The sequence below is a fragment of the Podarcis raffonei genome, chromosome 5 (genome assembly GCF_027172205.1).
Source record: "Podarcis raffonei isolate rPodRaf1 chromosome 5, rPodRaf1.pri, whole genome shotgun sequence".
NCBI lineage: Eukaryota > Metazoa > Chordata > Lepidosauria > Squamata > Lacertidae > Podarcis > Podarcis raffonei.
The window spans coordinates 27,143,721-27,213,051 of NC_070606.1; the positions used below are offsets into that span (position 1 = coordinate 27,143,721).

General features: G+C 43.9%; 1 protein-coding gene and 1 long non-coding RNA gene across 2 annotated transcripts; both read left to right on the forward strand.

Annotated features, from left to right (window-relative positions):
* The first annotated feature begins 30,151 nt into the window (after nucleotides 1-30,151).
* On the forward strand, nucleotides 30,152-38,354 carry LOC128413858 (protein NDNF-like). The gene is made up of 4 exons (XM_053388307.1): nucleotides 30,152-30,594; nucleotides 33,234-33,426; nucleotides 35,811-35,944; nucleotides 36,582-38,354. Exons 2-4 carry the CDS (start codon nucleotides 33,242-33,244, stop codon nucleotides 37,931-37,933), a joined length of 1,671 nt encoding a protein of 556 aa, XP_053244282.1. The 5' UTR covers nucleotides 30,152-30,594; nucleotides 33,234-33,241; the 3' UTR covers nucleotides 37,934-38,354.
* A 53-nt stretch (nucleotides 38,355-38,407) lies between these two features.
* On the forward strand, nucleotides 38,408-40,484 carry LOC128413859 (uncharacterized). The gene is made up of 2 exons (XR_008330495.1): nucleotides 38,408-40,377; nucleotides 40,413-40,484. It is a non-coding gene; the product is annotated as an uncharacterized LOC128413859 (long non-coding RNA).
* Nucleotides 40,485-69,331: the final 28,847 nt, after the last annotated feature.

Genomic DNA, 69,331 nt, shown 5'->3' on the forward strand with positions numbered 1-69,331 from the left:
GCTGTTATAGGAACTATACTGAAAGACTGATTGCGGGTTGCAGCCAATGCTGTTTCATCTTTGTATCTTCGGTCTGTAAGAACATTTGTTGTCCCATTCCTTTCTAGTGTGCCATTTTAGTGCCGAAATATTTGAAATTGACAGTAACTTTCTCATCGACCCTCTCTGTTCTTTTCTTCCCCAGCCTAATTACACGCTTTTAACATTACTGAGCAATTACCTTCATGGAAAATTGGGTGCACTTTTTGATGATATCTGCGCTACTCATTGAACATTAGGTAACTTCATGTTGCAATTAGGATCACTTCCACTCTACTCAGACTGAAATTCCATCATCTCTCCTCAAGCTTGTGTTATCTACACTTGAAACAAAAACTGGGTTGTGTGTCTCTGACCTCAAGAAGAGAAGCCAAAATCACATCCTCAGTCCAGGTATCCAGTAGCAGTTGATGGTAGTGATTCATTAATTTATTATTGGGACTATAGGATAAACTAAGGGATTGTGTTTGTTTTTCTGTTTTTCTGTTTAGTGGGCCTAGTTTTTGTTCCGTGTTAGTCAGTATGGACAATGCTGCACTAAGTGAAGCAACAAGGCAGGGATAAGAGCGATAAGGAGAAGCAATGGTCTGATTTGGGATAAGGCAGGGATGGGAGATCTCAGCCCACCAGGGGTTCCACTTTGGCCCATGGGGTCTTTTTTTTTTAACCACACTTACCTGTCAATCAGAGGGACGCGGGTGGCGCTGTGGGTTAAACCACAGAGCCTAGGACTTGCTGATCAGAAGGTCGGCGGTTCAAATCCCCACAACGGGGTGAGCTCCCGTTGCTCAGTCCCTGCTCCTGCCAACCTAGCAGTTCAAAAGCACGTCAAAGTGCAAGTGGATAAATAGGTACCGCTCCAGCGGGAAGGTAAACGGTGTTTCCGTGCGCTGCTCTGGTTCGCCAGAAACAGCTTAGTCATGCTGGCCACATGACCTGGAAGCTGTACGCCGGCTCCCTCGGCCAATAAAGCGAGATGAGCGCCGCAACCCCAGAGTCGGTCACGACTGGACCTAATGGTCAGGGGTCCCTTTACCTTTACCTTTTACCTGTCAATCAACTGACACCAATAGATGGGCAAGAGGCAGAGTTCAGTTCTGCTGAGTTTAGCTGTGCTGTTGATCCCTGCAGAAAGCAGGATTTAACCCACCTACTCATCAGCTGATTGTGAGAGTGGGGTTAAATCCTGCCAGGTTGGCTGCATGAGCTAGTTCTCCGCCGTGAACTCCCACCCATAGCTCAACCTTGAAGTAAGCAGGATTTAACCCCCTGCCCTTCAGCTCATGAGAGGAAGTTCAAATCCTTCTCCAGAGCTACCTCCCCAATTTTGCCAGGTGGGTGGGACCACCCACCTGTCAATCATCTGATGCCATCATTTCTGGGGGGAGAAAATGATCTGCTTCCCCGTGCCCAAAGGGTTCTCTACTCCAGGTAGAAAGCCACTTCTTTTGTTCCACTGGAATGGAAGTACCTGAACAATGGGGCCCATTCCCATAGTTTTGACATTTCCAAAATGGTTGCTTTAAAGCAGCAATGGCCAAATTTGGCCCTCTAGCTGTTTTTGGACTACAACTCCCATTATGCCTAGCTAACAGGACCAGTGGTCAGGGATGATGGGAACTGTAGTCCCCAAACAGCTGGAGGGCCAAGTTTGGCCATCACTGCTTTAGAGGAAACTATAGGAAAGCGGTTCCCACATAATAATGCAAGGAATGAAGAGATTCTGTATACCTGTACACTATCCACAAAATACGTGTGTGTGCAGAATGAATTCCAAACAAAGCAAGATGTTCATAACCTTTGGTCTATACAGCACAGCTCAGTACTGACTCTCCAGGTTTTTAGGCAGGGGGCATTCCCAGCCGTAACAGGAGATGCCAGGGATTGAACTTACCATCTTCTGCATGAAAATCAGATACTTCACACCAAGCTAAAGCCCAAGCAGCAGTTATTGGGACATAGATACGGACACAATGTATTTCTACGTGTTCTTTTCAAATACAAAATGGGTTCTCTCTTGTTTTTCCCCACACAAGCGCTCTCTTTGCTCGCAGCTTTGCAATAAAGATAATTGCAATTTATGCAGAGTGCAACCCAAAGCAGCAGTATCCAACAGTATTTTGTAGACCTAATAGCTAAGAAGAAAGTTACTGTATATTGAAATACCCAGTAATCTTGGTGTTGATTTCTGCACACTTGTCTATGGTACATATATGGAAAACACCACCGTACAGAATTTGGACCTGATGCTTTGTACAAGACCATCTGGAATATTGCTATTTTGGAAAAAGAGATACTCCATATTCAAATATTGCAAGGCACAGCTACGCCAGATATTTTATATATATATTTTATTTTCAGGAATGAATACCACTTGTAACAACTTACACCAGCTTCCCATGTGATCTGGAACTCTTGATTTATTGTATTGTGTGGCAAAAGAAAAGTTATGTGATTTGTCCCAATGGTTCCTTATTCTCTCTCCCCCCCCCTTTGTAATACATTTTTCTTACATTAAAATCAATTTATTTAAAATTAAGAAAATACTATATTCCTAACTGAGCAGGGAATAATAAACAGAAACATTTGCAAAAATAAGCAGTAGATTTTAATACAATTAGCTGCCTTAACAGCAAACTGTAAAGACAATTTGCATAGCAAGACCATTTTCAGAATATCTACATGCCTCGTCATTCTGCGCTTCTCATTAAGCGGAAATGCAGTTTCAATCTAAAGTGTTTATTAATAATACTCATATTGTGGAGCAAAACACACCATAGGACAAATATTAAAAGAAAACCATTTGCTTTTCGCTTCCTTGCTTGAAAGAGTTAGCCTTTAACAGCTCGCCCTCTGCTGGCTGCAGAGCAAAATGAGCTGGAGCAGCAACAATAAATGAAGAACGGGTATGGTTGGAAAGCTGAAAAGAAGAAAATAACGATCTGCCAAACTGTCCCAAAGTGAAATGGAAAAGCCAACAAGCAACCCAAGTCTGGTGGATGTTGATTAGGGAGGGGCCATAGCTCAGTGGAAGAACATCGGCTTTGCATCCAGAAGATCCTGGGTTCAAGTCCTGCTATCTCCAGGGTGGGTTGGCAGAGATGCCTGCCAGGAGCCCTAGAAAGCCAGAGCCAATCACTGCAGACAATACTGGCCTAGACAGGCCAATGGTTTGGCTCATTGTAAGGCAGCCCCCTATGTTCTTATTCCACCTTCCATATCTTCTTACAGAGAGCCAGTATGATGTAGTAATACAATGGGGAAATATAGCTGAACAGAAATTTTGATCCAGGCCTCACTGGTGCAAGTTGGGGCACAATAGCTCAGTTGGTGAGAGTGTGGTGCTGATAACATCAAGGTTGCAGGTTTGATTCCCATATGGGACAGCTGCATATTCCTGTGTTTCAGAGGGTTGGACTATGTTACGTACTGAGTTGAATAGGATCCAAAAGGCAGCAGTCTGATTGGTGCTAGAACAATGCAGCAGTATGATTGGTCCACAGGAGCCACCCAATCCAGCTCTAGGTGGAAGTGAATCCGCAACCTGATTGGCCCACAGGAGAATCCCGGAATTAGCCAATCACGTGCAGCCCATTGTGTAAATAATGTATATAAAGCAGATATTTTGGGGGAACTTTCATTCCTCACTACTATGAGCTGAATAAAGAGCATGAAATCCACACTCGACTCTGAGTATATTTCAGACTAGATGATCCTCAGTGTCACCTCCAACTCTACAATTCTATGATTTGAAGTTCATTTACTTTAGCAAAAGTTCACTTCGCCACATTGCCATGTGGGTTTCACAAAGCAAAACAAAGGTGTGCAAGTTATAGCCAATTTGGAAATTTGCTGTTGACTCTCTGTTGCGGCTAACTAGCTTTGGAGCTCTTAGAAAATCCACAATTAGTAAGTCTTTGAAACAGGTTTGAGTGGACCTAGCCACTCCTGTGGAAAACTTGGGTTTTTAAGAATATGAAACTTTGAAGCAGTTCCCGTTTCAGAGCAAGTTGAGCATCGAACCTGGAAGCCTGTACAGCGCTTGGAATTTAGGGCAGCTGCAAGCTATAGAGTTGTTTTTCTTTGTAAACCAGCACTCTGATAGTGTACTAATTATTGTTCAATTGTTTTACTGGGACAGATTTTCATAGTTTGTTTTCTATGCAGTATCTACTTTGTATACTTTGCTTTCTATACAGTATCTATTACAATGAATAGGCCCCTCATTCCATACTTCTCATAAGCCCATGTCTGATGCCATAATATCCCATACCTTATCTGCCAGTTTGTGATATTTATTTTGGTGAATATCGTATCACTCCTCAGCAGAGGCTCTCCCTGAACAATCTTGAGCAAGTTTCTCTCACTCTCTCTGGGCAACCTTTCTGCACAACTGTGATGGGTCTGGAAGCCTTTTGCAAGGAATACCTCTGCTCACTCAGAGATTTATTTACAGTCTTTATTTACATACATATGTACAAGGTACAGAACATAGCTCCATGCCTCCGAATCCTCGGTAGCAGATCCAGGAAGTGGGAGCTTTCTGCTCCTCCTCCTCCAGCAGAGGAGCTTGGGAAGCCCCAAGTGTCTCCTTTGTTCCCTACATTTTAACCCCCTCCTGTCCTGTGCTGAAGGAATGGGCATTGAATCTCCCTCTGTCCCCGAACTAGTCGAGTGGTGTTGCTGCTCTCCAGCATCCGGGAGTGTCCTTGCTGCATGAATTCCTTCCCCTTGCTTGTCCTCCTCTCCCTCTCCTGTCTTTTCTAAAGGCTCCTGTTCTTCCCCCTCCCTCAGCTCTGGGGCATTCCCTGGCAGCCCCGCAACAACAACTTGGCCAACTCAAGATTGCTGCCTGAAGCAAAAGAGAAGATTACCCGCTCCATTCCACATACAACCATATATTGCAGCCTTCCAGTCCCCAAGGCTTAGTCAGTACAGCATCTTAATCTCAGGGTAATGATTTTGAGCCCCACATTGGGCAAAAGATTCCTGCATTACAGGGGTGGACTAGATGACTCCCCTGGTCCCTTCCTATTCTACAATATTCTATGATTTTGAAGTCCCAGTCAGGCAAGAGAAACATGGAGGGCTGTTGACCCTTGGGCTGGGCCGCCATCTGTCGTTAAAATTCTTCTCAATATTGATCCAGAGTAGATTCCAATATATAGTTAGCAGAGTAAAAACTTACACATATTGCAGGCTTCCCAAAAATAGACCAGAGGCAATTAATATTTCATCCAGCAGAGCTTTACTGCTACTGAAGGCAAATGAGCATAATGGCTACAAATCCAATACGTTCAGGATTGGCCCTGTCCATAAGAAATCCAGATGCAGCATAAACTTAACACGAAGCATACTATGTACAGAACATCAGAAGGAAGAGACAGAAAAAGAGAGTGAAACCCATGCTTCTTCTGACCTATTTTTATAGTCAGCATGAGCTTGACAGAATATAACAGAACCAGTTCAAGCCAGCTGTACTAGCTTCTCTGAAGGAATAACCCAAACATCATGAACCTTCTGCATTTTTCTTTCGCACAGAGAAGCTTCCAGAACCCTCTTGAATTAATTAGAATAGGAAAGATCTTTACACATCAGATCAATACTTTCTACACCAAGAAATGCAAACTGACACCATCTGTGGCAGGTAAGCTGTGTCCATTTTGCTGCTTCCCAAGTTGATGCAGAATATGCACATCACAACACTGAGCTGTCTTCCTCTCCCTATTTATTGAGGCCTACGACTCTACAACATTCTGGCTCCCCCGGTGGCCTATTAAAGGAGATATATATATATATATATATATATATATATATATATATATATATACACACACACACATCACATAAGATCAGCCAGTAAGTTGTTCTCCTTGGCAGATTCGGCCAGCAAAAGATGGAGGTGGGATGGCTGGGAGTAAAGCTATTCGTATCTGCCCTGAGAACTTTATTATTGGAGCCTTTTCCCAGCAAGTCATAAAGAGAAAAATATTTTCTTGAGCTAAGCAATAACACACATGGCCTTGTTAAAGTTAGAGCGGGATGGGCACTGCTGCTTAGGTTTTCCAGATGTGTCGAATGAAAAAGAACTCGTTTCCACATGCAAGCGCTTGAGCCCTGACTGGGAATACAAAAGTCCTTAACTGAGAAGATCCCTTCTCCGTCCATCATAGACTATGTGGGTCATCATAATCATCACTCACAAACAAGAGCTAATCCCTTTTCAGTGACCTCAAAAAAAAAATCAAATCACCATGCATGACCTCAGCAAATAAAGCCATCTCAGTGTCCCCTGTCCTTTTAACAACCGTCAATCACAGAGATAACTAAAAATGGCAAAGTATGTATTATTTCATTGGTCACTAAAACTCCAGGTGGAAGAAAAAGTTTCAAATGTAGTTCCTCTTTAATTTGGTGGGGCCTGTTAATATACCTCAATGACTGCAGGTGCTGTGCATTAGTTTAGGATGCAATTTTGCAGTGAAAGCTCAATAGCAAAGAGAAAAGAGAAACCCCCTTTTTATTGTTGCTTATTAAAAACAACAATAACCTCTTTCCATTTCAGCAGCTTTGCATCTGGAGATTATCTATTAAAACACACACATGACAAAAATCATGGGTTTTGATAAGCATTACCAGGAAAGAGCTTAACAATATTATCCAGATGAATGCAGGGAGCTCAATGAGGCTTTAACCTTCTGATTTTGTTACACTTGTGGAACTCAAGCAAATCTAATGAGTAAAAGTAAATGTCAAACATTTCTCTAATGCGGAGGACCTCTTTGCTCCTAGATTCCTGTGACAGCTGGCTGAACAAGAATGAGAGATGTACCGGTCTTTCGTTTTATTCCTTAACTGAATATACAAAATATTGAACAAATGGGTATTCATCCCAACCTGGACTGCTCCATTTAGAGCCTTAACCTTATTTTTAAATAGGCAGAGCAAGAAAAGTGTGTACGATGTCACAACTTTTGAGCTTAGCTGCATCTCATTTTTTTAAAAAGCCTAAATTTGTGAAGGGTTTTTGTTTCACTGCACTTTCAAATGTCTTTGACTTAGGATTTCATACTCCACTTTTCCAACAGCAACATTGATCTCTCAATTATAATAGCTTTAAAAATCAGCAAACATCGCAATCCCTATCATCATATCAAAAACACAATAGCATATAAATAAGGTTTTAAAAAAATCAGCAAACAATTAATGCAATTCTGTACAAACTCATGGTGTGGCAACATTTCAAGGATGGCCGGGGATCACTGCTGCTGTTGCTGGCATCCATCTGTCTTGAGAGACAATGGAGTATGCCACCGGGGGTGAAGTCAAACTGCTGCGTTAGCAACATCCAAGTGACCTCCCTGGGGCACAAGCCTAGGCAGCGTGTATAGAAGTCCTGGGCTGCCCAGGACCTTGTGGATACCAAGGAGTGAACCTGGGGCTTGAAGTACAACAGCAGGATAATTCAGTTAATAACCCATAGGTTAATTCTGTTGACAGTTAACCAACAAAGAGGTGGTCAGGGCGGTGTTACCTAGCAACCAGTCAGAATGGCATCATCCTTGCCATTCTGATCCATGCTCTGATTGGCTGTGCAGTTCTGAGGGAGTTTTCCCCTGTATGTTTCATTGTTGGATATCCTCCTGCAATGAACTAGGTCTGAACAATGTGAAAAAAGGGGGAGGGGGAGAACACACCTCTCTGTTTATTTCTCCTCTTTCCCCCAGTTATTTTGTTCACTTTACCCTGCAAAGTATTGTCGCTTTCTTTTTCTTTCTGTGTTATTTAAGAGAGCCTTCTAACACTGGGGAACTTCTGCAAACAAAGGAATATTCTCCTTTACTGACTGGGCAGAAAAGCAGCTGTCGCCGCCACGTCTCTCTGACTCCAAGCATTTGTGACCACATGTCTGCCCAATGGCAATAGTGTGCTGTCCACTTCCAGCTTGTGGCTGTAAGGCAATGGACACACCTTGGAAAACAGCCGACATTACATACTGGTCCTTCCAGCCCTCTCCTCCATTCATCAGCATAGTGACTGATGCCTTGCCTCTCCTTAAGTGCTCTGCCTGTTTCCTCGTTCCAGCAACCAGAGAACCCTGATCTCCGAATGTCATGAGCGTGTTGCTATTTGACTACCAGGCAGACAACTTAATTGAATAATCACTAATATGAATAGAACCAGGGCACTTCCGATGTACATCTCAGAAGCAAGCAATCAGTTTAAGCTAAAGGACTAATGAAGACCTTGGGGAGAAGGAAATATAATACTGGGGTTGAGAGAGAATTAATCTTCAGACTCAGGTAGCTTGCTGCGTATTACTGCAGGCAGTAGGGACAAGTCAGGGGGCTGTCACATTCTGTGAAGAGATAATTGGAAACCATTTTTTTTCCAAAGAGAGTTTCAGGGAAATAAATTGGTGGTATTGAAATGCACTTGAGCTGTTAAATGGAGGAGGTCATCTGAAGGGCAAGCAATGGCATCGATGGGGTAATGGAGACACTGAGCTTGAGAAATGCAGATTGGGTTGGACATAATGAAGCAATCTGTCAGCCTCTTGCCTTTCTCCTGACAACCCTACCGCCACTACTTTGTGCATTAACTAGCATTAAACATGCAGGTTATATGTAGCTGAATTTCCCACAGATGGGAGTTGGAGTCCAACAAAATCTGAAGGGCGCCGCTTAGGAAAATCCAGTGTAGAGACTGAGTCAGTCTTGTTGCAGTCAGGCCCACTTCACAGCAAACATGCACTGAATTGGGTTGCATGGTCCATCAGTGCAATTGAATTCTGTGTTGGATTTTGATCCTGAAGTTCTCCATCCCTCCTTCTGCTCCTTGGTGCAGGATACAAGATACAAATGGAGAAAGAGTGCTACAAAAAGGTGTCTGCTTCTTGAACTAAACAAAGCTAAAATAACATAGCAAAGATTTCCTGTTTGGGTGGTCTTCCTTTCTTCTTCATGCATAATGTCCAATGATTTTAAAAAGGGGAAAAACAGTAGGTACTTATTTTTACAGTTTTTATTTGCGAAAGGTAAGCAAAGGCTCAGGCATGAATATTTCCTTGTGATTCTTCCCTGCTTACTTAAATCAAGTCAGGCTATGTTTCTATTTTCTGAATGCATAAGTTCTCTAGGCGAGAATACATACCTGTTCCATGAACTGTGAAACAGCATGCTCAGGTTTGCAGCTTCCAGAAAGGTAACTCTTGACTGAGGTGCTGAAGCCAGTGCTGCTGCTTCACAGATACTGGCATTATTTGTGTGTTCCCATGCAAAATGTGGATATCAGGCCTCCAAAGGTAACCAAGAATTGTGGCCGATCTAAGACCTTTGGTTGCCTAAGGAAAAGATGGTGCCCACACCCCAATTCTACATACAGAATGTAGCCAGCCAGAATGTGTACTGTCGAAAAAGAAGAAACGACTCCTATGAGATCTGAAAGAAACTATGGCTGCCACCCTATGCATATTTTCCTAGGAGTCAGTCTCCAATGAACCTGGTGCGGCTTTTGAGTAAACATACACAGCTGGCAGCGTTCGAAACTCCCATTGTTCTAGGTGAATTTCATTAGCGCAAGCAGTTTCTGGGCTCTGGGCGCAGTACTGCGCCTAAGATTTCAGATTAAAACTGCAGAGTGGAAAGAAAGGGGGACCTTTTTCTGCCTCCCCACTTCTAGCCACTATCTGAAGACTGGAGAAGAGACACTCTTAAGAATATTAGGGGGGTGGGCAGGGGAAGCATGGCTTTGTTTTTTGCAGTCTTCAGGTGAGGACTAGAGTCCCAGGGGTCAGCAAACTTTTTCATCAGGGGGCCGGTTCACTGTCCCTCAGACCTTGTGGGGGGCCGGACTATATTTTGAAGGAAAAAAATGAACAAATTCCTATGCCCCACAAACAACCCAGAGATGCATTTTAAATAAAAGGACACATTCTACTCATGTAAAAACACGCTGATTCCCGGACCATCTGCGGGCCGGATTTAGAAGGCGATTGGGCTGGATCCGGCCCCCGGGCCTTAGTTTGTCTACCCATGGACTAGACCATGTGAAAAACAAACATAAGATTTTAGCTGCAGTTCATTCATTTTCAGCTTTGTATTCTCATAAAAAAGCACACCTAGACACTCCGTTGTTGTGCCCATAACCTAGGTTAAATGTGCCATTTAGCTCCTAGCTTTCATATCTCAGTTTCTAACACTGACAGCTAGTGATTATGGGATTTGTAGTCCAAAACATCTAGACGGCACCAGGTTGGGGAAAGATTATACTGTGGGTGAATCAAAGGAACTCGGGGTCTGAACTTTTGACTTCAGTGGAGCTCAGGCTGTACTGTAAGAGATTCAGTGACATATTTGCTATGCGTCTCACATTTCTTCTTAATTAGCAGAAAACATCCCTTCTGCAGCTTTTGTTTGGTGTAGGGAAGCAAAACCCTTAGTGCTAAATGAATTGCCCCAGGTTGCACTTCATAATAATACCCAGTAGAGCACAGATAGATCAAGAAGCCTTTTTTCCCCATTTTTTTTCATGGGAGACCAGTTTATTAGTGCCTGGCTTTGATCAAGGCACCCTGCAGAGAAATAACTAGAGGCTCATTTGCTGGGACCTCATTAAAGAGATGCTCGTTCCCAAAGGCCAAACCAAATCATCTCCCTATAGTGTTTCCTCTGTCCTCCCCCCAACCTGCCTGCTTAAAGGGGCATTACACAACCGGTGAATAGGATACATTTTAAGCATTTGATAAACAGGGCTCATGTTGGCTGGAAACATAATTTTTTTAAAAGAAGCAAAGATGTTTGAACCGTGCACCTAAAAACTGTAAAGCAGTTGTTGGGGAACCCCAGGGCCAGGGCCCACATGCAATGCGGCCCTCTATGCCTCTCTTTCCAGCTCTTGAGACTGTCCTGAATGTTTCTGTGCAGCTGTAATGTGTCCCTGAACTCTAAACATGCCTCTTGCTTAGTGGTTCTCAAAAGGTGTGGCCGGAGAGGATGGCATGTGTGGCAGGAAGGTTCAAGGACAATCAAGGAAACATTTAAGTAGCTGCTGGTTGGGAAAGCAGTCTGTGCATGCTCACAGGTACTCTGAAAAGAGGCTCCAGAGCTGTGGTGACTAATCATACACTCCATCACTCTTGACCATTAGCTGTCGAGCTCAGAATTACAGTGGTTCCTCAAAATAAGCTCAAAAACTTTGGCGAAGCCCCCCCCCCAAAGCTCTACAACTTTGTTGAAGGCTCTCCAAAAACGCTCAGCAACTTTGGCTCCCCAAAATAAGCTCAAAAACTTTGGCGAAGGCCCCCCCAAAGCTCTACAACTTTGTTGAAGTCTCCCCCCAAAACGCTCAACAACTTTGGTGAAGGCTCCTCCCAAAAAGCTCAACAATATTGGTCAATCCAATGGGCAGATAACTGCCAGTTTTTTTTATATTGGGAGTAGATCACAGTGTCTTGGGAGTTGGACATCCCTGGTCTATACTCACTGGCAGGAACTATCCACAGTTTCAAACAGGAATGTCTCTCAGCCCTTCCTAGAGATGTCAGTGTCAGGAACGTACCCACCCCTCCAAGCACAGGGGATGAGTTAGACTCAGAGATTAAACTAGGGACTGACTGTGCAGATGAGAACTGCCTGTCAGAATCGAGAAAGGGCAGTTTGACCACCACCACCCCCTTTCTGGAGAGGATTCTCTTAGCTCTCAAGGAGAGGAAGAATTGGAAGGCAGCCAAAGTGTTGCTAGGCAATCAGCAGATAAGCAGAGATCAGAGTCTGGGTTGAGTGAGAGGGAGGAGGTCAGCCTCTCAGTCCCAAATCCAGGCGTTTGGATAAAATCAAAAGGCAACGGAAGGCAGGAGGGGAAAGGCGGGAGTTTGGTGTCCTTCCTGTTGTGGGAGGAGCGAAACTTCAGACTGACCAACAAATGTAATTGCAAGCAGGTGTAAAGCTGGGCTCTGGATGTGTCCTTTTGTAAATAAACCTACATCAAAACTCCCAGAGAGTCAATTACTTGTTATGGGAGCTTGCTTGTCTGCTAGAGATCATTACAGCCAGAGTTTGAACCAAAGACCTTCAGCATACAAAACAGATGCCTTACCAGGGAGCTACCGTCCTTCCCTGTCACTTCCTACTACTACTGTTGTTGTTGTTGTAGTAGTAGTAGTAGTAGTAGTAGTACCACACTTGAGAGCCAGTGTGGTGTAGTGGTTAGGAGCGATAGACTCGTAATCTGGGGAACCGGGTTCGTGTCTCCGCTCCTCCACATGCAGCTGCTGGGTGACCTTGGGCCAGTCACACTTCTTTGAAGTCTCTCAGCCTCACTCACCTCACAGAGTGTTTGTTGTGGGAGAGGAAGGGAAAGGAGAATGTTAGCCGCTTTGAGACTCCTTAGGGTAGTGATAAAGCGGGATATCAAATCCAAACTCTTCTTCTTCTTCTTCTATACCTGCAGGTCTCAGAGCGCGTCACAAAATAATATCACAATTACCAACAATACCTACGGAAATTTCAGAAGCCAGCCGGTTGGCTGGACAATATTTCTTTCAAGTGGCTATGGACAGGATTTCGGTACCTTCCAGAGCTCTGTGCCTCTCCCATAATAGGCAAAGCCAGAATAATATATGAAATATAATAATTCAGCAAAATAAGAGAGTTCCTGCAAAACCCACCTTTTTCTTATCCCAGTTTTTTAGACATAGAATATACTGTTGGAGTTCTATGTTTGACCCTGTTTTTCTAGAAACCTGAATGTTCCTTTAGAGCTGGCATCCCTTTGAGTTGCCCCATTTGTTTGAAGCTAAGCCATTTGGGACCGTCCATAAAGTATGTCACACTTTGAAATTTGCTTCTAAACAGACACACACAACCCTTGTAGGGATGGGGAGGCAATTTGGCTCAGTGTACATTTTCATGAACCTATTTGCGGTTCCCCAAATGATGCAAAAATTGAAACCAATCTGCACTTCTCTGAATTTTGTGATATAGTTTTTCAACTGACAGCAACAAAAACAACAAAAAGCATATATTAGGAGGAAATGCCCCTATTATTAATAATGATATTAGGAATGAGTTATTAATCACCTTCTAAACCACCCTCTCAAGGAAATTTACATACATTCACATTAGGGAAAACTGCTTGCAAAAATGTGCATATAGGCAAAAATGGGCACTAAAATGCTCATTAATTTTTTGGGGAGGCAAGAAAAATTGCCAAACTGATGCAGAAATGTGAGTGAATTTAAGACTGGGAAATGGAGAAAATGAGATAAGCTGAAATGGGGGAGATTTGTCTATGCCTAGGCCCTTGTTGCTCAGTTTTAGCCTGTACCAGCCCTTCATCCCTACCTTGCCACATTTTTGCCGTTCCCTCCCCATCTTGACACATGCCATACTTTGTGGGCTGCCCCTTCTTGGACGTTTCTCACTCCCACTGAATAAACAAGTGAGGGAAGGGATGAATTCTAATCGCTTGACTTACAGCCTTGCAATCCAGGCATTGTGATTTAAACTCGGCGCAGCTGATTCTGAAGGGATTTTCATCCTTTATGGACTGACTGCTGGCTGGCATGACATCAGGGACTAGCATGCTGGTGCCTCATTTAAAAAAAACAAACAAAAATAAAAGATACTATTTAGTTTTATAAGCACTGGTGACAGGTTATTGTAAAAATAAACTGCATGTCAGCATCAAATCCTCCATTTCCCCAATTCTTTGGCTATTATCCTCTTGAGCGAAGGGGAGCCAGGAGCCAGTGTAATTCAAGACAGGACATTTGGGTCACCATATGTCACACACACAAACTCCCAAGGGGCAGCAGGGATAATGTGTATTATTTAGCCCTTTCTCTGTTTCTCTGATTGGGCTGTTAAAATGGGGAAAGAACCAACAGACACTGATGTAATGTAGAACAGAAGATGGTCCAAACATGATTTTTGAAATGCTTCTACAACCACAGGGGCAGAGAAGTTGGAGCCATTCTGTGCAGAGAAGTTGGAGCCATTCTCCATCAGCAGCTGCTCCCTCACTTTTCATTTTAAGTCTTTGGTTTGTTCCCCTAGATCTTCAGTATATCAGGTTACTCTTTCTCCCCTTCCTTAAGAGGTGGCTGATGGTTAGATCTTCTAAGCTGCCCTAACCATGGAAAGCCAAGCCTTTCCTCTCTTTTCCTAATTGATTTTCTTTTGGGGAGGGGGGAATCAATAAGTCAATTGAGGGGACAGCTATCCCTTGACCCTGGCTTCTGTCTCTCCCCCCCCAACCTCTGTCTACTAAAAAATCAAAGCCTTCCCCTGAGTCTCCGCAATTCCACTAATTTATACCCCTGAGTGGTAATCATTCTTGCTAGCCTTTCATCTGTGCTCTACCGCAGCTTCTGACAGTACTTAACGCTTGTTGCTGGGTGATTAGGCTGCCTTGTGTCGAGCATCCAAAAAAAGGCACTTTATGACACATTTGTGTAAATTACAGGGGGGTGGAATTTCCTGTACAATTGTATACGGGCGAAACGTTACACTTTTATGAGGATACAGTTTTAATATATTTCCCCCGCATGGCTGCAATTGAATATACATGTTTTTTTGCTATTACTACAGTTGCCTATACTAAAACAGCTGCTGAATTGTTATTGTTCCTTGAGGGCAATATATATATATATATATATATATATATATATATATATATATATATATATATATTTCTATACAATGCTTGCTGTATATCCCAGCAGAAAGGTTTTAAGGCATTAATAATAATTATTGTAAAATTAGAGTGCTGGCTTGCTGTTATTGTATTTTATGTTGGGTTTGGTGGGGGGATGCTTCATAACAGAAAGAAAAGGCCTATTTCCTGGTGAACATATATAAAGGCCTATTTCCTGGTGAACATATATAATTTAGAGTCCCTAACCAATTGTCATGGGGGGGGATGAGTAAACTGTACGCCAGGCCTCTTCTAACCCCTGGATCCAGCAAATGTTAAGATATAAGTCAGGCTAGCTTGCTGTTGAGGTGTTTGCCTGGGTGATGGGCCATTAAGGGGAACAAAGGAAAGGGGCTCTCTGATAGATGGCAAATAGGTGCACCCCCTCATCCAACTCATGGACAAAGCCAGGATTGAGGGCAGAGAGCTTGCAGTGGTGGGAGCTAGAAGAAAAAGCAGCAAGCTGGAGAGAAAGCCAGAGCAATGTTTGTTTTCTTTCTGAATCCAAGGCGATGGCTATGGAAGAAACCGAACCTCCTTCAGGTGTAGATGCCAGAAGCTCCTCCATCGTAGGCTCTGGTTGTATATATGTGTAAATAAACCATATATAATAAAGACACCACAGTCTCCACTGTGCTTAATGTTGTGCTCTTTCTGATGTAATTTGCCCACCTTTGGTCCCCATTCTGTCCCCAGCTCTCACCTATGGCTCCTAGAACCTGTCAGCATGCAACAGTGGCCACACCCTGGGAATGGTAGCCGATGGGTCTCAAACCCTCTGTGAGTTATGGATTTCTACTGCATGCTTGGGTGGATTGAGCAGACAAGACCAATAGTGGCTCCAACGGTCAAGAAGGCAGTGACTGCACATGCTGTAGTGGGAAGTGAGGGGCAGATGAGGCTTGCCAAGCTGGGAAGGTAGTCCATCTAGGAGGAAAACTCTCATCCTAAACCTCCACTGCCTTGTACGATATCTTTGGGAGAAAGAAAGAAGTTAACCCTAAAGTAATCTGGAGTGGAGTGGAGTCTCTAAGATAGTTTTATGGCCCCTTGCATGCCTCTTTCTGGTAACTCCTGCAGCCAAGCTGGTACCAAACGTCTTGCTCTGCTTTCCTTCATACCACATCAACAAGGCCAAGACGGGGGTCTTGTCGTCTGGGCAGCCCAGGACCTCCATAAATGCTGCCCAGGCTTGTGCCCTAGGGAGGTAGCCTCAGTGGTGCTAATGTAGTGGTTTGATATCACCCCTGGAGGCGTACTCTATTGTCTCTCGAGACAGACGGATGCCAGCAACTTGGAAGCCATTCCACAGATATTCTAGTGAGTCCACAGATACTTCCCAGAAAGCTCTGCCTCCCCACTCCCTGGAATGTCGGAAGTGCCCAACGATTGGTTCCTGGCACTTTGCAACACTCCAGCAGGTGCCTCGCCATTGGCTTCTCCTGCTTTGTATAGTACTAACAGGAAGTACTAATTGGGCTGTCAATGGCCCATTTCATGCTGCGATTCAAAGGTGAAGTTTAGCAGAGACAACTGCCAGACGAGTCATAAAAATAAATGAGCTTGTTGGAGGGGATATATCTTGAATGTCAGTCGGCACCAGAGCTAATCTAATATCAGAAACGGGGCTTAAGGTAGATTGACTTCAGCGTGTCTGCAGCTGTGTCAGCAAAGGGGAGGATATTAGTTAGGCCAGCATATCTTCATAGCTGGGCTCCCTTCCTCAGTGAATACTGTATGCAAGAAAATGGAAATTCAGAGGATCATAGAGGGAAGGAGCCTTGAAGCCCATCCAGTCTAACTTCTTGCAGACATGGTTCTCCTCCGCCCCATTATATCCTCACAGCCCCCCAGTGAGGTAACTTAGGCTGAGAGACAGTGACTGGTCCAAAGTTACCCAGGGAGCTTTGTGGCTATTTGCACCCTGGTCTACCAGGTCCCAATAAAAAACACAAACCACTACACCACACTGCTCTTGAGAGCACCCCCAGCGGATGGCCATTAGTAAAGGGCACTTACTCACTTCTGTATTTTGTTTTTTAATTTTTAAATAAAATTCTAAAGAACTATCTCTTGGAGGTGGGTTTCTTGGCTTTTCTACAACTGATCAGGATAAACTTGATTCACCTCCAAATGTGAAGAACAAAGTGTGTGGCATGAGATGAAAGTTCTGCCCTTGGTGTTATAATAGGTGGCAGCTCTGTTTATAAATGCAAGCAGGACCTAAAACAAAAAGTGTGGAAGGTTCTAGTCAGGCAGCCATGTTTTTTTCTAGGATACTCCATTCCATTGGCTTCCCCTCCATTCCCCCTGTCCCCCGCATTCCATTTCCTTTGAGCATGTACCGTCTTTGTTCTTGTTCTCTTTCTCTCTCACACACCACCCTTAGGATTTTTTTTCCAGAAATGTGTTCTTCTTTTTTTGTAGTACTTCTACAAAGTTGCTGATACCTCTCTCTTGTGACTAGGTGGTGCTATTTTGGGTGCAAAAGGAACAGCGTTACCTCCCCAGAGGGATTTCCTGGCATATATCCACAGTCCCATCTTTGAACTCCCCAACAGTCCCTTATTTCTCCCTCCCCCATCACACAAATGGTCAGTTTTACAAAAGAGCTTGTTAAATTCAACACTGCAACTTGAAGAAGAAGACAAGCAGAACTATTACAACCACAGTGCGTTCACAAACCCAATTGCCAATTCTCACTATTGTTGTGTGCTGGAGCTACAGCAAAGGTTTCTAATCCTCCTGGAAATAATAATATGCATGTCAAAAGCATTTTTAGATATTAATCTTTAGGAGGGGATTGGATTTTACAGGATTAGATTAGGCTCTTTTAAAAATTCTATTTATGGTTTTTGTTTTTAAGGGCTGAGTATGAGCAACAGAAACAAACCCCTCTAAAAATTTCAGTGCTGGTTGATATCAGGAACATCAACAGCATAAGAGACCAGGGATTAGCCAAAATCTGCACTGTGAAGCAATATGTGTCTGTGAATGCTCTAACAAAAACTTGATAGTGTTTTTGTTTTTGTTTTTTACCAAACCATGGTAGCTGGCCATAATGAAAAAAACTTGCTTGTTTGCTTAAGATCATAGAAGGATTCCTTCCAGTGAATTTGTCACAGATACCATCAAAACCTCTTGGAGAAATTTTGTGTGTTTTATGGAAGTGGTGGGTTTAAAAAAACAACAACACACACCTCCTTTTAACAATCCTTACAGATATTTTACTGCAACAGGACCCTTTAAAATATCCTTGATTTTTAGGAGCTAACTGCATGTAAAAAGCAGATGTATGGCAGAGAACCTGAACGCTCTTTAAAATTGTCACAGCAAAGGTTCATCTCAAGCAGAGAAATGAGAGGCAGAATAGATGCTTATCCCATTTTCCATGGATCCTCTGCTCCAAACCCTGCTCCCCTCACAGCTTTTCCATCTATGGGCTCCAATCCTGGGATTAAAAAGGAAAATACATGACTGGAACCTCTGATATGAGGACGTTGGGTGGGCAGCTTAAGCACTCCCTTCCTCCCCCCACAGTGGCTCCTTATATTAAAAACAGCATCTAGGCTCTCTTATGCTGGTGTGTAATATGTAGTTAGCCAACTACCTTAGGTGAAATTTGGTGGACCCTCTGCTTTTGGAGATGTGCAGAATCCCCCCCAAAATTTGCTGTGACTTTTATGAAAAACTGTTTTGTACTTTCCTTTCTTTTGCTCAAGCAGCAGCACACCCACCCCATTTTATCCTGACATCTAGGTGCAGTTTGGTGCCAAATCTCTCGCCAGGTGGAGAAATGTCTTTTCCTGTTGAAATCCCAATACATGTGCATCTAATGATTGGGGGGAATAGGTGACACCCCTCAGTGTTGCTCAAACTTGGGTCCCCAGCTGTTGTCAGACTACAACCTGCATCATCCCTGACTACTGGTCCTGCTAGCTAGGGATGCTGGCAGTTGTAGTCCCACAACAGCTGGGGACCCAAGTTTGAGAAACAAATAATTTGACCCATATTAACAGTGGAGGACGCGGGTGGCGCTGTGGGTTAAACCACAGAGCCTAGGACTTGCAGATCAGAAGGTCGGCGGTTCGAATCCCCGCGACGGGGTGAGCTCCCATTGCTCGGTCCCTGCTCTTGCCAACCCAGCAGTTCGAAAGCACATCAAAGTGCAAGTAGATAAATAGGTACCACTCTGGCGGGAAGGTAAACAGCGTTTCCGTGCACTGCTCTGGTTCGCCAGAAGTGGCTTAGTCATGCTGGCCACATGACCTGGAAGCTGTACGCCGGCTCCCTTGGCCAATAAAGCGAGATGAGCACCGCAACCCCAGAGTCAGCCACGACTGGACCTAATGGTCAGGGGTCCCTTTACCTTTATCTTTTATTAACAGTGGACATAGGTTTCAAATAGGTTTGTGGTGCATCTCCCTAAGATATGTTGCCTCTGGAAACTCCTTTAGCTTCTCTCAAAATTCCTGAGACCCTTTGCTCAAGATGGAAACTCTAACTTTTCACTCAAAACATTGTTGTAAGATGCAGTAGACAGCATGGTGCCCCCTGGATCCTGTTGGATTACAACTCCCATCATCCCTGACCATGAGCCATGCTAATAGGAGCTTATGGGAGTTGTAGTTCAACAGCATGTGAGGTGCAATGATGGCTACCTCTGGTGTAAGAGACCTAGTGACAATGCTACACCATACAAACAATTTAAAAACAAATTCCTTGAGACAAATTGAATTTATGGCATTTGTTGTATTTATAGATTGCCTTAATGTCAATGCGCACAAGGTGATTTAAATTATAAAGTACTAAGAACAAGCAAACCAAGAGATGTTTTGCTGCTCGTGCTGATTACAAAATATGGAATGCCAGAGATTAGTTCAGGAACTGAAAAGACCCCCTGGGCCAAGTTCATGGCCAATGTGAAATCTGAATTGTGGACTCCCCCCCCCCGCCCCTAAAAAACTGCATGGTGTAATTCACATTGTCTTCAGCACAAACCTTGACCAAATCCATCCATTTTCTCCATTCTCCAAAGTGTCAGCCACCATCTGGCTACAATTTTTTCCACATGCTTCCTTTCGACTGATACAGGAGGGAGGGCAATAAGATCACGATTGCTCCTTCATCTGATTTCCCCAGATACTATTCCCCATTCCATTTTTCTTCGGTATGTGATTAGAGATTATGCCCGCTCAGAATCATGTGTCTTCGAAACAGGACCTATCTCTTCACCTAACTTTCTAGCAGCATCTTTTTCAAAAGATGTTTATGACCGCAGGGTTAATTCTTATCAGTTTATCTGCAATGCAATTCTTTGCTGGGAGCATTGAAATATCAGACAGAAATTCGTCCAGTTCAAGAGATGCATGACTACCATCCCCAAGTCCTTTCACTTTTCGCCAAATTCCTACTGTAGTTCGAATTAGCTTTGAACATGATTTTAGATCCCATTTGGGGGCCATGTCAAGAAAAGGAAACACACGAAACTGAACCAATAATTTTAACTTTCATTGAATTTCTTACAGACATTTCATGTGGGTTGGAACCTGAAAATTCATCCTAAAGTTATGCTCTAAGTGAAATGTTGAATCAGTTCCATTATAGCATATCACAGTTGGCTAACTATGGGGTTAGCAAAACAAAACAAGTAGAAATCTGATCCTGCCTTTTAGCTTATGTAAATGATGGTTGCTAACCAAGTGCCCTTCAGATGCTCTTAGACTCCAACTCCCATCCGCCCCAGCCAGCATGACCAACACTCAAGGATCATGGGAGGTGTAGTCTAGCATCTTTTGGAAGGCCACAAGTTAGCCATTCCTGATATAAATGAAAAAGTCAGACTTCCAGCAGACCAAGCATTATTCAGGAAAGATTTGTGGTCTTGATGGTGACACTACATTATCTTAAACAAGAATCCTGAGCAGGTGAATTCACCACACCATGTGTCTTGGTTGTAACAGCGACTCATTACACTTAAGTTTTCTTTTAGATGTGTCTATTGTTATCATTTGACCAAACTGCGGGAGGCAGTGGAAGACAGGAGTGCCTGGCGTGCTCTGGTCCATGGGGTCACGAAGAGTCAGACACGACTAAACGACTAAACAACAACACAACAACATTGTTATCACAAAGATCACAATAAAACAAAACTGACAACATGGGAGGCTGTGGAGCATGGGGGTGGCTCACAAAGTTAAGCTTCTCTCTCAAGTTCTGTGCTATTTGAATGAGCTACAGATTTTAATTTAGCAGTGAATATTTATTTCAGTCATATTTATGTGAATCTATGAAAATGCTATCAGTCAACACAGAAAATTGAAACTGGGTAAGCAATAGCATAGGAAAGTAGATTACAGGGCTGTAGGGAGCAAACTCCACTGTTTTCACACTTCTTAATGGACGACAAATGGGTTTTAAGTGGAGAAGATTCCATTTCTTGGCAGGTTGCTCAAACTCCTTTTACCCTTAATTCTTTTCTTTAGCTCGAAGCCTGCAAAATAGGCTTAACAGTTTCCTTGCTTTTGCAAAACCAAGGAAGTGATCATGCACGTCTTGCAATTAGAGGAGGTGGCAAAATCATCAGCATCTGTTAGATGTAAGGCTAACATATTCATTAAATTCCTACAATCAAATGCTGTTGTTTACATGTCTCTCCTGAGGGAATGGAAAGAAAGAAAAGGAATAGCAGCCACCTAACCTCCATGCGGTATAAAATATTCATAGTGGCATGGAGCGTCTGAACCCTCACGCTTAAAGAAATATATAGGGCAGGGGCAGCAAATGTGATTGGATTTCTTGCAATCTAATCATTTTGCCCCATATGCGGACCCCAATCTGTTTAGGATTGTTAAAATTCCAAGGTATTGTATCTTGCCTTCCCTGGAGAATGCTGGGAAGAATTACAGACAGTGTCTGGAACAGATGGGATGTCAGGGACAGAAAGGCAGCAAAATTTGAAAAAAGGGGGGAAAGGGGGAGGAAAGAGAGGACCGTTATTAACACCTTCCCTGCCTGCCACCCTTAGAAGGGGTCATACAGGGAAGCGACCAAATGTAGTCACTGCAGCTTCTTAGAGCGCTGTCAAACATGCATAAACCAAGAAGGAAAATGATTAGAAAATGGCTCAGCCCCATATTTTTAAAAGTAATTTTATTGGTTTTCATAGGTGTATATCGAAATATAGCTACAGAACAAAACCTGGTCGTAACACCCCTCCCTCCCTCCAAATCGCCAGCAAGAAGGCAAGTATTTGTCTTTATAATATCTGTTCTATTGTTAGTTTTTCTACAAAGTTTCTCCTATGCGATTCTGCATATTTTTGAGAATCAGGGGAAGTTAGAAAGATCACCCAAGCAGCTGAGTGCAAAGTTTTAATGAGGCATGCAAGGACGTCATTGCTGCGAAAAAGAGAGAGATTTACGGAACAGTAGGTGATACAAGAGTTCCTGCTACTTTCTTATTAGTACATGTCACCTATCTAGACATGTGGAAGCTGTCTTTTTAAAAAGACGTGTGTCTTTTTAGCCTATGGTTGAGATTAATGACCTTTGGAATGTTGTTAAATAGCTGTTTCTCAGTCTCTTATGGATAACTTTAATGTTCTATATATTTCTTTATATACTGTTAACCGCATAGAAGCTGTATTACCTTTGAGCAGTCTATATGCTTTGTTGAAGAAATACAAATACAGTGGTACCTCGGGTTACATACGCTTCAGGTTACAGATTCCGCTAACCCAGAAATAGTGCTTCAGGTTAAGAACTTTGCTTCAGGATAAGAACAGAAATCTTGCTCCGGCAGCATGGCAGCAGCAGGAGACCCCATTAGCTAAAGTGGTGCTTCAGGTTAAGAACAGTTTCAGGTTAAGAACGGACCTCCGGAACGAATTAAGTACATAACCAGAGGTACCACTGTAAAATAAATCTCAAATGGGCGAGGGACTCTAGCAAACAGCAGAGCGCAGCCCACCATTAGGTAGAGTGATGTGTCCCCTTAAAGGCCCCTCCTGTCCTCAGGCCCTGTTGCTGGTATTGAAATAAAGTGCAGTCAACTTCTGAACATGGAAGGGAGGGGAAAACTTCTGCCCTTTGTCAAAGGCTGCAAAACAAATTCAAATGCATAACTCTCTGCACTGCCAGAACCTCATAGAAAGAAGGCTAGTCTGGCCTAGTGTCTGCTATGCTTTGGAGCCCCCAGTGTATCTGGCCAGACAGAGGTACTGCAGCTACTGGTATGCGTCAAGGTGACACACAAGGCCAATGGGGAACCACTTGGCCATAGAGAGCCTCTGGTTTTGGCTTGGCTACTCAAATTGAGAGCAACTGGCCCTTAGTGCGAATGTGGTGGAGTATCAGAGTACCGCTCCCTACTTGTCGTGGGAGCAGGTGGAGCTATGGTCTAAATCACTGAGTCTCTTGGGCTTACCGATCAGAAGGTCGGTGGTTCAAATCCCCATGAGGGGGTGAGCTCCCATTGCTCTGTCCCAGTTTCTGCCAACCTAGCACTTCAAACGCATACCAGTACAAGTAGATAAATAGGTACCACTGCGATGGGAAGGTAAACAGCATTTCCATGTGCTCTGGCACTTGTCACGGTGTTCTGTTGTGCCAGAAGCACTTTAGTCCTTCTGGCCACATGACCTGGAAAGCTGTCTGCAGACAAACGCCAGCTCCCTCAGCCTGAAAGCGAGATGAGCGCCACACTCCATAGTCTCCTTTGACTGGACTTAGCCGTCCAGGGGTCCTTTACCTTTACCCCTGCTTGTCAACTCAACTGGGCTACTTGCCCATTGCTGGTCTTGCTTTGTCTCCTCCTGCCTGGCCACCTGGCAATGGCTGCAGCTCTGCTTGCCCAGCTCAGAAAGAGCCTTGCCTGCAGATCACCACGTCTTGCTTAGTTTTAAATGTTTAATGTTTTATTATGTTTTTGTAGATGCTGGAAGCCACCCAGAGTGGCTGGGGCAACACAGTCAGATGGGCAGGGGAAAAGAAGAAGAAGAAGAAGAAGAAGAAGAAGAAGAAGAAGAAGAAGAAGAAGAAGTCATTAATAGTAGCATTTATTTTTTTATTTTAAAAATCGACATGATCTACTGTATTTTTCGCTCTATTAGATGCACCGGGCGATAAGATGCACCTAGTTTTTAGGGGAGGAAAACAAGAAATAAGAAAGGAACGCAAAGCATCCTGAGCTAAGAGGGAGCGCTCCTCCATCTTCGCTCAGGAGGCTTTGTGGGGCTATCCTTGAAGCCAGGAGAGCAAGCGGGATTGGTGCACCGATCCCTCTTGCCCTCCTGGCTTCAGAGAAAGCAAGCCTACTGGCTTTCCTCCCGCAAGAGCCGCGTGCTCTGTAAAGGGAGTTTGGCTCTTGGGGGCTTTTCTGGGAGGTGGGGGAAGGGACAGAGCCGCGCACTCTGTCCCTTCCCCCACCTCCTGCAAAAGCCAGGGATAGCCACACGAAGCCTCCACGGGCAGCGGGATGAAGGCTCCCTGCTGCCCTGTGGAGGCTTCGCGCAAAGCTAGAACAGCTAGAGGGAACGCTGCACAGCGCTCCCTCTAGCTGTTCTGGCTTCTGGGGTAGCCCAAGAAGCCTCCACAGGGGAGCGGGATGAAGGCTCCCCGCTCCCCAGCGGAGGCTTCACACGGCTAAGCCAGAAGCTAGAACAGCTAGAGGGAGTGCTGCGCAGAGCCTCCCACCTGCATTAGCTCCATAAGACGCACACACATTTCCCCTTACTTTTTAGGAGGGGGAAAGTGTGTCTTATAGAGCGAAAAATACGGTAATTAGAGACAAGCTCATGGATATTGCCTCATGGTAAGCTTTGTAAGCTATATCAGGATCACACACATTTCTCCCATGGGGGAGAGATACTAACTGCCCTTTTCAAAGGCCCTAGAACATGCAAAAGTCACTTTATCATCCTCTAGCTGCCATGCATCATCTCCCCCCCCCCCATCAATTGTTTGTAGCCAATGGCCATTACACATTACAATACAATGAGAACACAAATCGCACAGCTGCAAAACAGACAAAAAGCATACATCATCTGCAAAGCAGCACTTGGCAAGCCTATATTCAATTTATACATTTGGTTTTTTAAATCCCCTGCTTTTGGGTAGTAATTAAAAGGACTTAACATTGTTGTTCAAGTGGTATATCAAATGCATTAGCGTTGATCTTTAAGTGCATGCATTTATTGAAGGGTGGGGTGAAGGATTAGTTCTGTTTGTGTTAGTTTAATCCATTTGCATGTACGACAGCAACACTGTAGCTCAGAAGCAAAAAATAGGATCTTCCTGTTAAGACGATGCACAGATTACTGGGTAACGCACAGTGCTGTGCGATCTTTTGCAATTTTCAGGAGGAGGTTGGGGAACGCATGATCTCGCAGGGGTGAGACAAAAGCAGCAGCCCTAAGAATTAACGTTAGCTAGAAGTAAAGTTCTACTCGAATACAATGAGAGTTACATGGAAATAAACGCAGCTACACTCCAGAAAGCAAAAAAAAAAGGGGGGGTTGCAGCTTTCTGCTGATACTGAGCAATGCTTATAGGCACAAGCTAATGTACAAGTTAAGGTACAAGACGCAAGTTAATGTATACTCTAAGCAGCTCAAAGCTTGGCTAGGGTATATGTGCGCATACATACACACGCATGGCAAGAGGGAAGTGAAACAAAAGTGGCTATCAATGCATTTCAAGATGCTTGATTCACATAGGAACTAAGCTTCATATTCTAGTTCAGAACAAACTTCGCTAAGATTTCCCCACCCCAATCTAATCCCCTGTGCTGCATCATCTCAACACTAGTTAAGAAGCGGTTCTGTCATAAAAGCAAGGAATTTCCTCATTAAATGTGATACATCATATAGATGCAATCTTCCATCAGTTCAGGGCTGCACTTCTTAGTGTTCTTATGTTCTTATAGTAACCCTTTCTTTCCCAAATTGTTGGGACAGAACAATATCAAATGTGTCGTGCAGCAGAAATAAGGGGCTGGAGAACTAAGATCAAGTTACAGTTTGCATATTTGCCAGCATTTTTAGTGCTGAATGTTGCTCAGATCTGCATCCACTGTAGATCCTCCAGGGAACAAGTTCTTGCAATCAGTTGCTATCACTACCTGAACAAATAATCTTGTAGCATCCCCAAAACTAGCAAATACCTCTGTCTCATGTAGCTTGCGAAGGCACATTTAATATTTAATGTATTTACAGAAATAATTTATACTTCTGGATGTTTATAGGTAAATGTTCCTCCCAGTTCTATTAAAATTAATAGGTTTTTGAAGCACTTGAATATTGACGGCGAGTAGGGAGAAATTTACGTAGATAAAATGAAGTTGGTTATATTATTTATTATTAATAAAAAATTATATGCTTGTGTGAGTAACTTACTGATTTGCTTATATGCTGTTAATATTTCTCATGTGCTGTATGAGGTACTTATGTGTGTTAGCATGTGTTTAAGCACAATATTAGTATTCACTTTAAAATGAATTATTTGTAAAGGGGGTTATTTTTATATATTTTTTTTGGACAGGAAAAGTTGTACCCAAAAAGACAGAAGATTGTGCCATTCAAAGATATCCAAGATCCCTTCAGGCATTATAACACATACAGCACACATATAATGGAGGGGGGAGGAGTACATTAACCTCCAACCCCTCTGTCAATGTCAATGCTGTCCTCCGTGGACTGGAGGTCAACCTTCTGAAATGGAGAGCATCTCCTACTTTGGGGCTCTAATGTTCCAGGGTTCTAAAGTACATAAAAACCCTCCTTGAGTACAGGAGGTCCCCGACTTCAAACGCTGACCTTCAATATATGAAGGGTTGAGTGCAGTTGCTCCTGCTCTCCCCACAACAATGCTAGTTATTTGGTTGAAAACTACACCTGAAGATGACCTCATTTTGCCATTATGGTATGAGCAGCAAAGGGTCATGATCCTGAGAGTCACACCCTGCTTCTTCAGATTGAGGAGTCCGAGTCAGAGGGACCATTGCATGCAGAGCCCATACCAAGAAGCATAACTAGAAGAAGAAGAAGAAGAAGAAGAAGAAGAAGAAGAAGAAGAAGAAGAAGAAGAATTGAATTTATATCCCACCCTATAACTGGGGGTCTCAGGGTGGTTCGCAAAATAAAATCAAGATATAAAACCACAAAATACCTACTAAAAATAAAAACAACCCAATAGCCCCCCCAAAAAAACACATTATAAAAGGGCATAGGCTGTAAACTGGATCAACCAAAGGCCTGGTTAAAAAAGAACGTCTTTGCGTGCCGCCTAAAAGTGTATAATGAAGGTGCCAGGAGAACTTCCCTGGGGAGAGCATTCCACAGGGAGCCACTGCAGAGAAGGCCCGTTCTCATGATGCCACCCTCTGGACCTCTCATGGAGAAGGCACATGAAGGAGGGCCTCAGAAGATGATCTCAAGGTCCAGGTAGGTTCATGTGAAAAGAGGCAGTCCTTGAGGTATTGTGGTCCTGAGCTCATCATGAGACCATCTCTCTCCAGCCCAGGGATGACACATTGCTGTCCTCTCAACTCAGATGATTCCATCACAGAAGTCTCAGCACAACCAGAATCTCCCCTTCGCCATCAGAGTAAAAGGCTGCTGGAGCAGACTGGGCTCCTTTAACTTGAAGAAGCACCTTTCGGTGAAAGGGGGAGCTTGCCACTGAAACAGAGCGCTTCTTCTTTATGAAACAGCACCAGATCTCTGCTTTTTAAATGTCTTCATTTATAGTGTAGTGCCACAGCCTTGCCTCAGATGAGGGCAGCGCTTGAGCCACAATGCAAAGGGCCTCTATTACCCCCTTGAAAACATGACTATCTTGCAGGATAAGCTGAGGTCTCAACAATATCTTGTGGTATTTATTTATTTTGGTCAATAACCAATTGCGGAGGGAAGAAAACACAATACATAAGACACAGTAGGATACATTAAGTACAAAATTAAATATGTTGTACTTTTTAAAATTCTGTATCTAATATTGTACTTAATTTATCATACAGCAATATCTGGAAGGCTAGAAGTTCTCTACTCCTGGCCTATCCAATGGAAGGGTTGAGATAAACCTTTTGAGGCAGAGTTTTGAAAAATGAGAATAGATAAGTGCTATGCATGGACATTTGTCATTCTGGAGAGCGAGGATTTAATGTTTGAGAAATTTTCGCTTTAAAAACTCACATATGATTTTTGATCCAGATTATCTCTGTATGTTTGCATTGTAGAACATAAGAACATCAGGAAAGCCCATTCCCCACCCATTTTTTTCCTTTGGAGGGGGGAGGAATTTTTTTAAAATGTGTCAAACAAAAAGGTCCCTGGAAATATATTCCTACACATAGGTAGATTCCATCCATTTTGGAGGGGCTATCATGTCTGATAACAATTCACTTCTGTCCAAAGTGGGATGGGTTAAAACATTTGTCTGGTTTCCCAATACCGAGGGAAACACAGAGGGTTCAGATGGACCCGGATCAAATCATACAAATCGTGAAGTGCTTTGGGATGAGGCTGTCTGTTTTTACAAAGCAGCAAAGCTGGATCCAAATGAAATCTGATGGCCAATACATGGTCCTAGCTTCTATCTCCCCAGCAGCATCACCACTTATTTTAACCTTGGTTTCCAGCTGCAGTATGTTGGCAGGCCAAAATACACTTAACTAAATAGGAGCATCCATATGGGGTGTTTAATCCTGGTTTAATGCAGATATCAATGCCATATTGAGGGAGCAGAGCATCCATTGAGGTGTTGTTTTTTTGTGGGTCAGCCAGAAGGTCAACCAGCTTTTGGAACCCTTCCCAAGCTGTCTCGACCTGACTGCCACAAATTCTACATATATGAATAGGATCGCAACTGATAATTGAGATGCAACTAGACAAGATTCATTCAAGGGGGGGGGAGTGCATTAATTTCTGCAGCGAGCAACCTAAAAACAAGGTCCACAACATATTGCGTGCAGAAGAAGAAGGCAACATGGAAGATAAGCTAAAGGACACAAGGCAAAGATACCCACAAGCTGAAGCTCAATCCAGATAAGGCTCAGGCACTGTTAGTGGCTGGTTCTCTAGACCAGATGGATGGGAGGTTGCCTGCTTTTGATGGGATACACTCCCTCTGAAGGAGCAGGTACAGGATCCTCCTGGATCCTTTGCTGACACTTGAGGCTCAGGTGGCCTCTGTGGTGTGGAGTGCCTTTCATCAGCTTCAGCTGGTGGCCCAGCTATTCCCCTATCTGGACAGGGACAGCCTAATGTCTGTTGACTATGTTCTGGTAACATCCAGGTTAGTTTACTGCAACACATTGTACTTGGGACTGCCTCTGAAGATAGTTTGGAAACGTCAGTTGGTGCATAATTCGGTGGCCAGGTTGCTCACCAAGGCAAAACACTTTGAGCATATAATGTTAATCCTAGCCCAACTGTACTGGCTGCAAATTCGTTTCTGGCCCCAGTTCAAAGTGCTGGTTTTGACCCATCAATCCTTATATGGCTCAAGACCACAATACCTCAAGGTACCACCTCTCTCCTTAGGAACTGCTCCCAGAATTTGCAAGCATCATCTGAGGCCCTTCTTCATGTGCCCCCTCCACAAGAGATCTGGAGGGTGGCAACATGAGAATGGTCCTTTTCTGAAGTGGCTTCTCATTTGTGGAATGCTCTCCCCAGGGAGACTCACCTGAAACACTCATTACATATTTTTAGGCACCAACAAAAATGTTGGCCTTTTAAATGTGTTGATGGGGGGGGTTGGTTGGCTGGTTTGTGTTTGTTTTATTATGTATCTTGCGTTCTCATTTTGTATTTTTGTGTTGTGAATTGCCCTATGATCTTCAGCTGAAATTTATTATTTATTTATTTAATAATAATAATAATAATAATAATAATAATCCTATGTGTACTTATCTGGAAGTAAGTCCCATTGAACAAATGGGTCTTACATGCTTAGAATCCAGCTGCAAATTATTTTAACTTTTAATTAAATATAATTCCTACAGGTCTGATAAACCCATTTTATTATTATTGAAGCTATCACAATATACTTTTAGGAGTGTCATTGCTCTGAATCATGGGGGTTGAAACCTTTTTTTCTAATATGATAGTTTTGTCTCACCAGGGTCTTCTTAATTTCCAGCTGATTCTCCATCCTATGTGCCCATTCTACAAACCTTAGGCTTGGGCTTAGATGTATACAACAGTTGTGTGTGTTGTTGTTTTTAATCCACCCATTTATTCACGTTTATTGATATTTAATGTCAAAGAACAGTGAGTTCTCCAGTTCCAAATGACTCTGATGCAATTCTGATAGCAGAACACTTTAGAAGTAGGATAGGTCCCTGCCCATCCAATTGAAATTACGCGGGGACATAACCAGGCTGTAGGCTACCTAATACTACAAAAGGGTTAAATGAGCACACACACCTCCCACACAGACACGCTTTTGCATTTCTGTCAAAGACCCACTCTCTAAGCAGCCACCCGTGGGGCATGGCGCTCCTTTCTAGCTGAGCTGCCTGCCTGCCACTTTCCACAAGGAAGAAGAAGAAATTTGCTCTCAAAATACAAAGTTGTAATATATTTGAACAAGAGGTATAAGGGAGCTGTTTGGTTTTGCAGAGGCTTAAAGAAAAACAAAAGAACTTTTCTCTCTTCGCCTATAAAACTAAAAGCTTTTATTTTTTTTAATCCTCCTGCTTGAAACATATGGAAAAGTCAGTTCAGTCCTATAAAAACAGGTTTCCCAGTTGTGTTTTTCATCTGCCAGTGAAGATCTCAAAAAGTCTGGGTCAGAGTGTTTCATCTGGATTTCTGCACAGAGAGAAAGTTGCCAGGATAGGATCTGTCTAAAGGTAAGTGCAGTAAAATGGTTAGGTTCCTCCCTCTCAATTTATTTTGCATTTATTTATTTATTTATTTATTTATTTTCACTGCCAAGAATCTGTTTATAGGTTTGTAGGTTTATGGGGATGGTATTCTATTTCGGGTCAGCCTACAATATCTGTCTTTACCAGGCAAGAAGGCTTGGGGATCAATGCAATCTGTGACTGCTGTTTACCTTTAAAGTATGGAAAACCTAAAGTTCATGTTGATTTAGAAGTTTGAGTATTTATGTTGACTTTATAAGATACGGTTTGAGCAAACAAACTGCCAAAGGAATATAGCAGTACATAGTGAGAATGTTAATATACTGTTATTCTTATTGAGGTGATTGAGATGCAAAAGAATTTGGCAAGCATCATTCATTCATATTTGGACAGGGTTTTTTTTTTTATATGAACCATTTACTTCCCTGCTTCACATTTTATGAAGGCATCCTAAATCCTGAAGGCAACATAAATGCTATCGCTTTTGAGGTGTAGGACAGAATGTGATGCCACATTTTGTGGCTGATGAAAATTGCCTGTTCTTACGATACATCACTGACAAGCATCAGACTTACAAATTCAGATGTAGTGCAGTGATACTACTACAGACTCAAGACATAAATATTAACCAGAATTCTAACAGCTAGTGGATTTGATCTACTGATCTTTTTAAAAAAAAACCTGCTAAATAATAAACGTCGTTTCTTTGTTCTTCTGTATTTATGGCTTATTCTCTCTCCTCCCACTGTTCGTGAATCAAATTTGCTAATTTATTGACTGTGTGCTACAGTTCAGTTTAAGGAGGCTTTCTCCCAAAACTGATACTGTTCTAAGAGCACCCCCTATCTACCGACACTTTGCTCTGCAGCTACAATGGTTGTCAGAAGTTGGCAGTTTTCCCCACTCTGACCCATACGCTGCTCTATTTTTTCTCTCTCTCTTAATCAATTAAAGCAATGGTCTTTCCAGATGACCAGTTTATGTTGTGACAAACGTGCTGCCATTTGCTTCTTCGTTATATAACATCCAGACATCACAAATTCCCAGCACTCTGCCATAGAAAATGCAGCTCTTTTCCGTGGCAAGTGGGACCGGTTGTGGTTGGAAGTGTTGCCTGGGATGTGTCTGCAGGAGTGCCTATTGAACAGTGCCTGTGACGTCACTCGTGCTAGGTGACATTATTATTATTATTATTATTATTATTATTATTATTATTATTATTATTATTTATTTGTAGCCTGCCCACTCTGGGCGGCTTCCAACAAAGATTAAAAATACATTAAAATGTCACACATTAAAAACTACCCTAAACAGGGCTGCCTTCAGATTTCTTCTAAATGTCAGATAGTTGTTTATCTCTTTGACATTTGATGGGAGGGCGTTCCACAGGGCGGGCGCCACTACCAAGAAGGCCCTCTGCCTGGTTCCCTGACAGCAACACACACAACCATAATTTAACCTTAACTCCAGTGCTCTTCTATCTACCTTGGGACACATCCAGACAATTAGTTCAAAACATTCCCAAACCAAGTTCCATTCAAAGACAATGATGTAAAACCCAGTGCACCCAGTCTGCAAGGGAATGGGGCCCACAGGCTGAAAAATATTTAGCACCCCTAAGAACCAATAACAGCTCTGGACCAAAAATACCTCAAGGACCGCCTCCTTCCATATAAACTTACCCAAACTCTGCAACCATCTTCTGAGGCCTTTCTTCATGTGCCTCTTCCGTGAGAGCGTGACAACACAAGAACGGGCCTTTTCTGCAGTGGCTCCCTGTTTGTGGAATGCTCTCCCCAGGGAGGCTCAGGTGGTTCATCATACACCTTTAAGTGCCAGGCATTCCTCTTTAACCAGGGCTTTGGCTGATTGACATCCAATGCCCTTTTAAAATGTGTTGGGGACGGGGGATTACAGGGCTGCTTTAGTTTGTATTTTTATCATGTATTTTGTGTTTTTATATTGTGATCTTTTATTATAACCACCCTGAGACCTGCAGGTGTAGGGAGGTATATACATTTTAATCATCATCATCATCACCAGGGTATGAATATTGTTTTCCTTCATTTAAAAGATTGACATATTGCCCCACATTCAAATAATACCACAGTGATGTACAATAAGGAAATCGCCTATAAACCAGTCTTTATATCATATGTGTGCTGTATATGTGCGTGCGTGCCATACCCTCCAACATTTCTCCAATGAAAATAGGGACGTCCTAAGGAAAAGCGGGACATTCCAGGATCAAATCAGAAACTGGGACGGATTCTCTAAATCAGGGACTGTCCCTGGAAAATAGGGACACTTGGAGGGTCTGGCATGCATATGCACACACACACACACACAAGAATCCAATAAAAACAACATGTCAAAACAGCATTAGTTAGAAACCATTCAAGTGGGATCACAGGCCATGGAAAGCTTTAATAAATAGGTATGTTTGAACAGCCGGAGGAGGCATCACACAGTAGATGTCCTGCTGTATGTTTAGATATGAAATTCAACTCAGATAGGGTCTGGCTGAACTATTTATCATCTGTGATCTGTAGTTTTTCAATAGCATGGTATAGAATTTAAGAAATCTTCTCCAGCCTTGTTAATGTGTCCCCTGCTTGTTGCAGCGCTCACGATGTCCGGGTCCCAGGCTTGCCTGCCCCCAGTGCTCCTCTTGGCCATGTACTTCTGCCATTCGACAGAGGTAGCGCACAGCATACAGCAAAGCTTCAAGAGTGAGCTCCTCAATTTTTACCATACATTCATCCTCGCAGACGGCAAGGAAACCACAGTGCACCTCTTGGAAGATATACCCAAAAGGTAAAGGGAGCCTTATCTATCCTTTCATTTCATCCGAATTCTTGCAGCCACACCACACCCTAAACCTCCTCTGGCTTGCAGGACTTCTTCAGGAGAAGAAAAGGCTGAGGAGTAAACTCAGCACAACTCCAGAGTGGATTCCCTAAGACGGTTGGGTGGCGCCTTGAATGCCTCCTTCCAGAGACTCCTGCAGCCAAGCTGGTGCCAAACGTATTGCTCTACTTTCCTTTAGAAAAGGAAAGAGCCACTAACCATCAAGGGGGGCGGGAGAGATAGCAAGCACTTGTTTACAAAAATCTGCTAACCACACAGGACGTCATCTAATACACAACCCTGAAATACCAGAGAGAGTACATCCTTTTGTTGCATCCTGGTAAAATATGAAATCTGCAACAAGCAACACACCCCATCTAAGATCAAAATTATACACTGTCGGTCTACAGCAGTCAGAAGAGCAAGCTTAAACAACTAACAAAATAGCTCCATTGTGTACATACCCTCCAGAAATAAGTACTGTGTTTTTCTGTGTATAAGACGACGCTTTTTGCAAAAAAATAAAAAGGCAAAAATTGGGTGTTGTCTTATACATGGATAGTGAATGCAGAGGGGGGACATGCGATTAATGGCAGCAGCAAGCAGGAGATTGGCAGCGGCAATTGGGTGGGTGATTGGTGGCTGCGGCAAGGCCTGCTGGTGATTGGCTGTGGCTGCGGAAATTGGGAAAGTGATTGGTGGCTGTGGCAAGGTGGGCAGACAACTGGTGACTGCGGTGAAGTGTGCAATTGACAGTGGCTGTGGCAAGCGATTGGCAGTGGCAGGCAGGTGAGTGAGCAATTGGCAGAAGTGACCTCCCCCAACCCCCCAAAAGCTAAACAACTTAATTTCTTAATTTTGGGTTAAAAAAAATAGGGGTCCTCTTATACGTAGGGGTGTCTTATACACGGAAAAATACGGTACCACCACATTCCTTAGCAGCAGACTCCATCTCTTCCAGTTGGTGGGATGATGGACAAAGTTCTTCATTATTCATCTCCAGAAATGAAAGTGATCTGTGCTGTTTACGTATACTTGCCTCAAGAATAGATAATCAGACACACATCTGACAAAATGCTAGCTCTATTTGTACTGGGGGTAAGGGAATCATTCCTGTGAATGCAGAACTTAAGGGAGCCAAATCTTAATTGGAGCCAAGTCTAGAGGGACGTATTCCTGAGGAATGCAGTGATGCCAAACACAAACCCTGCAAATGTTAGCTTCCTCAGTTATCTCATAGGAGCCACAGAAAACTGAGTGAGAGTTGGGGGGGGGGGAAACAAGCAGAGAGAAGAAACTGGCTTTCATGAGCCCCTAACAATTTATAATGTCCCAAAAGAAAGTGTGGCCGACTGGCTGCAATCCTCAACTGGAACACTCCCATTGTGGGTTACAATGCAGGGATCACAGAGATCTCATTTGAAGAAATATATGGTTTTTCATGATATTTCTATTATATATTGCTTCTACAAGTAACAGTATTATGCAGCTGAATGTGAAGTTCTCTATTATCACCATTTTTGCAAGGAGGTTCTCTGCTCTGTCACCAGTAATTCTCTGCTATTCCCCCGAGACACCAATTCATCACATTAGCACCTGTAAATCCAATGCATATTCATACATGAAAGCCAGCTGCTTCGTTTCAGACACAGGCACTGCAGAGAATGGGAGAGGAGCAAGGCCATGTAAATGCTACCAGGTTACATAATGTATAGCATGACCGCAAGAGCACATAGAAGAACTCTCAGAGGGGCAGTAAAAGTGAAAAGAATAAATTGGGATAATTGGTTGTGGTTTTAAAATATGGCATCTATCCTCAGTTGAAGCAACGGGTTGAGTTTTAAAATATTTATTCCAAATGGACTTACAAAATCCATTTTATAAGTATCCTTGCTAAAAACTGGGGCTCGCATTAAAAACAACACCTTATTAATCACATAGAAATCACCCATCCAACGCATTTGAAAACAAATTCTACCTTCACAAAGTCTGGATGTGAGGCATGCGACTACGTGATCAGACAATGTTACAAATCTCCCAGACGGTCTCAGCAGTCACAAAATAAAAGACTTGTGCATGTGTAGCCGTAGTTTGCAAGAGGCCCTCTACTGGGATTGTGGTTGCTGTGAGTTTTATGAAGTTGTCTGCAGATTTGAGCTGAGATGTTACCTGGTGGTCCGGTGAGTGGCACAGCCCCAACTCAGTATCCACTGCTGTAGTTCCCAGACTTGTGAATGGGAAGAGCTCATTGATGCTGTATGCATCTTCTCGGACTTGCTAGGGATGTCCCTTCTAGTGTCCCTACAGTGTACAATGACTCTCAAGGACTCTTCTTCTCCCTTCTTTCCAAGGTACTATTTTGTTTTAGAGAAAGGCAGGACCTCTGCACCGTTCACTGTGAGAGTGACTCCGTGCGATGTCCCCATTGAGTGGAGCATCCGTGTCCATAAGACTTCAGCAAACTACCTTGGAAAAGCAGCACGTGGTAAGAGATACATGCAAGGCCATGGATTAGGAGGGTCATCAATGTTAGCTAGCCATTCATAATGGTTGATTCATCCCTCGGCTCTATTTTTCCTTCCCGACAGCAGAAAAAAATACTGGTATATTTGTCCCAAGTGAATCTCCACCCCACCCCCCGTCTCTCCCACTTCCTCATTTGTCACTCTCATCGTCTCTCCTATGGGTACTGCTATGTGCCCTCTGTCTTTGAGCTCTTTGCTCTCCTACTTTCAAGGCTCGCCGGGTTCTGAGAAGGGGGGTATGGAATGCTTTCTAAAGACACTGTGTCCATCAGCTGTCATCCCCTTGGTGTTTCTTCCCCCCCCCCTCCTCCTCCTTTTCTCCCATTATTTCTCAACTTTTTCCCTCATCTGCCTCTGAGCTGTGACCTCCCTCAACCCCCTGTTGTAAACCTAAACTGCCTTCCTCTTCCTTCTCCCTGGAAGGGTCACGCGGGGGAAGTGGTCTCCACCATTCCTCCTCTGCCCAGTCCCTGACACCCAGAAGGGAACAAGGCCTTCAGTCTGAAAAATGTTCTCCAAACCTAGCTGAACATTTCTGCCCATCCCCCAAAGAAGCGTGACTTAAAATATTTTTGCATTTCCATATGTTATTGACAGATGATTTGGACGTTCAGGAAGCCTTAAAGTTTCCAAAGACCATGAAGACCGTGTCTACTCTCTTCAGCTACAGAGGCAATTCTGTGGAGACATACATGGGGACATCTTACTATTCCGCTGTCTACGTGCTGGAATTCCTGTCCATTGAAAGAGATACCCAAATTACGGTGTACCTAACAACAGACACAACTTCTGAGCATCTGTATCCAGAACTCCCAACAGATCCACGCATAGATGTCGTCGGCACTGGCCACACCACGGTAACCCTGGCTTGGAAGCAGAGTTCAACAGCCCTGCAGCACAAAGAAAATGTCCAGTATTGTCTTCTGGTAAATGAAAGGCATAACTACAAGAGCTTATGCGCAGCGGAAACAGCCCTAAGACCTTCTGGGGTGATGTCGCAGCAAGCGTTAGCGCTCTCACTATCCCCATATGTCCTGGACCCTCAGCAAGTGATGATCTCGCCCAACGGCGAACTGAGCCTTGTTAGCAAAGCTGGCAATGGGGAGGTGAGGCAAATATGTGTTGGCACCAAGAAGACCTACACAGTCACCAACCTGAGACCCAGCACTCAGTATTACTTTGATGTGTTTGTGGTCAACTTCCTCACCAACGCCAGTGCTGCCTACACTGGAACCTTTGCCCGAACCCTCGAGGAACCGGAGCCCAAAGTCACCATCCTAAAGGATGGGAAGGTGATTCAACTCACCCTGGATGGGAGGAAGCAAGCTTTCCATGATCTGCAGTACCAGGCTGTGCAAAAGCAGGTTCAGTTTGCTTTTCAGTCTTGCAGTGGCCAAATACAGGTCGAGATAGCCAGAGGTGGGAAAGTGCTCATGTCAGAGACCTTTGCCGGCTTGAGGCACTTCATGCTGAAGGGAAGGCCGGGAGACCTTTACCTGGTGCACTTGGGTTCCACAGAACCTTCAAACGCATCTGTGAAGGTACAGGTGTCCTCTCTCTTCCACAGGCCTTTCTTCCCAGTCTTGCCAGAGAGTTTGAAAATCAAGTCATTCAGCAAGCTGAGGACTTGCAATTCGGTCACCATCGCCTGGCTGGGCACACAGCAGATGAGCAAGTACTGCGTCTACAAGAAACAGATCGAGGAGGACCAGGTGTGGATGGAAACCAGGAACGCTGACAGGTGCTCAGGGCCAGAGTCAAGGCAAAAAGGCGACAAGGTGCTATGCAAATACTTCCACGATCTCAATCTCCGGCGAGCCGTGACGACCGAAACCATCAGCGGGCTTGAAGCAGGCACAGTCTACTTATTCGATGTTTACCTCATTGGGCCTTCTGGGATTCCTGTCAGATATTACAGTAAAGTGGTAAAGACGCGGAAGAAATGTTGAAGTTCTCCTTCAAAGATGGGTTCCTGAGGAATGACAAAGTTGGAGGAATTCCATGCACGGGCAGCATTTGTGACCCACGCCACTCAAAACGTGCTCGGAGTGGGACAGAAAACAGTGTTTTACGTTGCAAGATTGGAGAGGTGGAATCTCTGTGTAGAAAAGTAGACTTGCTCCCAGGACCTTTCCCCCTGCAATTCTATCTCGCTCTTATCTGCAATTTCATTGAAAGGGTTTAAAACAGAAGGGTGGTATCCAACTAATTTTTACTCAGAGCAGACCCACTGAAATTAGTACGTCTAACTCGGCCGTGTTCATTCTGTCGTGCTCTTGAACACAGGAAGCTGCCTTATTCCAAGTCAGACCACTGTCCTATAGAGCTCAGTATTGTCTACACTGATTGGTGGCAGTTTTCTAGGGTTTCAGACAGGTAATCTTTTCCAGACCTATCTGGAGAAGCCAGGGATTGAACCTGGGACCTTCTGCATGCAAAGCAGGTGCTCTAATATTGAGCTACAGTCCAGACTACAGAGGCTGCTTCCTCATGGCTAAATTCCATGCAGTAGCAGTGCAATAGATAGGCCCGCTATCTGGCTGTTCTCCCAGAGAGGGGCACAGAAAGGGTAAATCTTAGTTGAACACCACCCAAAGCATTTATCTTCGAAACCTACAAAATCCAAAACTGGCGTGAGGAAGAGGATAATTTTAATGGACCTAAAGCAAACATACTTTGTAATATATCTCTCCAATGAGAATTCAGTTCCCGGAATCCACTCCCTCTGCCTTTGGCAAAGTGCAGGTAACCTCAGCAGAGTCTGAGAGGAATATCGCAGTGCAGACTGAAAAAGTGACCCACAAGAACTTTGCCTCGCTGTCTGAAAGTTGGGTATTCAGTGGGGGTGAACTGTTACTCTTTTTTCCACTGTAGTAGTTTCTAGCTTATCCCATGCATAGAGCTTGGGAGAGCTAAAGGAAAGAAAGATGGTTTAAATTCAGCCAATTCTGTTACTACTCCACCTTGCAGGGACAAACCGTGGGGGTTTCTGTACCCCATAGCTCCCATGTTGTGAGGCACCCACACCCACACCTCGATGTGGGTCTCATAATGCATTGGCTGTCCAGTGATTTGCAAGGCTGAATATACCTAGAATCATGTGCCAACAGCCCTATTCAGAGGTTGCTCCTTCATAAGTTTCTCATTCCATGGGTGAGAAGGCATTAAGGAGAGATTAATGTCAGCCGTGGGGAGCCAGCTCTTCTCATGGAGTCTCGCTGTGTAATGAAGAACTCTACTTGCACAGGGTTCTGAATGGAGTAGGGCTGGCTCCCTGCTGCAGATATTTCGCCCCAAAGCATGGAGACTCTAGGGGCCAGACCATCAGGAATGTGTTGGGGAGGGTGGAGCCAGCAAGCACCCACTTGCTCACCACTTTTTTGCAATGAGAAATGTGTGAGTGAGAGAACCTAGGCCTAAAGAAACAAAGGTCTAAAGAATAGTAGTGACAGATAAACAAAGGAATAGGCAAACAGATCTATAAACTTTCCCAAGAGGGTTTATAGAAGATCCCCATAGCATAATACTTCCCAGTTAGAGAAAACGCCATTTCCTTAGCTGAACCAGCAATTGATCTGCTAACCACGTCACTTTTTGGATTTGAGATATTTGAATTGAAAGAATTCAAATTCAGGGCTGGCAGTGGGAAATAATTTGATGGGTCTGGATGTTTTCTGGAGTTGAGATCTGGAGTACCAAGATGGGTTAAAGACATTGTAAACCTAAATCAGTGACACACAGGATGTTTATGCATTACCGACTTAAATCACTGCTACGGCATTCTTGTTCTCAACTTGGATTGAAGCAAGTTTGACTATTTCATAAGAAACAACAGGCTGGATATGGATTGTGGCTGATGTTGTGTGTGTACCACTTCTCAAACCAGTGGTGGGAGCAGTCCTGGCAGTCCCATTGCCTGCAGATATCGGAATCCAGCACCTAAACTTGTCTTTTCCAGATTTGGGTAGCATTTCTCTGCGTTACACTAACTGATGAAACAGATTAGCTTTCTGCTGCCTCGTCCTTCCAAAACACACACCAAAGTAGAAGTAAATTGGGAAAGAGGGTAGAGTTCACTCTTTCCTTAAACAATTGCTGGTGCTTTCCGAGGGAGGTCTTGGCAGGTATCACAGTATGAGAACTCTATTTCTATTACAGTTAAGACCTAAAAGCCACAAACCTTTGTTCTCTAAGTCTTCTGATCTCATACACTCTGAGCCTCATAAACAGCAGGTTAGGGAACTGGTCCAATCTCAACTGTCTCCATTTTGAAAGTTCATCACCTCCTGCCCCAGCCCAGACACTCACCTGTATAGAATTCCTGATGTTCTTTACCTACCAGGCTAGTGCTTAAATGCAAGGCTAGGCTAGCATGCTTATATCTAAGCACCTTGTTTAAGACCTTGTTTTTAAAACCTTGTTTTTAAGACCTTGTTTTTATTTAAAAGAAAACATCAACCTACATTTGATTTAAAAATAAAAACAGAAACCTGGTTTTTATTTTTTTTTAATTGTCAACTTTCATTCATTCAGTTCCTTTGTATTCTCATCTCTCGTGTTTATAATGGAATCAGCTGTATCCTGCACTTGACTCATTGAAAGACTACTTTGCTTTTCCACTGTGCCACTCTTATTTAGTAATTCAATAGTCTGAGTAGAACATGTCAGTAGTAAACAGTTATGGACAACTGTTGGTTATAGTAGTTTTTTCTTGACGTCATGGCTCCCGAACAGGGTTGTTGCTTTTTAGCAAAAGTGAAGAATGTTGGGAAGGGAAGGGAGTGGCAGGAACTGGGCAGAGGATGAATGGTGGAGACCGCCTCCCCAGCCTGACCCTTCCAGGGAGGAGGAGGAAGGCAGTATAGATTTCCAACAGGGGGTTGAGGGAGGTCATAGCTCAGAGGCAGATGAGGGGGGGGGGAATCACAGGAGAGGGGGAGGCAGAACCGGAGCAGCAGCTGGCTTACACAGTGTATTAGAAAGCATCCCAGACCTTCCATCTCCCAGAACCTGGCGAGCCTTAAAAATAGGAAAGCAAAGAACTCAGAGGGTATGTAGCAGCACCTGTAAGGATATCAGGGAGTTACTCAAGAGCAATCAGGCAAATGCCTCCCTGGTCGGTTGTAAAGCCTCATTATTGGTGCCCAAAAGGCTTCACCATGCAGAGCGCCACTATTCCATGGCTCGCTCATTCACTGGCAGAATCTGAGAGTGGGCGGTCCTTAAACCTTCCCCAGCAGAGTAGTTTCTTGACGCCCAATCTGCGCTTCCCCTCTCTGCGCGGAAGCCTACAGTGCAAGGAGGGCGTGGGTAACGCAGGACCTCTCTCCTCCCCGCTTTGCTCAGGCAAGGTGTCCTGGCACCGCCTCACCTCCTCCGAGCCCTGAAGCTCCTCTCCACTGGAGGCGTGGTTACTCTCCTCCGCTGAGGAGGTGCTGCTTCCCACGATCTTTGGGGGCTCTCTGTAATCCATCTGTCTTTTCCCCTCTCACCCCTGAGCCGATGGCAGTTCCCTGACAGCACCTGTACAAATGACGAATGAGAAAGTGGGAGAGTTGGGGGGTGGGGTGGAGATTCACTCAGGACAAATGCCATTATCCAAGAGGCTGGGTTCTATCGCCTCTCTCTGTAAATATTGAAATAAAAAAGGATGGTAAGAAACTTTTCCTTGTCTTTGTATGTTCCTGAGCAACCATCCGGGAGCCGCTGACAGCATCCTGACAGGGAGGGAGAGATCAGCCTTGTGTTTAACTACTTGCCTGGTATTCATAGGAGATGAGGAATTCCATACAGGCGAGTGATCAGGGTGAGAGAATGGATTTATCATCTCCTCCCCCTCCTCCAACCAGCTTGGTTTCCAAGTAGGCTGCAAAAAATAAAAAGGAAAGTCTCTTCCCTCATAGCAGAGAGGGGCGGTTAAAAATTTTTCTCTTTCAACAGATGGGTTGGACACACTACTGGGTCACAACCTGATCTAAGTTGAGGCACAGCAGCAGCCAGGACTGGCTCGACCATGAGGCGATGTGAGGTGGTCACCTTAGGCAGTAGATCTGGGCTTGAGGAGTATGCTACTCACCACCGATACCATGCCTCCACTCCCACTCTGCTGCTGTGGGCAACCACTACTGTCACCACCGCAAGCGTACCACACCCCTGCCATGGGAGCATCCCTGCAGCCTCCCCAGGTGCTCATGTGTTGATCAAAGCTCCAGGTCTCTCCCGGTCCTGCTTGGAAATCCTAGGGGTTGAAGCTGGGGCCTTCTGCATTGCTCTAGCGCTGAGTAATGTCCCTTAGGTCTAACTCCTCCCATGCAGGCTTTTTCCGATCAGGAATGTTTACTGGAAAGAAAAAATGCCCACATAATCTTTGGCCATCTCTCAGCCATAAGGCAAGCTCCAAACCTCTAAAGAGAGGAGACAGAAAAATGGAAACCTCTTTCTTGGAGGAAGAAAACTTTTGCCATCTGAAGGGTGTATTTCAGCACAGCACTAATTTCAGAGATCCTTTGTGCTAGTGCCACTTTACAGGGGCATTAAGGAAGGGTGCACATCGCCAAGGGCTGGAGAGGTGAAGGTCACACAATGATCGGAAACAGCCAGATGAATCTTTTGGCTATGTGTCTCTCACTTACTGTATATTGCATTGGCATGGCAAACCTGAAAGAAAAATAGACTTGAAAAACAGCTCAGAAGCTGAACGGAGCCCATGCACAAAATTGACTGTCTTGATGAGTGTTAGGAGACAGGAGGCAGATGTCCAAATCCTTTTGGGGCTGATCTGGCATTTTAGAGAGTTCCTTTCCAATTGTTTTCAGATCATCATGTTTCTTAGTAGCCTGAGAGAATAGCAATTGCTGTCTTGGAGTGCACAGATTTTGCCTCAGCGCAGTGATTAAATTGAATTATATGTACTGATATATTTTCTTTTGTTCAAGGAAGAATGTCAGACCCAGTCAGTATGATGAACTGTCAGAACAGGAACTCATTCCCAAAAGCTCAGCGGCCAATCTTCAGATGTTATTCTGTGGCTTAATATTTTGAACGCGGAGGCTGTCTCCAGAACAATTTGATACCAGGCTTTGTTGCTTCTTTGGAAATTTGTTCTGAAGGATAACCTCTTTGCTGGACTCTTATGCAGAAGGTTGCTCCCGTTGCAGCTGGAACAGAAACAAAATGGATCTCAGAGTTTGGGGTTAATGGAGACACATAACATAATCACTCGGAAGGGAAGGGGGGCAATGTTCTAGTGGCATAGCAAATGTAATATGAGCCATGGCCTTGGAGTGCGATAAAGTACAGTTGTTAATCAAAGGCACCATCTTGTGCCCAAGATCTGTGGGGCCCAAGTGTGTGTGTCACATGTGTGTGATGTCATGGCGACAAGGCACAGAGCGCATTGCATGCAAAACACCACATCGTTGGGATGAGACTGAGAGCAGTACGTAATGCTGCGCAGATTCTTCTCTCATGTTCAGGAAGAGCCAGCCACACCACATTTTGCTCCAAATTCAGCCTCCTTTGCCCTCTCAATATTGATCATAATATAATAATTTAATAATAATTTATTATTTCTACCCCACCCATCTGGCTGGGTGACTTTCAACAGAACCGTAAAAACAGAATAAAACTTCAAACATTAAAAACTTCCCTAACCAGGGCTGCCTTCAGATGTCTTCTAAAAGTCAATTAGTTGTTTATTTCCTTCACATCTGATGGGAGGGGCAGGTGCCACTACCGAGAAGGCCCTCTGCCTGGTTCCACGTAACCTCACTTCTCACAGGGAGGGAACCACCAGAAGGTCTTTGGAGCTGGACCTCAGTGTCCAGGCTGAACGATGGGGGTGGAGATGCTCCTTCAGGTATACTGAGCCGAGGTTATTTAGGGCTTTAAAGGTCAGCACCAACACCTTGAATTGTGCTCATAAATGTATTGAGGTCACCTGCCAGCAGATATTGAGGTCACACCTGCACATACCTTTATATGCAACTGCTTGAAATATCGTTGAAATATCAGGATGTATGTTGAAGTTCAAGGCGGAATTAGTGTCACATTGTGCTCAGAAGGAAGTCCCATGGCATTCAAGAGGGCTCACTCCCATCATTTTAAATGGATAGAGGTTGGGTTGCAACCTGTTATTGTAAACTCTGAGATGTTTTGAGCAGAGAAATTAAGAAGCAGCATATATAAAGTGGGGAATGGGGTGCATATGTTTGTGTGTCACCATCTTCTGCAGCTGCTGTGCACATGAGAAAAGATTAAAGAAGCCATTTTAAGTAGAAATATATTTTGCCACATTCTGCACACCTCTTATCATATCCCGGCATTTCAGTGAAGTTCAGTTCTGCAGACCTAATACCAGTGAAGAATGTTGTCTAAAAAAATATAAATTAATACTTAGGACCACTAGAGGGCAGAGCAATATTAAGAAAGTGAAGAAAGCATGACCGTTTTGGTTTATGGAGAAACAGAAGGGATTCAGTCAACTCCAAATAAGACTATTAAGGTACATATAGTCAGTATCCAAATAAAATCTTCACTGACTGTATACAACCCAGAAAAATCTTACAGCAGGCCCACTCCCAGCTAGTACTGTAGAGAAATATTGTTTGAGAAATAGTGTGGTCCTGAGATGGCGAGGGTTCAAATCCCACTTCTACTGTAGGCTCATTGTTTGCCTTTGTCTCTCATTCTTAGCCCCCCATCTGTGAAATGGGGCTAAATTGCTTGCTCGACAGGGTTGCTGTGATGGTAAAGGCTTTGGATTGGATCTAGATTCAGTCATGACTAAACCAGTCATGGTTTGAAGGCCCATGATATGATTACCTGGCGAAAAACTAAATGGAGGTGGATGTGCTCACGCCCTGGGTGGTTCCATGTATGCTGCCTTGGGTTCCAAGAAGGAAGCCAGTCAGTGTATAGATGTAAGCCAGCCCTCCCCAACCTGGTGCCTTCCAGATATTTTGGACTCCTGTTAGCCCCAGCCAGCATGGCCAATGGTCAGAGATGAAGGAGTCCAGCAGGAGAGGCTGGTCTACTAGGGTGAGTAGAGCTGGCCCTGCCAAGTGTAGTCTGCCCCCAGCCAGCCCTTATTTGCCTATCTCCTCCTTTGCTTCCTAAATTTTACTCGCAGTGAAATGAATGGCTGTGACTAAGTTAGAGCCATTAATTTCGGAGGGTTTTGTCTGGGTAAACCTCACAACTAATTTAGCGGGTGGCCCTGGTTGTCATGGTCCTCCTCCTTATTCTCTCTTGTATAACTCAGCAGGGAGGAGGGCTGAACCAGAACTACAGTAGTACCTCGGGTTAAGTACTTAATTCGTTTCGGAGGTCCGTTCTTAACCTGAAACTGTTCTTAACCTGAAGCACCACTTTAGCTAATGGGGCCTCCCGCTGCTGCTGTGCCGCTGGAGCACAATTTCTGTTCTCATCCTGAAGCAAAGTTCTTAACCTGAAGCACTATTTCTGGGTTAGCAGAGTCTGTAACCTGAAGCATATGTAACCTGAAGCGTATGTAACCTGAGGTACCACTGTAGTTGACTCTGCCCATCATTTGCTCTGGCGCCACCTACTGCTGACCTCCCTGCCTTCTGCCCTACCAGTTCCAATGGGCACTGACATTCACAAGAGCCCAGCAACATCTGGAGGACCTCAGATTCCCCTCCCGGCTTGACTCCATCTCTTTCAAGCTTCATATCTGTGACTAACTAAGACTGCTTTATTCTATCCAGTTGTTACTGCAGCTTAATGCTTCTATCACCCTGATATTGAACTTGTTTTAACCTACTCCTAATTACATTATACTGTTTTCAGTGACTTTGGGGTGGCTGTTGTTGTTGTTGGTGAACTTATCATTTTGATGTGTGTGCAATTATGTACGCCGCTTTCAATTTATTTATAAAGAGAAGCAGAGTGGAAATGTCTACATAAATCGCTGGCACCATTCATGAAATAAGACCTCTCGCTGGCAGGGGAGCTGAGTTCTGAAAGATCAGCTCCAGCTAAGATTGAAACACTGAAATTTAAAGGGCCTTGTGTGGCACTCTAGGAGGTCTCAAGATAGGCTTTACCCTTGACTCTTATGCTACCACAGCAGCATGCCAGAAGAAGTCAGTGTTGGCCTGCTTCTCTGCTGTGCTTAGGCTCCTCTACTGCCCCAGATGGACAGGAGGCAGTACTGCAACTGCTAGTCAAGTAGGGATCAGGTCACACCAAAGGACTTTTAAAATATTTTCACACTGATTGCTTTTTTAAAAAAAATTAATAGTTGCCAGGCACACAGTAGACAACTTCCTCACTTTCCCATGCTTTTAGAAAAGCCCAGCTGAGGGTGTCATGGCAACTGATGTAATTTGCGCTGTCATCTTGCTTCGTTTATTTTTCACGAATTATTGAGTCCATCCCACTTTGCATCTCATTCTCCTTATTAATTTTGATGCTCTTTCATAGGATTTTGTAGTTGGTTTCAAAAACTTCTCTGTGGGTTCTGCAACACGAATTCCAGCCATGTAAACAATAACACATTTGGGTTTATGGGATTTCACCTAACTTTACTACAGGCATGCAACATGCGTGTATGTGGAAAGGAAATTGCTTATGTAAAGTGAAGCAGGATTTATTAATACCAAAAAAATGATTTTTTTTAATTAAAAAAAATATGCTTCAGGGCATCTTAATCCCACAAGCACTTATAGAATTGTGCTCCATGTGGGCTCACTACAATGAGAGCACAAAACAGCAAATTGTGTGATGTTTGGTAAGCAATTTTGAAAGATGCAAACTTGGTTCGCATCCCAGCTCAAGGCACCCAGGAAGGCTGGAGGATAGATCAATTGTAAAAGAAAAGAAAGGACACTCACAAACACCCCTTGGGCACCTTAAGAGTAAGGTAAGCACAAAAAGAAGCTCTGGACCCCATGCATGATAATTTCACTGAATCCCCCCCCCCCAATTCATAATAATTCCTGAATGCAATTCCTTTTCTCATTCATGGATTGGGAGTGGTTGAAAAATGCAGGAGAAATTTTCAGCTCAACACCACAAGGAAGTGCTTTTGCTGCACAGATTGTTGCCTTTTTTCAAAGCAGTTGAGAAACAAACTGGCACAGCCATTGCTGTTTGGGTGCTTTTTGAAATGCACTTCGATCGCAGGCACCTGATTGGATATAGCCTGTTCCATCAGATTGACATGTCTCTTCCCCCACTGCACTGCAGCTGAAACAGACGAGGCTGAAAGCAAACTCTGGAGATGTTGTATGTCAGTTTCACCACCTGCAGTGAGTCTTCACACTTTACCATGCAACTCTCTACCAAGGGAAAACCCCAAAGCTTTGCCTGGAAACTGACCAGTTTCTGCTCTCAGTTCTCACTTTGCGGGACAAATACTTCTCCACTCATGCACTGGAGCAAGAGTGCTTTGGTAACACGGCACTCTGAGTGACGCGGGTGGCGCTGTGGTCTAAACCACTGAGCCTTTTGGGCTTGCCAATCAGAAGGCCAGTAGTTCAAATCCCTGTGATGGGGTGAGCTCCCGTTGCTCTGTCCCAGCTCCTGCCAACCTAGCAGTTCAAAAGCACTCCAGTGCTAGTAGATAAATAGGTACTGCTGCGGCAGGAAGGTAAACAGCATTTCCATGAGCTCTGGTTTCTGTCACGGTGTTCCGTTGCGCCATAAGCAGTTTAGTCCTGCTGGCCACATGACCCAGAAAGCTGTCTGTGGACAAACGCCGGCTCCCTCAGCCTGAAGCAAGATGAGCGCCGCAACCCCAGAGTTGCCTTTGACTGGACGTAACCGTCCAGGGGTTCTTTACCTTTTACCTTACTCTGAGCGAGGACAAAATATGACACCCCCCACAACTTTGAGTAGGTTCGCATATAAATATAGGTATTGTTATTATTATTATTATTATTATTATTATTATTATTATTATTATTATTTTGTGCCCCCCAGCTAAGCGCTCTGTACAGCAGAAGCACCTGCACTGCCCTAAATCCAGTGCTAACTTGTCATCTAACCTTCTTTTAAAAAATGGATACTATGATTGTAACTTTGGAGGTGGGTGCCATTTTAAACAGATTTGGGCAGTACTGACCTGATCAAACTTTGCTTGGTCAGATGACTGCTTGCATTAAGTGCTAGCTTATGGCTGAGACACTTTTACACTGTTGGTGGGTTGTTGTTGTGTTAGTTTTAAAAGCATAACTAATTGTATGTAAAATTATAGGCCAACCTTAATTAGCTACAGCGCCCAGAATTCTTTGAGAGAAATAATGTGCTTTGAGTGGTACTGTGGTACCTTGGGTTACATACGCTTCAGATTACATATGCTTCAGGTTACAGACTCCGCTAACCCAGAAATAGTACCTCGGGTTAAGAACTTTGCTTCAGGATGAGAACAGAAATCGTGCTCTGGCGGCGCGGCAGCAGCAGGAGGCCCCATTAGCTAAAGTGGTGCTTCAGTTAAGAACAGTTTCAGGTTAAGAACGGACCTCCGGAACGAATTAAAAATCTAAATAAACCCAGAGGCTCCACCACAAGTTGTGAAGAAAGCTACAAGACTCAGGACTATAAATCTATAAATCATGGTCAAGGATGATGGGAGTTGTAATCCAACAGGATCCAGGGGGCACCATGCTGTCTACTGCATCTTTCAACAATGTTTTGAGTGTAAAGTTGGAGTTTCCATCTTGAGCAAAGGGTCTCAGGAATTTTGAGAGAAGCTAAAGGAGTTTCCAGAGGCAACATATCTTAGGGAGATGCACCACAAACCTATTTGAAACCTATGTCCACTGTTAATAAAAGATAAAGGTAAAGGGACCCCTGACCATTAGGTCCAGTCGTGGCTGACTCTGGGGTTGCAGTGCTCATCTCGCTTTATTGGCCAAGGGAGCCGGCGTACAGCTTCCAGGTCATGTGGCCAGCATGACTAAGCCGCTTCTGGCAAACCAGAGCAGCACACGGAAACGCCATTTGCCTTTCTGCTGGAGCGGTACCTATTTATCTACTTGCATTTTGATGTGCTTTCGAACTGCTAGGTTGGCAGGAGCAGGGACCGAGCAACGGGAGCTCACCCCATAGCAGGGATTCGAACCACCGACCATCTGATCAGCAAGTCCTAGGCTTTGTGGTTTAACCCACAGCGCCACCCGCATCCCTTTAAATCCATATAGCTACTTTTAAAATTTGAGGCTGCGTGCACACCATACATTTAAAGCTCATAACTTTCCCCAAAGAATCCTGGGAACCAAAGTTTGTTAAGGATGCTTGGAGTCCGAGCTCTGTGAGGGTTAAATTAAAATTCCTAGAATTGTTTGCAGTGGGGACATGGGCTTTAAATGTATGGTGTGATACTAAGACATTCATGGAGTGCTCTCTCTCTGCTTTTTTAAAACTGATAATGAATAGTGCTTAATACAAACTTTAATTATTTACATTGCTCTAAATTATAACCAAGTAACAGACGAGTGGAATCATAGAATTATATAACTGTAGAGTTGGGATGGACACTGAGAGACATCTAGTCCAACCACCTGCAATGCAGGAATCTCAAGTAGGAAGCCTGTTACTATTTCAGTGGGCTGGGCCAGCTAATATTTTGCTCATACTGTGAAAATGGTTGCATTTAATGATTTATTTTAGATTTATTTCTCGCCTGTATTTTAGGCACCCAAAGGAAGCTGATAAATGAGACTGTCCACCTGCTATCATTGTCTGCCTCATAGCCTTGAGTCAGAAGTTAAAATATACCAGCTATTTGAAAAAGTCTTTCATCACCTCTAGGATACTGCCATTTTTACTTTTTTGGCACGGATGTTTCAAACTCCCGATTAAGAAAGGTATTCATAAAATGTGTGATAATAGAACGGATCAATCAAAACATACTGAACATTCTTTTTCAAATTAGATTGAGAAACAGCGGTTGGTTTTTTTGAAGCTTCTTTTGCAACATCTTCAAGCTCTTCCATCCGTCCCACAACCTTATAATAGGACCAGGAACATTTGTGTGGTTTTGCAAATCTCTTGTGGGGTCCACTAATAAACATACATGTAAACAGAGGCTGCTACTGGAAAGGGCTTTAGCTCAGTGGTAGAAGATCTGCTTTACATGCAGATCTGCTGGTGGGGCAGGAAGAAACCTGCACCTGAAACCCTGGAGAGCTGCTGGCACTCAGTGTAGACAGTACCAAAGATGTGCCAAATATTTGGGATAAAGCAGCTTGCTATGTACCCATGCTAGGGTATGGTTACCAGATTTTTTTCAATGAATCTGGGGACACTTTTTCCCCCCTTTGAAGCTGAGTAGCAACAGAGAGTCAGTAGTGGAGATGGTGAGGCAAAAGACCCTGGGCCCAAGCACACATGCATATTGTATAAACATGCAAAGCCCTTCTTTCGCACCCTGTGAAACATAAATGCGCAGTTTTTTTAAAAAAAACTGGGTGACGGCCGCCCAACCGCAACTCCTGAGCCTCCCCCAATCAGTCAAAACAAAGGGGGAAGGGGGCAGGTGATCTGTACCGCCGGATGTCCCCGGTTCCCCTTCAGCAGTGGCAGCAGCAGCGGCAGTCAGCAGCCCAGAGCCAGCCTGGTAGTGCAGTTGGCTCTGGCAGTTGGCTCTGGCTGGCTTCAGGAGCTGCTCACTGTCATGGCGCCCGCCATTTTTCCTCTCTGGAAGTCCCCATATGATGGGTTGCGCATAAGACACATCATATGGGGACTTCTGGAGAGGAAAAAAGGCGGGTGCCACGGCAGCAAGCAGCTCCTGAAGCCAGCCAGAGCCAACTGCGCTACCAGGCTGGCTCCGGGCTGCTGAGGCTGCCGCTGCCACGTTTCCCAGGGACAGATTTGCAAATCTGGGAACATTCCGGGGATATATTTTGTCCAGGGACAGATTTGCAAATCCGGGGACTGTCCCCAGAAACCGGGGATGTCTGGTAACCCTATGCTAGGGGTTTCTTCAAGCACACTGATCTTAGCAAAGTGCTCCCCAATTGTCAGACTGCTGCCAGCGACTCCCGGCCAGTTGCCCAGGGACGTACAAAGACAAGGAAATGTTTTTTACCACCCGTTTTTTATTCAGTATTTACATAGAGAGGCTTTAGAAACCAGCCTCTGGGGTAATGGCATTGTCCCGAGTGAATCTCCACCATCCGTCTTTCCCACTTCCTCATTTGTCACTTCTACAGGTGCTTATATGTTCCCTCTGTCTTTCAGCTTCTTGCTCTCCTACTTTCAAGGCTCGCTGGGTTCTGGGAGAGGGGGAGTCTGGGATGCTTTCTAAAGACACTGTGTCTGTCAACTGTCAACCCCCCCCCCCGGGGCTTCCTCCTCCTTTTCTCCCATTATTTCCCAACTTTCCCCCTCATCTGCCTCTGAGCTATGACCTCCCTCATACCCCTGTTGTAAATCCAAACTGTCTTCCTCTTCCTCCTCCTTGGAAGGGTCAAGCTGGGGAGGCCGTCTTCACCATTCCTCCTTTGCCCAGTCCCCAACATCAATGTTTGGTCCTTCAAAAAAGGAGAGATTGTTGTTGCTCAAATGTGCAGCTGGTTTCCTGCTCCTCAAACCACATTGGTGCTTCAGTAGGTCCAGAAAGGGTGATTGTGTATGTTTCTATGAGGTGAGATGCAGCGATTACAGCAAGAGACTTTATTGAGCCGATGGCTAACAGAACAGAACAGTCAAACAGGGGCAAAGCATATGTGTATTTCTGAAGGCCTGGGCCACTCCCACTCTCAACGTGATTGGCTGTCTAAAGCCCCAAGCTGCAAATCATAACCCAGAGTTTAAGAGCCAATGCCAGTAGCCCAAACCCTGACAATGCTACGTGATTGGATATCATGTATCGAAATAAAACACATGGCAGGCTCAGGGAAACACGGAGCACTGCATACATAATATAGCATCAGGACTGCATTCAGAGATGCCTTCCACATTCTTGGCCTGACTTTGTTTGCTGCTACAGTGAAAGGGCATCCATGACATCATCACATCCAATGATGATGGCATTAGCAGCTTCATGTGGGGCGTGGTAGAATAAAAACAGATTAAATGGCAATGAGGGCAAATGAATCACAAGCCAGGTGGAGTGCTTGAATTAGACCAGGGGGAAATCCAAGTTCAAATCTCCGCTGAGCCATTCATTACAGTCTTTTAGCCTAATGTACCTCACAGGGTTGTTGGGAGCATAAAATACTTAGACTGTTTGAGTGGGAATGAAGGATGCTAGGTGGAAGGGTGTTAGGGAAAAAAATACACAACTAAATACAGTGAGTGTCAAAAAGTCACATCCAAATCATACATGTAAAATGCATTTATACTACTTTAATCATCATGGCTTCCCTCAAAGCATCATGGGAACTGTAGTTTACCCCTCAGACACCTACAGTTCCCACAAACTACAGTTCCTTTAAGCTTTCAATGTGCTTTTAATGTCTGGTGTGGAGGTGACCAGCAGAAGGTGATATCCTTTTCTTTTCTTTTTAAACATTCATGGAAATATAAAACTACTTTTGATTCTGCCCTCATTATTATCATGTATTATCCAACCTGGGACGCGGCTGGTGTTGTGGGTTAAACCACAGAGCCTAGGACTTGCTGATCAGAAGGTTGGCAGTTCGAATCCATGCGATGGGGTGAGCTCCCATCGCTCGGTCCCTGCTCCTGCCAACCTAGCAGTTTGAAAGCCTGTCAAAGTGCAAGTAGATAAATAGGTACCGCTCCAGCGGGAAGGTAAATGGCGTTTCCGTGTGCTGCTCTGGTTCGTCAGAAATGGCTTAGTCATGCTGGCCACATGCCCCAGACCCTGTCTACGGACGAACACCGGCTCCCTCGGCCTGAAAGCGAGATGAGCGCCGCAACCCCCAGAGTCAGTCATGACTGGACCTAATGGTCAGGGGTCCCTTTACCTTTTTCTTATCCAACCTGTTGTGAAGAATCCAACTTGTTGGCCTTCATAATTCACACCTTTACTGCTGGTGGTTTTCGGGCCTCGTCCAAAGCATCATGCACACAGAATCATTTCCCTACATAGTTTCTTATTTCTGTGAGAGAGGGGGGAAATGGCTTTGCGGCATTCGTCTGTTTGCCTTACTGCTGAGAAAGAAATTCATCCAAGCTCCTTCATTTCTGAATGTAGCCTAATAAAATAAAGTCAGTTCTTTCCCCCTCTCCAGTAATCCTTGAGTGTATGTGGTTCTTTTCTAGCTAGATCCTGCGAATAATTTGCCAGCTAATGACCTCCTTTCTCTGTTTATGAAATAATACTCTTAAGAATAGTAAGGCAAGACGCAAGCAGGAGGCATATGTTTCTTCTCGAATTCCTGCTCGACAAATGACCTGAAAATTGCTGTTGCAAGAACTTCTAAAACATATGGCTGTGCAAAGGGAATTTTAACTTCTTGTGCTGGATCCAAAAACTTTCCAATTATCAACAAAAGATGGCATACCAGCTCAATTACTCCTGAAAGATTCCAGTCCAGACGGAGACCGAGTAACCATAGTTGTGTGGGCGTCGGCAGCTTGAAATGACAGGAATCGCAGCAAATTTCAAGGGCAAATAAAGTGCGGAGGCCATTTATATATATCTCGCACGTCCAGACAAATGCGTCCCACTGTGCCGAATGTGCTTTCGAGAGGAAGTCGGAATTCTTCGGCATCCGACCAATGCTGATCTCAAGCCATCATAAACTATGAGAGGTAGCCTTCGTTCTCCAGTGTCACAAAATGCCTGCAACAGCTTTTTCACTTCATTTGTCAACAGCGTCGGACAAAGAACAAGGGCCAAGTGCTTATATAAGAAGAGAAAAATGCCCTGAATGACTATCAGGGATGTTGATCCTCAGCGGGATTAATTATTAGAGGGGCAAAAAGAGAGAAAGAGAGAAAGAGAAATCTTTGATGAACATCCTTTTGGCTACTGCATGATATAAAGTTTACATTAGAAACGTGTTAGAAAATGGTAATGTGGTATGGAAGGGGGTTAAGCTACAAGGGTGATTCACATGCTGCATTTTCTGCTTTCTGGGAGCCCCCTGAGATAGGGCCCTGAATACATAAACATCCAGATTTGATCGCTGCCATCTCCAGCTAAAGGACTGGGGAAAGCTTCTGCCTGAAAGCTTTGAGAGCTATAGCCAGGCTAGATGGGTCAGCATTCTACAGACACCGTTTACAGCAGCTTCCTGTGGCTAATATCCAATGTCAGTATCCATGGAAATTTAACGTGAGGATAAGCAACATTTTCTCTCTCTCTATGGATCATATAATTCAGAGTTCTGGAGTCAGACTGATGTGCTCTCGATGGAGCAAGCTGCCTCTAACCACACAAATACCAGAGATTCCTGAGAACTGCCCAGGGGGTATTAGTATCACTACCTCAAAGAAAAACTTGAGATGGATGGAACCGAGAGGTTCTGCTCTGGGAGGGGGGGGAAGGGTTTGGCAGGCTCAGATTCCAGCTTTTCTAACTTCTGTTCCTATGTTGCTGTTTGAGGGGAAACCCTAGAATTTGTGGGGTCCATCAGATCATGGTGGCTCAGGAAGAAAGCTAACACTCTTCTCGGCTGCATCAATAGAAATATAGTGTCCAGATCAAAGGAAGTAATACTACTGCTCTATTCTACCTTGGTCAGACCACACCTAAAGCAAAATGGTTCTGGGCACAACCATTTATAAGGGATATTGACAAAGCTAGAGTGTGTGCAGAGGAAGGTGACCAAGATGATCAAGGGTCTGGAAACCAAGCCTTATGAGGAATGGTTGAGGGAGTTGGGCATGTTTAGGCTGGATAAGAGGGGACTGAGAGAAGATATGATAGCCATCTTCAAATATCTAAAGGGCTGTCACATGGAAGATGGAGCATGCTTGTTTTCTCCTGCTCTCAAAAGGTAGGACCTGAACTAATGACTTCAAGTTACAAGAAAGGAGATTCTGACTAAACATCAGAAAGAACTTTCTGGCAGTAAGAGTCATTTGGCAGTGGAACAGACTCCCACAAGAGGTGATGGACTCGCCTTCCTTGGAGGTTTTTCAGCAGAGGTTGGATGGCCACCTCTCATGGATGATCTAGTTGAGGTTCCTGCATAGCAGGGGGTTGGACTAGATGACCCTTGGTGTCCCTTCCAACTCTACAATTCTATGGTGCAGAGACCTGGCTATACATGCTTGATGCTCCCCTGCACTATGTGATTACACTTATGCCATGGGGGAGGGGAGCAGAGGTCAATGCACATGCACAGCTGACCTATGGCATCATAGAAGCCTTCTGGAACTGAGCAAAGTACGCTAGATTCCAGCGAATCCTTAATCTGGCTTAAGGTGCTTCCACCACAAGTGAAACTACAGTTCAGCTGCCAAACTTCATTAAACTGATGCAAAATTCTGTGGCATTTTGACTGGGGGGGAAATAACCATGTTCTCTCCAACAAAGACAGATGGCCCTCCTCTCTTCTGTAATTGGCCCATGTCACAGACAAGCACACGTTGCAAGCCCAGAGCCTGTTTGTTCATCATGATTTAATGGTAACTGGAAGTTTTAATCTCTGAAAAACAACTCCGAGCTGTCTCTCCACAGCAGCCAGTTTCGCTAAATCATTGAGGCCCAGAGTCGTTTCAGCTATGTCATCTCGTTGTTTAATTAATATGGTGAAACTGTATTTGTCCAGATCTATACAGCACACACTCCCCATCCCAAAACAGCATGTTTCAGTGGATGCATCCAAAAAGTATTCTTTAAATACTTTAAAGACTAAGATATGAAAGATGCCAAGAATCACAAACCATGACCACTGTTTGAACAAGGCAGCTGCGGGGTGACGTTTCTGAAACTCTTTCTATTTTCTATTTATCGTCTGACGGCATGTGCCAGTGATGGCTGATAATTCTTTGGCATACTAACTACATGCCAAAGAGTATAGGAAGGCACATGTTTGCCTGCCCTGTATCCTTAACAGGGACTCCCAGATGTCGTGGGACTCCAGTGAAGGCTGGTACCCATTAGGACTGACAGGGCAAAGGTAGAGAGGTCAACAGGAGGCGGAGCCAAAGCCAATGACACGTGCAACCAGCTAACTCTTGTTTCATCCCAGCTAAGTTCTACAAGAGTGACAGCAATGAGAAGGAAGCTGGCAGCTAGGACTACACTGACATGCGTGTCTCTGCTCCTAACCACTTATTCTGAAACCTCATCTGAATGCAACAATAAACTATGGGCTAAACTTGGGATTGTCATCATGAAATTGGAAGCCTTCGCTTCCATTTTAAATGAACCACAGTGCTATGCCTGAACCTCAAACTGTGGTTAATCTTAACTGTGGTCTGTTCCAGGGGGTGGGAACCCATCTTCATAAACTGTAGCTTGTGCTTGTCCTGCTAGGGGAAAAAACACTGTAAATGAACTCTAGTTTGTCCAAGTTTTGACAAAACACTCAACCCTGGACTCTTTTTGTACGGGCTATGCAAACATACATGTCTCTGACTTCAAATATTATTTATTTTTATGCGAAATGCTGAAAATAATTTCAGATGTTGCTTTCAGCTTAGAAATTGGCCACATGAAGATTGCTTCCTTCACATGAAAATAGCAATGACAGGTGATAAACAAGAGGATGAAAAACAGCCCTTATGTATTCCTCCCGAACAGGAGATAAAGGCAAAAGTATTGCCCCCTTATCAGAACAAACAGCGATATCATGCAACCTCCACTGGAATTTCCAATATTAACCTACCTGCAAACCAAGGGAAACATTTTCTCATAGCTCAGGAATTACATTAGCATAGTAGTTTGCTTTATGTGATAAGGAATGTAGCTTGTCGGAATTCTGCCTAACTGCAGCTGTGAAGGAATGAGGGCAATGAGAAGAAAGAGGGCCCAGGGTGGTTACTTATTGCTCCGACTCTTCCACCCTCGGTGGTTGCTTTTGAAAAGTCTGCCAAAATATTTCATTGAGAAATCAAAAGTCTTAGCTATTCCATTTGGTGCTTTTATTTATTTTTTACATGCACCTGTTTAGTCCTGCCCATCATCAGGAGGGTGAATGTGTGATCCATAATAAAGGGCATCTTATAGATTAAGCTAAAGCTCGCCTGTTGGTAACTAAACTCATTAATCTGAGTGCATATTGAGATGTATTTTATTTATTTATTTATTTAAGCACTTAATTACCAGAGCTTTTAAGTGGTATACGTAAAATGCAGCAGTGGAGCCATTCTGTGTTCCCAGGTTTTTTTTAATGAGATCATTCAGCGAAGGGTAGAGTTATAAATGAATATAATATATGTATCCTGACATGGTAAAAGCCTGACATGACAAAAACTAGCATTTGCCGCACTTTCCCTAGTTCAGCTTGTGTGTTTCTAACACAACAGCAACAACCTAGATATGATAGTGACGCCCAAAATCTCTAACACAATCTCTGTACAGGGAAACTGATGTTGTAAAAGGCTCCTGTGGAATATCCTGCTGTTTAAAAAAGGGGAGGGCACAAAACGTGATCCTGTCGCAATTTGCTCCTGTCAATATAATGATGTAAGGCAAAATAGTTTAAAAGGTTACTGTCTCACCGAATTCTTGTGACATCATTTGGGGGGGGGAGAGATTAAATAAGTAACTACACTTGGTTGGCTGTTGGGAAAGGCCTTCTAATAATTAACGGAAGGAGTGAGAGAATGTTCTGCTGCTTCTGTTCAAAGAAAAAGAAGGGCAATTGTATTTAATTAATCTTTGTGTTTTGACATCATAGGATTCATATGGGGTTCATCAGTCTCTGCTGTTTATCCGGAGACCAGGGCTGTGCAACTTGCCAGCTACCCAGCCAAACACAGCCCCACAGCCAGGCATGGCAGGTCATCAGTGGGTTTGCTGCCTGCTGGGAACTGCAGACACCTGGAAGGCTGACAGTCATCTGGCAGGGCACAATATGTGATGGGTGGATATATGGTGTTGCATCAAGTAAGCATTCTCCTGTACTTTCCAAGGCATTTCCCTGTTGTTTTCCTTATTGAAAAAAGTCCACTGGGGGGGGGAGGGATGCTTTTGTTGTCCAAGATCGCCAAATCCACTTGACTTGTGGATTCATAACCGGAATATGCTGGAAATGGTGACAGTCTGGAAGTGCCTTTGCTCTCTGTGATCCTTTCCACTGGAGAGGCTAGGGACTGAATTGGAGAACTTCCAGATTCAAAGCATTTGCTTTGTCACTGAGCTATGGTCCATTGTTACCTTTAGAACTGGATCTGAGTATAGCCATCATGGTGGGCAAGTTGGCTGGCTCCCAACTTCACTCACTCATGGGGGGGGCTCTGGGAAAAGGGAGGAAGCGGGGATGTCCTGCTACAGTGCATTAGCCTAGGTTAGAACTTGCCATTGACTACTACATATTCTTGGAGCAATCATAATAATGACCTATTCTCAGTGCACTCCTCACCATACCATGGTTTGTCATCTGCCTGCAGTGCCGCTGCCCACGGCTCCTACTTTAATCTCCCTGAAGACGCACGCCCAGCAAGGAGGGATGACCTCCAGCTCAATGCTACATATCAGCCTCCTATCATCAGAGCTGAGACAGGCTTCAGCATCATTACCCTGTGCTGGACCTCTCATCTACACCTCCAGCAGTAACAGTTCATTGGCCAAGTTGATCTCAGAGATAGTGTACCGGGTGGTATAAAAACTGCGTTGCTCTCATAATCTTGCACGTACTAATTGCATAAACACAATCACACCTAGATGGACATGGGCTTGCACAAACTTCTCCAGTTCATGGCAAACTGCAGACCAAGGAGATGGTGAAGGGAAATGAGAACTCTTTTTAAAAGTTCTGCTTTTCTAGAAAGAAAGTACAACTGAAAGCATAGCTTTCCCTATGTTATTATGTCCGAAGAAATTCTACTCATGGCACCCACTGCACCCTACAGAGCAGTGATCTGGAAACAAGCTGCTGCTTCTTCTCCTTCTCCTTTTAATAAAAGTGACTATTCCTGGCTAAGTATATTTTTCTATGTAAAACTGTAATAAAATGCAAATTCAGCAATGTGTGGAGGTAGCACAAGGGAGCAGAGGATTGCACTGAGTTTGAAGGGAATGCCTTCGGTGGAAGATAATGCAGAAATGGCTTGGACAAAGATGTGCATTTCATTTAGATTCAAGATTTGTCTGAGAACCCGTCCCCAAAGGAAATCCATTTCATCTTCTTTTCACCATGAAAATGGATGCACCTTGTTAAGAGCTTTTGTGCACCCCAAAAATCATATATCCAGGGCTGCCCCATCTTTGATGGAATGTTCTTTGATCCATCAGAAGCTCATGTCCGTGGAATAAAGAAAGAGACCTTTTAACTTACGTGTGTGTGTGTGTGTGTGTCTGTGTGTGTGTGTGTGATTTATGCTTTCCCAGGCCACCCCATGGTGTCACCTCCCAGAGTGGACTGAAAAATCCCTGAGTCCTCTGGAGCTGATTGTGAATGGAATGGGGAGGGTGAATACAGTGGTACGTTGGGTTACAGACGCTTCAGGTTACAGACGCTTCAGATTACAGACTCCGCTAACCCGGAAATAGTACCTTGGGTTAAGAACTTTGCTTCAGGATGAGAACAGAAATCGTGCTCCAGTGGCGCAGCAGCAGCGGGAGGCCCCATTAGCTAAAGTGGTGCTTCAGGTTAAGAACAGTTTCAGGTTAAGAACGGACCTCCAGAATGAACTAAGTTCTTAACCCGAGGTACTACTGTATATCACAATAACCTTATTTTTCTGTTCTGCTGAAAGAAGCCTCCACTGGCTCCAAGAGCCTTCTGTTAGCAGCATGTGAGACAACACTGGATGCAATCCTTAAGAGCCTCATGCTGCTGCTGCTGCTGCTGCTGTTACCCATCTCAACAACCAGATTCATCCAAGAGAACAAAATCAAGAAGGCTCAGTGGTCAGTTTTAGTTGCAAGGGTTTACATTTCAAGCTGCCTCTGTGCCCTGGGCATGCCCACCCACACAAGGTTTGGGGGGGGGAGAGAGACCCATATGCCTTACATTTAATGAGGTCCAGATTATATGGTAGAATGTCTAAGCCAGAGAAAATATTTCCAAACTCCCTCACAGCGAAATAGACAGCTATTGTGCACATTTCAGTCAAAATGAACAAATTAAGCTCAAATAATCTACGAATAGCTATTCATTTCATTTTACCAGAGTGGTACGTTAATTCATATTTATATGTTCTGAACCAAAAGGCCTAATTATTATTACTGTTATTTCATTGTGTAGAGACCCAGTCATTTGCAACTCAGAAGTAAGTTTTATTGAGTTGAACTTCCAGGGAACTCTGCATTAAAATGTCAGCCTTCATTTTAGAACTAACCTAGATAGGAAGGAATAATATTAATAATGGGTGAGCCCCCTACTCCAAAACCTCAATCCAGAATGGGTTTAGGGACAATAATTGATTTGGGTTTGTTTGGTGTGTGTGTTTTTTTAAGATTCCTGGCCCTGAGGCCACTTGGAACTCCACACCCCAGAAGCCTCTTTTTCCCCAACCCTCCCCAGTTAATCTCTCCCCCCCCCATAAAACTCAACAAACAACATTTGTGCTAATGCCTTCCACCTAATCATAATTACAGTTTCCAAAGTGGAAAGACCATACTAGACCCCGCTTAGTTATGCAAATGTGCTAGCAGTTTTATTGCGGCACCACTGGTATCAGGACCCATAGGGAATATAGATCCCATGGTTCTTACATGCCTATTAGGAAGCATGGGAGAATTGCACTTCCCATGATTCCCGATACCCAGGATGCTGCAATGCATGCTGGTGATGACATTCCAAAAACCAGAAACCATGGGAAATGTGATGTTCCTAGTAGGATTGAAGGAATTCTGGGTTGTACCCAATGTAGCACTAATTGACTGTTCCATCGTGGTAAGGATGTCTGCTTGTGCAACTGAATTTGGGGAGAGGAGGAGTTCCATTGAACAAGTGGAAATCCTTGTGCTTAGGGAACAAGTTAGCTGGGTGGCACCCTATATATTCCTCGTGGTTCTTGACTCCTGGGAGCTCCCATTGCGAACCCTCTACTATGTTGCTGTCACAACTGTCAGATATGTTTGGGTGGTGAAGGGACATGGACAGGGCTATCTGTGAGGCAAGCTGGTTAGGAAACTGGACCAGAACTTCTCTGGCATTTGGAATCAATTTGACTGAGGGCTTGAGGGAGAAAGCCACCCTCACCCACTATTGCTAAAGAACATTGGTTGGGAACATTCAGGTTGTGATGCAAATGGTCCCACTTCACAATAAATGCACAGGGGTGAAACACAGTTGTTCCCCTTCTTGGAGAAATGAACTGCTTGAAGTTCTGGCTGCTTGAGGCCTCAGCCTCGAAGTTCATTAGTGCCTCTTTGGAGGTCAAGACTCAGAAAGGAATTCTTTTTTCCCCATTCCCCATTATGGCTGGCCACATAGTGAAGGAATTCGGGGCAGGGTCGATTATTGCTAATGTGCTAATAAAATTCCCTCTTTTTAAAGGAGACTTGGGTAAATTTTGCTTCCCTGCTCCTACATCAACAGCAGTGGCTCCAGTACAAGGTATCATTTTACTAATTCTGTGTTGCATATTTGGGGCTGGTAAGAAATTTGTCCTTCATTCGGTTTGGGGTTCCGAGGCCACAAAGGAGCCTGAGAGTCATTACAGGAATCATTATAAAAGGATATAACAGAATGAAAAAGCTCTTGTTATTCTTTGCTTTGATCAAAACTACTAGCCACACACAAAAAAGTATGGAGTTACACGTGCCAAAGTCAACCCCAACCAATATTCTCTCTAAGCACTGGAGCTGCTATCTGCCAACTTCTCCTTATTTTCTCCAGTCGTCTGCCCATGTCATGTTGTTCTAACAATTAAGAATGTGGCTTTCAGTTTCATTTAAGGGTAACTTAAACTAAATCATGCACTTGGCATTTTAGGCCTTCCTTGGAATACGTGGGAGAAACACTCCATATTGCTTGCAACACATGCTATATGATGTGATGGGCTGATTTACAAAGGCTTTGAGGGGGCATACAGGAGATAGGGCAATGATGGAATCGTGGCTCCATGAGCAGTCTCTGGTGTCAGTATCATGGCTCTTTCTGGGCCAGATGTTGGCACAGGATTTTGATAAATGGCCCAACAAGAGATTCTATAGCAGGAATAACTAACATGGGCCCTCCAGATGTTTTTGGAATACAACTCCTATCATACCTGATTGTTGGCCATGCTAGCTGGGACTGATGGGAGATTTATTATATATTTATTTAATGCCGTACCTTTCTCCTAATACATGATCCAAGGCAGCTCACAGCATGAAGAACTCAGAGAAGCTATGAACTACGCCGAGCAGGGCACACAAGATGAACAGGTCATAGTGGAGAGTTTTGACCAAACGTGATCCACCTGGAGGAGGAACCGGCAAGCCACTCCAGTATCCTTGCCAAGAAAACTCCATGGACAAAGACAACAGGCATATAAAAGTTATGACGCTGGAAGATGAGCCCCTCAGGTCGGAAGGCGTCCAACATGCTACTGGGGAAGAGCGGAGGGCAAGTACAAGTAGATCCAGAGCTGATGAAGCGGCTGGGCCAAAGCCGAAAGGACGCTCAGTTGCGGATATGCCTGGAAGTGAAAGGAAAGTCCAATGCTGTAAAGAAAAATATTGCATAGGAACCTGGAATGTAAGAACCATGAACCTAGGTAAGTTGGAGGTGGTCAAAAATGAGATGGCAAGAATAAATATTGACATCCTGGGCATCAGTGAACTAAAATGGACGGGAATGGGCGAATTCAGTTCGGATGACTATCACATCTACTACTGTGGGCAAGAAACCCGTAAAAGAAATGGAGTGGCCCTCATAGTCAACAAAAGAGTGGCGAAAGCTGTACTGGGATGCAATCTCAAAAATGATAGAATGATCTCGATACGAATCCAAGGCAGACCTTTTAACATCACAGTAATCCAAGTTTATGCACCAACTACTGGTGCTGAAGAAACTGAAATTGACCAATTCTATGAAGACTTACAACACCTTATAGAAGTGACACCAAAGAAGGATGTTCTTCTCATTATAGGGGATTGGAATGCTAAAGTAGGGAGGCAAGAGATAAAAGGAACAACTGGCAAGTTTGGCCTTGGAGATCAAAACGAAGCAGGGCAAAGGCTAATAGAGTTCTGTCAAGAGAACAAGCTGGTCATCACAAACACGCTTTTCCAACAACACAAGAGACGACTCTACACATGGACATCACCAGATGGGCAACATCGAAATCAGATTGATTATATTCTCTGCAGCCAAAGATGGAGAAGCTCTATACAGTCAGCAAAAACAAGACCTGGAGCTGACTGTGGCTCAGATCATCAGCTTCTTATAGCAAAATTCAAGCTTAAACTGAAGAAAGTAGGAAAAACCACTGGGCCGGTAAGATACAATCTAAGTCAAATCCCTTATGAATACACAGTGGAAGTGACGAACAGGTTTAAGGACTTAGATTTGGTGGACAGAGTGCCTGAAGAACTATGGATGGAGGCTCGTAACATTGTACAGGAGGCAGCAACGAAAACCATCCCAATGAAAAGGAAATGCAAGAAAGCAAAGTGGCTGTCCAACAAGGCCTTACAAATAGCGGAGGAGAGAAGGCAAGCAAAATGCGAGGGAGATAGTGAAAGATACAGGAAATTGAATGCAGATTTCCAAAGAATAGCAAGGAGAGACAAGAAGGCCTTCTTAAACGAGCAATGCAAACAAATAGAGGAAAACAACAGAATGGGAAGAACCAGAGATCTGTTCAAGAAAATTGGAGATATGAAAGGAACATTTCGTACAAAGATCACCATAATAAAGGACAAAAGTGGTAAGGACCTAACAGAAGCAGAAGACATCAAGAAGAGGTGGCAAGAATACACAGAGGAATTATACCAGAAAGATATGGATGTCTCGTACACCCCAGGTAGTGTGGTTGCTGACCTTGAGCCAGACATCCTGGAAAGTGAAGTCAAATGGGCCTTAGAAAGCACTGCAAATAACAAGGCCAGTGGAAGTGATGGTATTCCAGCTGAACTGTTTAAAATTTTAAAAGATGATGCTGTTAAGGTGCTACACTCAATATGCCAGCAAATTTGGAAAACTCAGCAGTGGCCAGAAGATTGGAGAAGATCAGTCTACATCCCAATCCCAAAGAAGGGCAGTGCCAAAGAATGCTTCAACTACCGCACAATTGCACTCATTTCACACGCTAGCAAGGTTATGCTTAAAATTCTACAAGGAAGGCTCAAACAGTATGTGGATCGAGAACTCCCAGAAGTGCAAGCTGGATTTAGAAGAGGCAGAGGAACCAGAGACCAAATTGCAAACATGCGCTGGATTATGGAGAAAGCTAGAGAGTTCCAGAAAAACATCTACTTCTGCTTCATTGACTATGCAAAAGCCTTTGACTGTGTCGACCACAGCAAACTATGGCAAGTTCTTAAAGAAATGGGAGTGCCTGATCACCTCATCTGTCTCCTGAGAAATCTCTATGTGGGACAAGAAGCTACAGTTAGAACTGGATATGGAACAACTGATTGGTTCAAAATTGGGAAAGGAGTACGACAAGGCTGTATTTTATCTCCCTGCTTATTTAATTTATATGCAGAATACATCATGCGAAAGGCTGGGCTGGATGAATCCCAAGCTGGAATTAAGATTGCCGGAAGAAATATCAACAACCTCAGATATGCAGATGACACAACCTTGGTGGCAGAAAGTGAGGAGGAATTAAAGAACCTTTTAATGAGGGTGAAAGAGGAGAGCGCAAAATATGGTCTGAGGCTCAACATCAAAAAAACGAAGATCATGGCCACTGGTCCCATCACCTCCTGGCAAATAGAAGGGGAAGAAATGGAGGCAGTGAGAGATTTTACTTTCTTGGGCTCCATGATCACTGCAGATGGTGACAGCAGCCACGAAATTAAAAGACGCCTGCTTCTTGGGAGAAGGGCAATGACAGGCCTAGACAGCATCTTGAGAAGTAGAGACGTCACCTTGCCAACAAAGGTCCGTATAGTTAAAGCCATGGTTTTCCCAGTAGTGATGTATGGAAGTGAGAGCTGGACCATAAAGAAGGCTGATCGCCGAAGAATTGATGCTTTTGAATTATGGTGCTGGAGAAGACTCTTGAGAGTCCCATGGACTGCAAGAAGATCAAACGCATCCATTCTTAATGAAATCAGCCCTGAGTGCTCACTGGAAGGACAGATCGTGAAGCTGAGGCTCCAGTACTTTGGCCACCTCATGAGAAGAGAAGACTCCCTGGAGAAGACACTGATGCTGGGAAAGATGGAGGGCACAAGGAGAAGGGGGCGACAGAGGACGAGATGGTTGGATAGTGTTTTCGAGGTTACCAGCATGAGTTTGACCAAACTGCGGGAGGTAGTGGAGGACAGAGGTGCCTGGCGTGCTCTGGTCCATGGGGTCACGAAGAGTCGGACACGACTAAACGACTAAACAACAACAACAACAAAAACCCTGAATGTGTATGTGTGGATACACACATAATGATATATATACAATGGTATCAAAAAGCCAATGAGAGGTCCAGCAGAACCAACAGGGATACCCTCTGTCTCCAACTCCTGGCAAAGGTTGTCTACCAAGGTAACCAAAGCTGTTTCTGTCCCTTAATCAGGGCTGAAGTCATACTGGAATGGATACAGGTCATCCAGGACCTCCTGAAGCTGAGAAGCTACCGCATGCCACAGGACTTAGCTCAATAATGGAATATTGGAGACTAGAGTTCAGCGACATCTGGAGGTCACCAAGTTGACTACCCCAGTTTCACAGAAGTGAAGAGAAGTGGGAAGATGGTGGGGGTAGATGAAAAGAAGGTGCATTAGAAGAAGCCCAGGAAAAGAGGCAGATGGCGGAGGATAAGTGGTATATGCAGAAGATTTCTCTAGTGAGCACTGTTGGTTTTGTAATCCCACTCCTCTCTTTCAAGCACACTCAAGCCATGCCCTTTCTTTCAGGAAATGGGTCTGGTGTGATAATATATAATAAAGGAAAATATATCCAAACATGTACAGGGTGCCTATTCATCAGCAATGAACAACTGCAGCATTTCCTACACACATTGAGAATTAAGAAATATGGCTTCCATCCAGGGCAAATGGCCGAGCTCTTATAGACGCCTGAACCCTGTGCATCTGTTGCATGGTTTCATCACAGGAGGAGAACCGGGAGAGATTGTGATCCCTGGTCTTCTCTGTACATAGATTCCGTGGGACCTGAAGTGGGAGGAAAGGAAGGCACGATAGAGAAAGCTTTAAGTACCTATCATCCTCTTCCCAGATACATACCATATTTTTCTGTTTATGACACGCCCCCGTGTATAAGATGCCTCCTATTTTGGGGGACTAAAATTAAGAAAATGGGGGGAGATTGCCCAGTGTATAAGACTACCCCCTTTTTAATATTATTTTTTAGCTAAAAAAACCTAGTCTTAAACACAGAAAATTACAGTAATTGCTAAAGCAGAGTAACAGAAAACGGATATAACAGGATAAATATAATGTGTATAATCAATACAATAATTGCATACAAACTTCTGCTTAAAAATGCTGAGCCTTTTCTTTTAACTGGAATGTAAGACCCCATTACTAAAGGGTGTATTTCCACGGTAAAAGAAATACATATAAATGCAAGGGATATATAGATGTTCATGGGTTATTCCCAGAAAACCACTGATTTACTTCATTGTTTATTTTACTGCTGATATAGTGGTGGTACTTGGTAGTCTGAATATTATATATTTTACCCAGACCTTTTCATTCAATCTCATTAACCATTACAGCAGCCACAGACAGTAGGCCATTATTATTATACGTGCTGCAATGCTTGTCAGTGCAGAAATAAGTTCCACTGGGCTCAGTAAGATTCACTTCCAGTTAGATGTTCATAAAGTCTCAGCCTGTGTTACAGATTACAGGCTTAGGCTGTCATGAAATTCTACTCAATATTGATCCAGATCAGACTGAAGCACGTTGCAGGATTCCCAAAAAATAGACCAGAGGCAATTATATTTCATCCAGCAGAGCTTTACTGCTACGGAAGGCAAATGAGAATAATGGTTACAAATCCAATACATTCAGGATTGGCCCTGTCCATAAGAACCCCAGTTGCAGCAGACTTAACTTAAACTTACAATAACTTACAATAAGACTAAACCTCAACACTAAGCATATGGATATAACACCTATGTACACCTATGTACAGAACACCTCACCAGAAGAAAAAGAGATAGAAATAGAAAAGTGAAACCTAGGCTCCTTCTGGCCCTACTTTTATAGTCAGCATGACCTTGACAGAAGAGATAAGAGAACCAGTTTAAGCCAGCTGTACTCAGCTTCTCTGAAGGAATAACCATCATGAACCTTCTGCTTGTTTCTTTCGCACACAGAAGCCTCCAGAACCCTCTTGAATCAATTAGAACAGGAAAGATCTCTACACATCAGATCAATACTTTCTGTACTAAGAAATGCAAACTGACATAGGCTGAGGATAGCAAGAATGCAAACAGGATTTTCTGGGCCCAGTACACTGTATGTGGATTGGGCTCTCTGAACCACTCACCCAAGAGGACACAGAGTTGCATAAAATTTCATCCTTTTTGCAGTTGGAGTTGAGGGTACAAGATTAAATCAGTGGTCACACACATAATAAGATGTTTGACAGGCAGAATATGAAGCTTTCCCCATAATTTTATTGGGAAGGGGAGCTTAGCTTCTAGAATTTCTGTCTGCTACAGAGTTGTTAAAGGCACAAGAACCCTGCTTTCCCCCAAAGCCTAGGTTGTAATCCTGTCTTCACTTAAAACACAAAGTTCTTACTTCTGAGCAGCCATTCACACCATTGTACTGCAAGTGAAATATACAGTGCCTGGTTTAGCTCCTCCCTAGCAGAAGACACTCCTAAGTCTCTTTGCAAAGTTTTCATATTTTGCATTTGCCATCAGTGCAGGGCAGGGGTGCTGTTTAATATCTATATGCACTTATTGTGTAGTAGTAGGTCAGGGGTCCCTTTACCTTTTTATTTGCAAAAAGAAAAAAAGTAGGGCGTACCAGCTCTCAGATAAATCTACCCCTCAGGAAAGATGCATCTTCATTGTTAGTAGAAAAAGGGCAAGCTATAGAGATTCAAAGGACTACATAAGCAGGAAAAGTGCACCCAAGTGGGGGGGGGGGCAGTTCTTAGGACCACAAGGATTCCTGTCGACTGGTGTCCAAATTCATTCATCAATCACAGCTCTGACTTCCCTCATTGGTTTAAAACAATGAAATGTGGGAGCAGTCAGGTTGGTTCATCTCAGAGAAATGGCTTGGGAGGGTTCCTTCACTTTTGCTTCATAACTATCTTTTTGGAGGGCTAGAGATTTACTATTCCCCCCCCTTTTCTTTTTAAATTAAGTGCCACGTTTTGGCCCCAGTACATCAGCAACCCTTCTAGTTAATTTGTAATAACTCTCCTTAGTCTCTCTTTTCTTCAAAGCAAAAGGTTTTGTGCTTTTAGCATGCACAATAACTGCACAGGCCTGTTTAACAAAGCAATGTTCTGCATTTTTACCAGGAAATAATTCTATTTGGCAATAAGTCTTTGTAAGTGGCACCTCTGATCCCAAAGACTGTACAATGGCAATAACCATTCCTTGTTCCCTACTATTAGACAGTCAGAGGTATATACTTCCTCTGAACATGGGGGTTTCATTTCTTTCAATAGTAGGGTTGCCATATTTCAAAAGTGAAAATCCGGACACAAAAGTTGTTGAGCTTTTTAATAGAAAATTGCCCAAAGTTTTAAACCTATGTTTTGGTAAATTCTACGCTTCCAACATGACATTTAAACGATTTCCTTCCAGACACTGTTTCCAACCGCTATGTCCGGGAAGTTCTAGATGTATGGCAATCCTACTCAATAGTCATTCTTAGACACACCCTTCATCAATTTGGCTGAATACATGAAATGTCACGTGGCAGCTAGTGGTCATTACAACACCCTGGGCCTGCAATGGATTAATTTCTACAAAGGGAAGTAGGGCTACCTCGCCTGGCTGCATTCCTCGCCTAACCCTAGGTTTGACTGCTTGTTTTTAAAGTGAGAGAGCATCTCAGGGGATACATTTATGCCTATCCACCATTGCCTCCAAACACTCTTGGCATATCTGGGAAATATATAATCCTTTGATTACTGTCAGTAAAGTTCAAAGCACATTTTATATGGAATTATTTGAGCTCTCTCACACAGCCTGAAGTCTGAATAGGGAAAGGGCACATAGTCAAAGACTTCTTAGCCTTTTGTCCCCTA

What these genes read in the sequence shown, in the direction of transcription:
- LOC128413858 (XM_053388307.1), top strand. Translation starts at nt 33,242, where the DNA reads ATGTCCGGGTCCCAGGCTTGCCTGCCCCCAGTGCTCCTCTTGGCCATG. An exon ending in TTGGAAGATATACCCAAAAG is followed by an intron (nt 33,427 to 35,810) that starts GTAAAGGGAGCC and finishes CTTCTTTCCAAG; the next exon opens with GTACTATTTTGTTTTAGAGA. An exon ending in CCTTGGAAAAGCAGCACGTG is followed by an intron (nt 35,945 to 36,581) that starts GTAAGAGATACA and finishes TGTTATTGACAG; the next exon opens with ATGATTTGGACGTTCAGGAA.